Source organism: Rousettus aegyptiacus, unplaced genomic scaffold, assembly GCF_014176215.1.
Source record: "Rousettus aegyptiacus isolate mRouAeg1 unplaced genomic scaffold, mRouAeg1.p scaffold_m13_p_3, whole genome shotgun sequence".
In the NCBI taxonomy this organism is placed as follows: domain Eukaryota; kingdom Metazoa; phylum Chordata; class Mammalia; order Chiroptera; family Pteropodidae; genus Rousettus; species Rousettus aegyptiacus.
In genome coordinates, this window is record NW_023416306.1 from 107,488,230 (window position 1) to 107,558,321 (window position 70,092).

General features: G+C 41.1%; 5 protein-coding genes, 1 long non-coding RNA gene and 4 other non-coding genes across 15 annotated transcripts; 3 read left to right on the forward strand and 7 right to left on the reverse strand.

Annotated features, from left to right (window-relative positions):
- Positions 1-883: 883 nt before the first annotated feature.
- Positions 884-13,962, forward strand: LOC107521169. Its single transcript, XR_001599505.2, has 3 exons — positions 884-1,257; positions 11,698-12,144; positions 13,545-13,962. It is a non-coding gene; the product is annotated as an uncharacterized LOC107521169 (long non-coding RNA).
- On the forward strand, positions 8,551-9,535 carry RNASE1 (ribonuclease A family member 1, pancreatic). Its single transcript, XM_016165627.2, has 2 exons — positions 8,551-8,650; positions 8,803-9,535. Coding segments are annotated over exons 1-2 (498 nt in total). The 5' UTR covers positions 8,551-8,648; the 3' UTR covers positions 9,299-9,535.
- A 9,039-nt stretch (positions 13,963-23,001) lies between the features above and the next one.
- RNASE6 (ribonuclease A family member k6) lies at positions 23,002-24,990 on the reverse strand. Of its 2 annotated transcripts, none has more exons than XM_016165528.2 (2): positions 24,667-24,990; positions 23,002-23,781 (listed from the first exon to the last, which is right to left on the reverse strand). In XM_016165528.2, the coding sequence occupies exon 2, from the start codon at positions 23,774-23,776 to the stop codon at positions 23,312-23,314; it is 465 nt and encodes a 154-aa protein (XP_016021014.1). In that variant the 5' UTR covers positions 23,777-23,781; positions 24,667-24,990; the 3' UTR covers positions 23,002-23,311. The 2 variants fall into 2 exon arrangements, with proteins under 2 accessions (XP_016021014.1, XP_016021013.1); XM_016165527.2 differs by having other exon boundaries at positions 24,757-24,987.
- A 6,186-nt stretch (positions 24,991-31,176) lies between these two features.
- LOC107521114 (epididymal secretory protein E3-beta) lies at positions 31,177-34,511 on the reverse strand. Of its 2 annotated transcripts, none has more exons than XM_036218167.1 (2): positions 33,749-34,511; positions 31,177-31,998 (listed from the first exon to the last, which is right to left on the reverse strand). In XM_036218167.1, exons 1-2 carry the CDS (start codon positions 33,879-33,881, stop codon positions 31,532-31,534), a joined length of 600 nt encoding a protein of 199 aa, XP_036074060.1. In that variant the 5' UTR covers positions 33,882-34,511; the 3' UTR covers positions 31,177-31,531. The 2 variants fall into 2 exon arrangements, with proteins under 2 accessions (XP_036074060.1, XP_016021015.1); XM_016165529.2 differs by having other exon boundaries at positions 33,727-33,849.
- A 949-nt stretch (positions 34,512-35,460) lies between these two features.
- Positions 35,461-55,985, reverse strand: RNASE4 (ribonuclease A family member 4). 2 transcript variants are annotated; one of them, XM_016165614.2, is made up of 2 exons: positions 55,882-55,985; positions 35,461-36,198 (listed from the first exon to the last, which is right to left on the reverse strand). In XM_016165614.2, exon 2 carries the CDS (start codon positions 36,179-36,181, stop codon positions 35,741-35,743), a length of 441 nt encoding a protein of 146 aa, XP_016021100.1. In that variant the 5' UTR covers positions 36,182-36,198; positions 55,882-55,985; the 3' UTR covers positions 35,461-35,740. The 2 variants fall into 2 exon arrangements, with proteins under 2 accessions (XP_016021100.1, XP_016021099.1); XM_016165613.2 differs by lacking the exon at positions 55,882-55,985 and adding an exon at positions 49,703-49,799.
- On the reverse strand, positions 42,972-59,091 carry ANG (angiogenin). Of its 3 annotated transcripts, XM_036217841.1 has the most exons (3): positions 58,330-59,091; positions 55,882-57,774; positions 42,972-43,896 (listed from the first exon to the last, which is right to left on the reverse strand). In XM_036217841.1, exons 2-3 carry the CDS (start codon positions 56,305-56,307, stop codon positions 43,438-43,440), a joined length of 885 nt encoding a protein of 294 aa, XP_036073734.1. In that variant the 5' UTR covers positions 56,308-57,774; positions 58,330-59,091; the 3' UTR covers positions 42,972-43,437. The 3 variants fall into 3 exon arrangements, with proteins under 3 accessions (XP_036073734.1, XP_016021097.2, XP_016021098.1); XM_016165611.2 differs by having other exon boundaries at positions 55,882-59,091; XM_016165612.2 differs by lacking the exons at positions 55,882-57,774; positions 58,330-59,091 and adding an exon at positions 49,703-49,807.
- On the reverse strand, positions 56,455-56,526 carry TRNAP-UGG. Its single transcript has one exon. It is a non-coding gene; the product is annotated as a tRNA-Pro (tRNA).
- TRNAY-GUA lies at positions 57,747-57,836 on the reverse strand. Its single transcript is given in 2 exon segments — positions 57,747-57,782; positions 57,800-57,836. It is a non-coding gene; the product is annotated as a tRNA-Tyr (tRNA).
- TRNAT-UGU lies at positions 59,028-59,100 on the reverse strand. Its single transcript has one exon. It is a non-coding gene; the product is annotated as a tRNA-Thr (tRNA).
- Positions 59,101-66,864: 7,764 nt separating this feature from the next.
- On the forward strand, positions 66,865-66,946 carry TRNAL-AAG. Its single transcript has one exon. It is a non-coding gene; the product is annotated as a tRNA-Leu (tRNA).
- Positions 66,947-70,092: the final 3,146 nt, after the last annotated feature.

Genomic DNA, 70,092 nt, shown 5'->3' on the forward strand with positions numbered 1-70,092 from the left:
GTAAAATGTTAATAATGTTTTTCTGGGTGATGAAAATACAAGTAATATATTTCTATTTGTTTATCAAGAATTTTTATACTTTGTATCTTTTTCCATTTTTACCTCTCATTTGGTAACTTAGAGAAATATGTACTAGAACTTCTTAATGAATAATTACTGACTATTGACTTGTTCCTAAAATTCATTAATGAGTAATTCTGCATTATGAACTCTATTGCTAGATATATCTCTAATTTCTGGGTCTCTGAAAGACTATATTCCTGAAACTTTTTATTTCCCAATGAATTGATAATGGAACTACAGACAGGCCACCATCGTTTTTTCCTACTATAGAAATCAACATATAATAAATTAGTATGTTAAATTTTAATGCTTATTCTTTATGCCACCTCAGCAATATAATTAAAGTTTTGAACTTCTTCAAATGTGAATACACTATAGACATTTAAAAAATTTAAATACGAAGATAGAAGTTTGTGCATTTTATTTAATGTGAAAATACTCAAAATCCATATTAGGGTGAAAATCCATTTCTTGCTGGTTTCTTGACAGGAATTCCAGAGTGTGAGGTGGAAGGTAGGTGAAAACTTTTCTTCTCCCTTTTTGTGTATATGTGTTTCTGTGTGCATGAGTTTGTTTTTTAGTTAAACCAAAGGCAATTTATTGGTGAATATAGCCAGAAAGTAACTTCGGCTCTCTGAAAAGGATTGAAGTCTTAAGGAAATGATCTTATATTAAGATCCAATCTTTCTTCCTGGGAAGTATTGAGAGGAAGATGATTAGAAGAAGAAACACTGAAAAAAATCCAAAATGTTTTAACTGGGAGAGATCTTAGAAATCATCTTTCTTCACTCTTTCATTTCTCAAAAAAACGTTAGCAAGGCTCAGCGATATCTTGCATGACTTAGCCACGTGACCTACTGACAGAGGTCCAGCTGAGGGGGCTGAGTTGCTTGGCAACCACAGTTGTCCTCACACACAGTGCATGCTGACAGGGGGATACCCTCTCCTGCTCACATAAACAACCACAGCCCTGCTGAGGATTGCTTTTCTATCTCTTCTATGAGATATAAAATGGCTAAAAGAAAAATAAAATCAGAGTTGAGTTTGGGACAGAACCAAAAAAACAGAGAGGGATTAAGGATTAGCCTTTCTGGAGAAGTGAGACCCATATTCTATTCAGGCAGAGGAAACTCCGGCGTGATCAGATTTCAAGAGAGAAGGCATGAGGACTGTTTAATCCAAAACTCAAAGCAGGTAAGCCAGTGGGGTCAGGAGGCTGGACTTAGGGACTCAATAAAGGTTCCACTTAAGTAGATGTGAGACTTTTTCCTTAAACTGGATAAGGCTGAACTCTCTTCACTTGATATGCCTGCATGGACTTCCCCGTCTACATGGTTTGTCCCTTAACAATATCTCCCAGCTTTGGGAAAAGAAGCGCTGTTGTGTTCATTGTAACTTTCTTAATGGTTAACACCAAGAAGAAAGCATGAAAAATGTGAGACTCAAAACGTTTCAAAGCAAACAACCTCTCTCAAGACTTTGCTTTCTTAAGGGAGACAGCATGTGAGGCCTCTCAAAGAGAGGGAGGAATTCTGCTTGGAGAAGATAAACTCCTAGGGGCCTTTTCCTCCTAAAACGATTCCCCTTCCTTCAGGGTTTCCAGAAGTATCAACAAATGAGGCCCAGGGACTGGAGAGATTGGAGCCCTGACCACTTATGTCTTCCTTGCCTTTTCTTCCCTCACCCCAGCTGTTCCAATGGAAGTGCCCGAGTCCCCAGTTCCCCTAACTCCACAGGTGGGGGCAGCCAGCAAAGCCATCCCTGCCTTCTTCCATGACACTTCACAGCAGGAGGAGTGGTGGGAGTACTGGGGGAAATCCAGAGTTAGAAGAAGAGATCAATTTCACAATGTGATATTGCAGCCCGTTCGGTGCATATCCCGAGGGCATACTAGGCAGCGTAGTTGTAGTAAGGACATTGCTCTGAAAGTCAGGGACCTGAGGCTGGTTTCTGTTTCTGCTCCTAAAGTGCTATATGACCTTGGGACTCTCTGGCCCTCAGTCTCCTCATGTGTATAATGGAAGGGCTGTAAAAAGGTCTCTTACATGGCTTTTGTCCTTCCATTCCTTGAGTTCAAGGTAACTGTCTATATCTTTTACATATTGAAGTCCTTTGCATGGCATTCAAAATACTTCTACTTCTACTTAGGCCTGTTTTTTCTCTGTGCCTTTCCCTCACCTCTTCCCAGTTATGTGGAGAAACTCGCTATTTTCTAAACACACAGCCCTCTGCTACCTGTATCTACTTCTCTATCTAGCCTTTTTTTCTGTCTAAATTGCCCTTCCCTTATCCCAATTAAAAAAAAAACAAAAACTGTTCTTAAAAGTCCTCCCCACGGTAATCTTTGGTCTGACATGTCTCTCATTCCCTCTATTCCACTCTCTTTCTCTCACTGCTTCCTAATAACCTTGTCCTCACCTGTACCAGAGCTCAGAGCTCTTTTCGAGGTGTGGTTTGTATTACAACTCTAGGGGCTGCTTCTGTCGTGGAGTATTCTCAGCACTTGGGTCTAAAACAAAGTCCTTGATTTAATTACTTAGCTCAGGGGTCTCCAACCCCAGGGCTGTGGACTGGTATAGGTCTGCGCCCTGTTAGGAATTGAGCCGCACAGCAGGAAGTGAGCAGCAGACAAGCAAGAGAAGCTTCATCTGTATTTGTAGCTGCTCCTCAGCGCATCACCGCCTCAGTTCCACCTCAGATCATTAGATTCTGACAGAAGCATTGGTCTCTGATGCCAGAAATGTTGGGGACTTCAGGCTTAGCTCTGCTCAGGAGAAGGCAAGATCTACGGCTCTTGTGGAGAATGCAGATTTCAGGCTCCCTGTCCCTTAGGTTCCCTGCCTTCCTCTCTTATCAGCTGTTTTCTTTCACACAAGAGCCCTGGTCAATAATTAATGCCTCTGTGATAAGCTATCAGAAGAGCTGGCACAAATGGGCTACCCTTAGGTAAGGGAAAGGGGCACAAAGTTCTTGACCTAGAAAGGAAGGGTGGGGGAAGTAATCTAAAATGAATGAAACCCAAAGATCACTGAACCACAGAGTTGAAAGGTAATTAGGCACTTTCCTATTAGGAACTGCAGACACTCAAGTCTCAATATTTCCTCAGACGCCCTGGGCAGTATCTGAACTCCATTTAAGAAGACCCAGGGCTGGTACTTGGAGAGGAAAAGGACACAGAGAGAATGTGTTCTGTCCTTTGGACTGAGAAGAACAGTTATAGTGTCAGGAGGCTGGGAGGGGAAGATGGGAGACTAGGGCCCTTCTCTGGAGATCAAGCTGTTGACTCCATCTGGTGGTACCCATACAAATCAGAGGTGCCCTCTGGGAAAGTGCAACCTGTACTTAGTTGGCCTCAAACAAGGGCTCAGATGTTGGAACGCTTTTCTTTTCCAGTTCATGCTGATTCCTTTTATTACACCCCCTTTTTCCCATTGCTTCCTAATAACCTTGTCCTCACCAGTACTGGAGTTCAGAGCTCTTATCAAGGTCTGGTTTGTATTACAACTGCTTCTATTGGGGAGGATTCTCAGCACTTGGATCTAAAACAAAGTCCTTCATTTAATTGCTTAGCTCAGGGGTAACCATCCTCCAGGCTGTAGACAGGTACTGATCTGTGGTTTGTTAGGAATTGGGCTACAAGGGGGGAGGGGGGGGTAAGTGGATGCATGGGAGTGAAATGGGCTTGGAAAGAGAAATGAGAGGTCTTATGAAATGGGGATCATCAACAGGAATAATAACCTGCACAGCCTTGAAAGCTTTTTGCCCTTTTGTAGTTGTCATGTGAGATGAAATGTTGGGCTATGAGGAGGAGGAAGAAAATTGTATAGTGTTTCACTGGGGAAGGGATTTCTCAGTTGAGGCCTGTAAATGCACAGCTCGCAACAGGCTTTAGGAGCCGTGCTGTTTGTTTCCTAAGAGCCTTTTAACTTCATAGGATCATAAAGTCTTCAAGTTACTACAACCTAAACTGACTTTTGCCTCCATGGAGTTGGTTCCAGAGAGTCCAGAGCCTCACTCTTGAAGAGGGCTCAAGAAAACTGTGCTTAACTCAGGAGAGGAGCAGATAGCTACTTGAGAGAAAAGTATGGGGGAGACATGGGTGGGCCCTTGCCACACAGCTGATCTCTAAGGAGTTTCCTTGGGACCCAGGGCCCACAAATGTAGCATAGTTTTAATATTCCTGTGCTGCCTTTGGCTCTAGGAGGAATTCTGAGATTAATTTTCAGGCATTCTGTGGAGGGGGAGAAAAATACACTTCCTTGCACTTTTCCATCCACACCTGGGATCATAATGTGATGTGGTCTTGGGAGTTTGCCTTGAACACTCAAATTTGTTCTCTCTCCACCCTCTTCTGCTTCTTCATATGCACATGAATAAAATTTGTTTAGTTTCTTGTTAACCTTTTGCCAGTTAATTCTCAGGCCCTCTAAATGAGTGGGAAAAATTTTCTCCCAGCACCACCCAAGATGATAACAGTACTATTTAAAGACTAAGAAACAAATAAAACATGGGTGGAGGGTGGGGTGGTTGATGAACTACAGGAACATGAAATGAAAATCTCTTGCTATACCATGTCTTTCTTAGCCTCATTTCACTTCCAAATTCATGCCCATTAGCAAATAACGTTGACTTGACTAAAAAGTTCTTGGATATCATGGTGAAAACCAATTTAAAAATTTCCTTTTAAAGAATTCTGTTCTTCCAAGATCCCTATCTTTTCTCCTCTTCTTTCCTTTCCTACTCAGGATTTCGAAACTGGCTATTATTTTCAGCTCAGGTTTTTAGCAAAACAAAAGCCTAGCATTTTCTTGGATCTGACCCCCGTAAAAAGTAATTCAGAGACCACCAGTGTTAAACAGATTTCTTGTGTGTGTGTGTGTGTGTGTGTGTGTACATTTTGGGAGGATCTGAACCTCACCGTATGTGAACAATCACAGGGCTACCATTTATAGAGTCTTTCTAAGCATACTTTAAGTGCTCTGCATATCTTGCTATATTTTGTCCTAATAACAAATCTAAGAGGTACATATTATTATCCCCATTTTAGAAACCCAGAAACTGAGGAGAAGAGAAATAAATGAAGTTCTGTAACTTGCCCAGCTCTCAAGGTGCTAATCCAGAGTCTGGACTGAGATCGTTTAAATCCAGAGTATGGAAGTGATGCAGGACGGGGCAGATTCCCCCGAGTGGCCCTGCACAGAGAGAGAAAGGTTTCTCCACAGAGCGCAGGAAAGAATTCAAGTGCACGTTAGCACTAGAGTCAAAAAGAAAGTTTATTAGAGAAGGGGTAATGCTCCACAGACAGAGTGTTGTCTTCTCTCAGAGGCAAAGATAGAGTCTGAGAGAGGCTCAGAGGGACAGAGACAATAGAGGAACTGAGAAAAAGACACTGAGAGGGACAGAGAAAAGACAGTGAGAGGGAACACCAGTGTTCGGAGAATTCAATTTATATCATTCCTAGTTTCTATGAATTACAGTTTAAGACTTTGTTTATCTATTTTCCTTTGATGGTAAGGGTACATAGTATGAAAGGTTAAGAGTGTGTAGTGAGAAAAGCCTGCTGGCAATTCCCAGCCTATGATCTATAGGATCCCCATGGTTTTACCTGTAAGGAATAAATGAATGAATTTATTTTGTGCAGAGCACGACTCGAAGACTGTTTTCCCTTCATAGTGTGGGTAAATGGTTTGTTAGTAATCCCAGCAGAAATCTTCCTTTGTTCTGTGGGTTTCCACGTGGTCTGGTGTCCTGGCCTTAGGGCTGATCAGCATCCTACAGTCTCTGAATAGAGCTTGATTTAACATTTAGTTCTCTTGCCCCCTCTCTACATTAGACGGACTTTTATTTATTTATTTTTTTGAATTTAAAACAATACTCATTTATCATTATCTCACAGTTCTGTAGGCCAAACGTTCGGCACAGTGCGGCTGGATTCAGTACGGGTCACACTGGGATGCAGGGTCCTATTTCAAACTCGCGGGTTGTTGGAAGAATTCTTCTCAGGCTTCCTGTGTTGCCTCCTCCTCCATCTTCAAGCCAGCAGCTGCATATTGAGTAGCTATGCTTTGATTTCTTCCCCTTTTCTTTTACTGTTCTGGCTTTTAGAGGACCCATGTGATTACACTGAGCCCACTCAGAAAATCCAAGATAATCTTCCTACTTTGAAATCAACTTATTAATAACCCTAATTATATCTGCGAAGTTCCTTCAGTGCCTAGGTTAGTATTTGATTGAATAACTGGGGAATAGAATGCATGGTGACATCTTTAGAATTCTGTCTCCAACAAAATCTAAAAAAGTACAGGCTAAAAACATTAACATGTAGCTAAGTAATATTCAAACTTGTTTTAAGCAACTATAGAGAGAGGGCGAAACATATTTATCAAAAAAAAAAAAGAGTAAAGAAAAACTGCTAACCTTGAATTTTTTGCCTTGGTTCTAGTTTAAAAAAAAAACTTGGGTGATGGACTGAAAGTAGGTTAGGAAGAGAATTTAGGTCTGGAAACTTTTAACTGGTGATACTGATGCAGGTAATTTAATTGCTGAGACTCAGATAAAAAGTCAATAATATTAATGCATTATGGGATTATCAAGAGAGATAATTTCTGGAAAGTTTTTTTAGCATTATATTTTATCTTATTATTAGTTTCAAGTATATAGTACATTGGTTAGACATTTATATAGTTTATGAAATGATCCTCCTGATTACTCTATCACCCATCCGACTCTACACATAGTCTTTACCTTACTGCTGACTGCATTCCCTATGCCGTGCTCCTCATCCCCGTGACCACCTATTAACTTCTAATTTGTACTTCTTTAACCCTTCACTCCTTTCTTCCAGTGCCCCAAATACCCTACCCTCTGGCCATCACTAGATTGTCCTCTGTATTTGTGAGTCTGTTTTTATTAGTTTGTTCTTTTTGTTCCTTAGATTTCACATATAAGTGAAATCATGTGGTATTTATCTTTCTCTGTCTGACTTATTTTGCTCAACATAATCACCCCTAGGTCCATCCATGTGGTTGCAAAAGGTAGGATTTCACTTTTTTATGAGTAATATTCCATTGTATATATGAACCATAACTTCTTTTGGTCTGTTGATGGGCATTTAGGTTGCTTCCATATCTTGGCTATTGTAAATTGTGCTGCCATGAACATAGGGATGTATAGATCTTTATGAATTATTGTTTTGCTTTTCTTTGGATAAATACCCAGCAGTACAATTGTTAGGTCAGAAGTAGATCCATTTTAATTTAGAGGGACTTTTGATAGTAATCTTCACGTAAGAGGCACCAAAATTGTTACCCAACAATAACAGATTCTGTTCTAGGAGGGAATTCTCCTGCTAAGAAATTTGATGTTCTCTATTTTTCCTCCAAAAGAGACTTGGAGTTTTGGTTATCTGTAGTTCCTTTACTCAACTCTGACCTACAAGATGAGTGATCACTGTCATGCAATCATCTTCAGCACCTCAGGAGTATTGAGGTGGCCAGAACTGGGTGAAGTCAGATAGAGGCTTACTTCTTCAATCTGTTCAGACACTCTCCCTCTCCAGATCTGAGAACCTTCCACCTAGAGACAGCCACTCCAGGACTTCTGGGGAGAGAGGACCTCCCCTTCCCTCCCTCTCCGGTGATTATAAGTTATATGCCCTTTGCTAACTTCCAAGGGTTATTTGGTGAAAATGGCCCCCAAAGAGATAATAAGGGCTTGGTGGGGGTTCAAAAGTCAGTGCCATGGTGGCTTTCTCTGCTGCCCCTTGTGAACATGCAGAGAGAGGTGATTCACGTGGTAAGAAAGGCTCCTGTAGGCAAAGACCCAGCAACCCTGAAAAGAGATAATTCCCAATTACTTCTTCACAATGCCCTTGTTTTCCTCTGGACTGAAACCAAGATGCTCCTCCCACCCTTTTTTTCTTGGAAGCCAAGCCCCTTTGTAATCTACATAAGATCCACACCCTAGGGATCTAGTGACTGTAGAAACTGGCCTCCAGCTTGCTTTCTCCCACAGTCCAATACAGAGACCCCGGTAAGTGGCCCAAGAGATGAATGCAGGAACTATTTTTGCTTGAGGGTTGGAGAGGAGGGAGCCAGGATGGGTGAGGATAACACAGAGAAAGCTTGAGCTAGGCAAACATCAGCTGAAAGCAGAGCTGAGGTTGGTCTGAAGCACTCAGGCTGCAGAGAACTCATGGGGTTGGAGAAGGAGCAGACCCACGTTGGGAAAGGCCAGCATCTCTCTTTGGAATACAATGGTGTCCCTTTATGATGCCAGCGTCAGGCACTGGGTTGAGCTTCTTTTGTATTGTAGGACAACAGGGCTCTGTCTGCTATGATCTTGGATGTCATGGTGGTATCAGGGATACAATTTGGCTTATTATTTACTCAAAATGATCTTCTATTGAGCTACTAGAGCACTGGGTACAAATACATTTTATTCTTCAAATGTATTTTAGATTAAAAAGCCTCCGGTAATCGAAGACAGGACTGCCAAGATTTTAGGTCACTTCCAAGGTCGCCACCTAGAGAGGAGGACCTCTTTGCTGTAGCTAGTGGGAGTCAAATGCTCTTGGAGAAGAGTATATGTGAGTGTCTCATTACTTGGAAAATCTCACAGGAATAGGGATGTCTTTCTGGCTGAGCTGAAGGGAGATTGTATCCCAGGGAGGCCACAGGTGGGAGCTGGGGCTTTCTCTCTAAAGTGATGCTTTTCCTCCTTTCTCCATTTCCTGGCTAGGCTCCTCCAGGGGAGTAAGGCCACCATGGCTCAGGAGAAGTCCCTGGTCTTGTTCCCACTGTTACTCCTAGTGCTGCTGGCACTGGGATGGGTTGAGCCTTTGCTGGGCAGGGAATCACAAGCCAAGAAGTTCATTCGGCAGCACATGGACCCGGTCAGCTACCCCAGGGTCAGCTCCAGCTACTGCAACCAAATGATGAGGCGCCGGAACATGACAAAAGGATGGTGCAAGCCAATGAACACCTTTGTGCACGAGCCCTTGGTCGATGTCCAGGCTGTTTGCTTCCAGGGAACGGTCACCTGTAAGGATGGGCAGTCTAACTGCCACCAGAGCAGCTCCAGTATGAGCATCACGGACTGCCGCCTGACAACCGGCTCCAAATACCCCAATTGTGCATACCGAACCAGCCAGAAAAAGAGGCACATCATCGTGGCCTGTAGCGGGAACCCATACGTGCCGGTCCACTTTGATGCTTCAGTAGAGGTCTCCACCTGAGACCTTAGCAGTGAGGTGCCCCACCTCATTGTGTCACCTGCCTCTCCCCCTTTCTTCCTTGCCCTGAGGGAAATAACTCAAGTTAGGGCTCCTATCCAACACAAACATACTTGCCTGGCCTGAGACTTGCCCCTGAGTGGTTTGGGGGATGAGAAGTGGGTTGCGAGGTGGGCCCCATGTCAACCACTTCACTGCTTCTTTCAATAAAACTTAATTGCAACCACCTGGATTCCTGAAGCTGTTTCTGTCCAGGTTACTATTAATGTGATTGCTTTTTTGCCAGGAGTGAGAACTGTAAATCGAGTTCACTTTGGTGAGTAGTGAATAGAATCATTAAATGCCTTGTCTTCTAACTCTTGGCTTTTAGAAACCTGAGATCATTCCTTTCACTGTATTCTTTGCCAAGTATAAATGTTTAAGTGTTTTAAAGCAGACACTGTTTCATGACGTTACTGCACCTGTCTGATCCTGGTGCTGGACCTGGACCGGAACAGAGGTCGCTTCCCTCAAACCCCTCTTAGAGACTAATCATAATCGATGTTCATTCTGATCATAATAAATGTTCACGCTAACATAAATCAGGACCCCTCACCTGCCTTCTTTAACTTACTAGTTCCTGGAATAGTCTGTCGTCCTGACCTGGTCAAGCAAGTAAAGTAATTTCTGTACCTGATAGCATTCCCAAGCTAATGCCCATGACTATCCCCACCTTGTGCCTTATGTAATTCTCTGGCACCTGTCAAGTGCCATAGGGATCTATTCTGTCTCGCCGCTGCCCAAGCCATGCCTTATATGTTAGTTTTCCTTAATGAACTCTATTAATTACCAGACTGGAGTGGCCAAACTCTTTCTTCAGTTTTTCCTTGCCCTCCCCTTAGTGAGGTAGATTTTGAGTCCCAGGACCTTTTCCTGAGTCTGCATGTACTAACAAATGTGGGCTGTTTCAGATAACAGGAAACTACAGGAAACACTGTCATGCTGGGTAAACTGACAGAAGTTGAAGCTCGAATTCTAATATCTTTGACATGGAAGGAAGAACAATAAGACCTCGGGAAGACCCTGCTCAGCCTCAGGGTGGAAAGGAAGAGTGTATGAAATTGTGATCCTAATTTTCATTTTTTTTTTGGAGGAGTTATTACTAAATCAGAAAAATGATCGTCTCTTGCTTTGAAAGTTGGAACCTTTGATTTAGAAGCTAGAAGGGACTTTAGAGGGAAAATAACTAGATTTCAGCTTGTATACCAACTCTAATTGGAGGTACCTGCCTAGGCTGCTGTAGAAAAACTTCTGAAAAGTCACGTGGTAACAATAGTCTCTATCAAAGGCATGAAAGAGGTAAAGGTGTATGTGCCGCCCATTTGCCACCCCTAATCTAAATTAACCCCCACCTTTTGCAGAGGAACAACCTGGATCTCAGAAAGGTTCAGTGACTTGCTCACAGCTGCTGCTAAATAGTGGCACAACTGGGAGTAGACCCCAGGTCTCCTTTCTGCCCCTAGAGTCTACTCAAGAAAAAAAAAATCTCCCAGTCTCTGCTTTACAACATGCTGCGGAGTTGTGGCTCTCTCTCCCTGAGCTCGCTGGCAGGTATCACAGGTTCCCAGAGTAATTGGCCTGTGGATTTACTCAGTTGTTGGCAACTCTTCCTTACAGCCATTAAAAAGATTAGACTCAACTTCTTTCATCTCATAATCATTTCATTTGGCTCCCTGTTTATAGTTGCATCTGGCTCTAGACAGGGACAGGGAGAGAAAGGCCTTTCTTCCAGTCAGTTTGATCAGTTCTGTCATTGTCTTTACATATTACAGTTTTAAATGCTGGAAGTATGTAAAGCAAATTCTTAGCCCTGGAGTCATCCGTATCAAGAGGAAGGTGTTGATACAAGTAACGCCCAAACATGTAGTTTATGAGTCTATTGGAACCAAACTGATGACAACTGACAGAAAGCAAAATCTCAACAAATTGAGAAAATGCTCTGGAGAATGTCAATTTTGCAGTTTATTTTATATATTAGAATCAAAAGAGGAGATGTACAGAGGGTTATAAGAAATCCATTGGTGGTAGATTAAGGGGGTGGGAGGAAGCAACACAAGGAAATCTTTGAGATTGAATAAAAAGTAAAACAGACACATACTTTTACATTGGTGGGTACAGGAGAGTTAATAATTAACATTTACAGCACATAGAGGTGGTATTCAGGGTGAGGTAGGATAGACTGCCCAGGCATGTCCCCATGCCCTCCAGGATATGATTCCAGAAATTTCCTTTCTTCTGACCTCCCTCTGTTTTAGCCCCAGCAAGGGGAGATAGGCCCAAACCAGTCTCTACCAGCTTACATATCTTTGGTTAAGCTATGACCTTTGGCTAATTATATCATTATAAAATAATCTGCATTGCAGATACTGTGGCTCCCATCACACGCCTGATGCCATAGCAGTTCTGGAAACACCATGAAAGGAAGAAAGAGCAGGAAACTGAGCTCCCCACTTTCTGGGAGGAGACAACGAAGTTTCATCAGTACCACATTTCTGGGCTCTATCTCCAAGAAGAACAAAAGTCCAGAATGGAGACATCCTCACGTGACTCTCTCTCTCTCCCTGAGTTTGTCCACATTTTCCCTTTGAGTGCATACTTTCCCTTTCATAAACCTGTGCTTTCCTGCTTGCTTGTCATCTTGCTTCTTAATTCTTTCTCAGGGCATAAGACAAGAACGTGGTCACTGGAACTCCAAGCTCTCCAACAGCAAGGGAACAAGATAACGATGAGGTGTTCTATGGTCTTGTGTTCTGGTGCTATGGGTGTGCTATGAGAAGTTTGGAAAATGAGATTACTCTGACATTTCAAAGGTATGTCATCTTAAATGCAAAAAGACAATAGGCAGGCTTACTTAACGTAAAAATTGACCTTGGTCAAGGAAGCTACAGGCCTACGATGTGATTACCCACCATGATCTGCTTTTAGTTAGGAATTTTTATGTTCAGACCATCCTATGTAATTACTTTTGCTGTCTGAGTTTGTAGGACCCACCATACTGGCCTCCCTGAGCTTTTCAGCTTTAGCATGTGGCCCCTTTTTTTGTCTACAAAGGCCTGCAGGTGAGAGGGGCCAGATCTCTGAATTTCTAGGGTAATGGGGATCTCCCTCCTTACTAGCACTGAGAATGGAGGAGGAGAAAAAGGAAACTATTCCCTCCTGCTAGTGCTAAGAAAACACTTTAGTGGAACTTCAAAGAATGCTTACTTGGAGTTTTGCTGTGTCTATATCTGCACATTCACCAGCTCTGGCTTCTGGCTCCTGGCACTGACTGGGTGTTAACCTAAAAATAAAAAGCAAAAACAAGAAGCAAGCATTTATTTGGGATCCAAAATAATTACAATTCAGAAGAACAAATTCAGGCAAAACCTCAAATAGTGTTGACCCTTTACAGGAGAGGGACTCAGGGTTTATATGGGGAAAAGGGAGGAAGATAAGGTAAGTCTTATTAAAGAAGAGTCCTTTGGTGCTAGATGAGGTAGAGTTAGATTTGTCCTTCATGGATTGGCTTGAGATTCAGCTAGAATTATGTTTCATTTATTGGTTAGTGATTTGGTCATTAGCAAAGCTCTATTTCATCAGTCTTTACAAATAAGATATTCTTATTCTTACTGACTTCTTGGAATGATGGTGATTTGGTCCAGTTTGGAAGATAAAGTAAAATAAGACGTGCTGGGCAGTTTCTCTAAAATAACTACTCTAGTTCTATTTTAATATGGCTCCACTCATGTTATCTTTCATACTGGTCATAGGACAACTGGGGGCCTCCATCTGGGGAATAAAGTGATAGGTGACAAGTGGTCTTGGTGCAGACTTGCACAGCTAGGGAACCAGTGGGGAGGGAAAGTGCTCTGAATAGGAGGATACTGGGGAAGGAAAGATGGAGTTCTGTTCTGGAGGGGGTCAGGCATAACCAAGGAGGGGAACAGTCATCTGGAGACAAACCAGAGGTCTCTGTTCTATAGGGAGACTATTGCTACAATGCAAATAAAGCAGTACTAACCCATCCCAGGAGACTAACCTAGGCAGATTAGTTATAAAATGGAGGTACTAACATGTTAAGATGGTTATCTGCTTGAAGGCAGAAATGACCATATCCAGTGAATTGGGGATTCCTATTGGTGTTGAATTGATACCAATGACCATTGGTTGACATGAGCTTTCTAACTGTGAAACAAAAACCTTCTTCTGATCCCTGCTCTTGTCTTTTTAGACTGATTCAGACCTCAATTCCCAGTGCAAGTGGGAACACTAGAGGCTCTGAATATGTTTGTCCGTGACAGAAAGCACTTCAATATTACTTTTGGGAATTGATCATGAATGTGGGACAGCCCTCCATATGCATGTTTCATGATTTATGATGGAGGTCCTGCATACAAGATACAGAATGAAAGTGTTACTTCCCAAAGACGAGACAGTGGCACACCTGGAAGCATCTCGACACTATTTCCTGGGAACCATTTTCTAGGGGTCCCATAGCATAATACCTCTGCAAATGATTCAATAATTTCACATATACTTTGAGTTTTGCTGTTACTTATAGTGAGCATAGGTGGGAAGGTGTTTTCTCTCCTTCCTCCCTTCATGCTTATCTCCTTTTCCACTCTCTTATTGTATTCCTAATTACAATAAAGAAGGCATCATTCATCTGAATGGACAGTCTCACTGGGCATGTTTTATTTATGAGTGTGGTAACTTTACTTTAAAGCTCATCATGGCTATATGCCATTCTCTAGTTTCTTCTTGCTACATGTCTGGGCAGGGCCCACATGCTGGGTCAGTTTCCTTCCTTTTCTGCATTTCCTGAGTATGCAGCTGGGTAGATAATTGCTCAATATTTTTATCGTGGCGATTCTTTTTATGGGTGTATAGATATGTCAAATTTATCAGATTGCACTTTAAATATGTATATTTTACCATATGCTAATTGTATCTCGATAAATCTGTTTTTAAAAAGTGCTTCCCATACCCCCATCACTTCAAAGGAAAAAAAAAAATTGTGTCCTCTATGTGAATCTAAACCTTTCATAGTCGCCCACAGTGAAAGAGCAGAACTTACAATGAATAAGAGAAAATCAAGTAAAAAAAAATTATTTAGAAGCAACTTATTAAACATCCTTCCTTGGTCACCATGGCAGTTTTTGTAAAGGCAAGGTAGCTCAACCTCTTGAAGAGGGATGGATTCATGGCTACCAACTATAGGGAAAGCCCTGAGCTTCTCTGCTTCCTTCCTTCTGATACAGGGAAGAGGCATGAGAACTATACAAATTGACAAAGTATTAAACCAGGTTGTATTCAGAGCCTGCAACATGCTTCTTAGACACAGAGCCTGGTTGACCAGCCATGTGGCCAGATCAGGAAGAACATACAGAACAAAGATTTTTGCAGATATTGCTCACCATTAACAGTTACCCATACCATGAAAGGAAAACAGGAAAACAAAGTCTTTAACCTGTACCTTACACAAAATAAACCCACCATTCATTCCATTCTTTATTCCCTAGGGCCAGATCATGGGGGACCCACAGAACAAAGGAAGATTCCTGCTGAGATTACTATTTACTCATACTTTTAATGCTACATACCCATACCACGAAAACAAAAACAAAAACAAAACAAAACAAAAAACAGATATAAATTCAATTTTTCCAATACTCAGGAGTCTCTTTGATTCTGAGAGGAGACTACACTCTGTCTGTGGAACATTATTCCTTTTCTAATAAACTTTTGCCTCCAACTCTGGCTCGCTCTTGAATTTTTTAGGAGCCAAGAATCTTCCCGCTCTAGCTGTAGGGCTTGAGTCCCCACTCAGGGGAATTTGCCCCATCCTGCATCACTTCCTGATGATTCTGGCTGGCTCCTCACTCTGACTCCTTGCCTGCCACACCAGGACCCAGTGTGGCTGCTGTTCAATTCTCATTTCGAAATATAGTGCAGAAATGGCTGTGCCTACATGCTACAAAGCACACTGGCTTGCAGCCAGCATCAGGGCACCAACTGTTTTCTGATTCCTTTAGGAGGGTGTCAAGCAATGATTGCAACATCCATATGTAATGCACATCTACTGAAGGACTGCTGTGGCAAGTCACTGTCCCAGGATGAAAGACAGAAATCTGAGAGCTGGCTACAAAGTGGGCTATTTGAGAATGTCTTGTTTTAGAGGACTGAAAGAAATTTCCTTGTAGTTTGTGGTCATTCAAGGGGAAATGGAATTAACTTTATGGTATATCAGGAATTTTATTAAGCCTATTTTTATTAATTTAATTTAATTCTTGAAACCACCCTGAGAATTAACATTAATCACTCTTCATTAAAAACTCCAGTCTTGTTGTTTGTCTCTCCCACTAAATTAGAGGCAGAAACCAGGTCTTTTTACCTGTGTATGGCTGGTGATTTACAAGGTGCCAGACAAAGTAGAGTTCAGCAAATTTTATAAATTAAAGTGAATGAGTATAATATCCTGTACTTAATGAGGCAACTGATTATCTGCAAAGCTAAATAACTCATACAGATAGTAAATGTCTCGTGGTGGGGAAAAGGTGTAATGGTCACCACAACAAGAAGGTATTTTCAGACTGAGGAGCTATGCAGGCAACTCCATAGAATATAACAGAATTTATTATAGGGTAATTTGCTTACAGGAATGTAGAATCCGAGTGGAAGATGACCTAGGAGTTCCACACAAATGATTCTCTGTTAACGAACTCCTGTTACAGTACTTTTTAAATCATATAACACAAGTACTAATGATTAATAAGACAAAGGGACAAAGAATGCAGTACATGTCAGGGGCCATATCTCCTGGTGGTGTTATGATAGATGAATGTTTATAATTGATACTATTACCAGTTTGATATTTACCTCAGTTGTCATTCCAGCTATTATTAACAAAAATATTTATGGCTACATTTTAAGGAACACAGATAATCATCAACCAGAAGGCTTTGGTATGTTTTACTAAGGACAGTAAAGTTGGTCAAAAGCCACAGCATGAAAACTTAAAGAAATCCAGGACACAGAGTTGGGGTTGGTTTTGTTCACACCTACATCTACACAGTAAATGACCATGCTGAAATTGTTTTTTTAACTTTTCATTTTGAAATAATTTCAGATGTACAGAGCAGGCGAAAAAATTGTACAAAGATTTTCCATATATTCTTCAAATAGAATCTCTAAACATTAACATTTTCCACATTCACTTTATTCATACATTTATAGAGAAATATGTAATTATTTTTTCCTGAATGTATGAGAGCGAGTTACGGACATGTTGCCCCTTTACCCCTAAATACTTCACTAGGTGTTTCCTAAAAACATGAACAGGACTTTGAGCACGCTTCTCCTGCTCAGACACACTTCTGTATCTGCAAATGTTCTTTCCCTTCTAATAAAGCTTTTCTTTTCTGCTAATAAATAAATAAATAAATAAATAAATAAATAAATAAATAAAAGAAATAAAAACATGAACATTCTTTTTACAAGGACTTAATATACTTATTAAAACCAGGAAATTTGCATTGAAACTACACTAATATCTAATCTACAGTCTACATCCAACTTTCACCAATTACCTCATTAACGTCCTTAAAACAACAAAACACAATTTTTGTCTGTCTCAGGATCCCCATCAAGATCATATGAAGCATTTAGTCACATCTCTTTAATCTTTTTTAATCTGCGTACCCTTTAATTTAGTCTTTGTCTTTCATAATTGTGACATTATTAACAAGTATAGGTCTGTTATTTTATAAAATGTTCCTAAATTTGGACTTCTCTGATTTTTTCCCCTAATGATTAGACTTTGGTTATGTATTTTAGTATCATTTATGTACAAAAATGATGTGTATCCTTCTCAGTGCATTCTATCAGGAAGAACATGATAACTGTCTCATTACTGGTGATGTCAAAACTTGATCATTTGGTTAATATGGTGTTTATTAGGTTTCTCTACTATAATTTTTAATTTTTCTATTTGTAATTGATTTTCTTATGAATGTGTTGAATTCTTTCTGTTTGTCTGTTAATAGTAGGGGAAACTGTGAGGGGGAAGAGAAAGTATATGTTAATGCTGATTTTTTTGCTTAATTTTTCTATTAACCTAAAAAGGCTCCAAAAATAAACTCTAATTTTTTAAATTAGTTTCAAGTATACGGTGCACTGGTTCGACATTTATATAGTTTATGAAATGGTCTCCCTGATTACTCTGTCTTCACTCCGCCTCTACATATAGCCATTACCTTACTGCTGTCTGCCTTCCTTATGCCATGCTCCCCATCCCTGTGACCCTCTATCAATTACTAATTTGTACTTTTTAAACCATCATCGCTTTCTCCCTGCCCTACATCCCCTCCCTTCTGGCTGTCGCCGGATTGTCCTCTATGTTTGTGGGTCTGTTTCGATTCACTTGTCCTTTTTGTTTCTTAGATTCTACGTATAAGTGAAATCATATGGTATTTATCTTTCTCTGACTTATTTTGCTCAACATAATCACCTCTAGGCCCATCCATGTGGTTGCAAATAGTAGGATTTCATTTTTTATGGCTGAGTAATATTCCATTGTGTATATGAGCCATAACTTCTTTATCCAATCATCTGTTGATGGGCCCTTAGGTTGCTTCCATATCTTGGCTATTGTGAATAGTGCTGATGTGAACATAGTGGTGCATGGACTTATATGAATTAGTGTTTTGGTTTTCTTTGGATAAATACCTAGAAGTGCAATTGTTGGGTCAAAAGGTAGATTAATTTTTAATTTTTTGAGGAATATCCAGACTGTTTTCCATAATGGCTTTACCAATTTGCAATTCCACCAACAGTGTATGAGGGCTCCCATTTCAGATGTATTGAAATTTTTACCATTATAATACTACATTGTCTTAAAAATTTATTTCCATACTTGAATTTTCTCTATCCTTATAGACTATTGTGATAATGTGACCAGTATGACACGGATGTCCTCCCCTAAGTAAAAAATAAAAATAGTGACTTGGGCAAGCCCAATAGCAGAGCCTGTAACAGAGATGTCCCCATGCCTCCTGCTTGGAATTTATTAGTTTCTTCATACACTGACCAAGCTTTTATTGTATGGTCATTACAAGAAATACATTTATTCATGTGCTGCCAATACAAAAATAAACACAGTCTAGTCCCCCAAGTACTTTGTCTAATTGGAAAGATGTATATGAAAGCACCTTTAGTACAAATGCTCTGAAAGGTTTCTAAAGATAGGTGAAGACAAGACCTAGTTCAGTCATACCTTTTTATTTCTACCAAATGAGTACATCTCCATCTTTTTTTCTTATCATTCCCTCAGAGATCCTTTTTAGGTATTTCTTTACTAATCACATCCTCTTCCCCAGGAAACAAAAAATAAAGCATAAGATTTTGTCAAGTAGGGTTGAGTTTGAATAACCAGAAACCACAGTAATATTTTTTGGTCCCTCAAGAACTAATTTTTGTTCCCCTTGGGAAAGTATGCACCTCAAACTCCACTTCCAAGATTTTCTTGTTTATTCCTACTATATATCTTTTCAGCTCAATGGTCAACCGTTTCCCCTTGCCTACAGAAGAAACTGCATGTGTAGGCCTGACGATTAATGCCAATTTGAAAGAATTTGGTTTAAAAGTATAACAATTATATTTTACAAAATACCTGATCAGTTCTCAACAAAACTGTCACAGCTATCAAAACAAGGATAATTTGAGAAACTGTCATAGTCAAGAGAAGCCCAAGGACACATGAGTATGCTGGATGGAACTCTAGAACAAGAAAAAGACATTAGCAAAAACTAAGGAAATCTGAATAAAGTATAGATTGTAGTTGATAACAATAATAAAATAAATAAATAAAACAACTAAAATACTCCCCTGTCTTACTCTGTTCTTGATAGTGCGGTGAGCCGCCTTTGGTTAAAACAGAAACCAAAACACAGATTAGTGAAATTCCAGACAGTGAGCAGCAGCCTACACTGAGATCTCAGTTTATGCTAATTTATAAAACTATTGTTAGTTAACTATCTTTAGGAGGGTGCTAAAAGCAGCTATCCCCAAGCTTTTTGGCACTAGGGACCGGTGCTCCTATAAAGATCCAATGCTTGATGGTCTGAGGTGGAGCTGAGGCGATAATGCTACTAGCTCTGAGGAGCGGCTGCAAATAGAGGTGCAGTTTTGCTTGCTTGCCCTCTGCTTACCTCCTGCTGTGTGGCCCAGTTCACAACAGACCACGGTACCAGTCTGCAGCCCAAGGGTTGAGGACCCCTGCATACAGCATAACTATGGAAGGGAAAAGAAGAGAACATTTTTGCACTCGTGAGGGAAAAAAGGGGCCAAAGGCTGTTATATTGCTCAATAGTTTCCTTCAAAGATTTATGTGAAAAATGTTCCTCCCTTGGGTTTGTGTGCGTGTATGTGTGTGTTTGTGATAAATGAGATAAAAGTTTTAGTTTTAATTCAACCATATCTGGTTTCAAATCATAGGTCTGCCCTTTACTAGTTTTGTAATTTGGGCAAGTTTCTTTCTGAACCTGTTTCTTCATGTATAAACTGCCTTGTGCTTAATCACGTCTCAAATCAAGCAGTACCATTTTTTCAGGGAAGTCATCCCTGACTCCTTACATTTACTCAAATTCCTTGTTAACAGAGTCTTATAACAGAGTATACATGATGTGGCAATTCCAAATCTATATATACCTTGGTAAAAGTTTTCTACATGTGCACACAGAGAAATGTACAAAGATATTTATTGTAACACTGCTTATGAGAGTGAAAATTTGGAAACGTTCCAAATATCCATTAATAGAAGATTGATAAATGAATGGTGGTTTATCAATACAAAGGAAAAAAGAATATATCAGTAAAAATAAAGGAACATGAAATACACATTTTAGTATCGATGAGTCTTAAAAACACTGAGTAAACAAACAAGGAAACAAGTTGCTGAATGATTTATACTATATGATAGTATTTAAATAAATTTATGCTAAAATTGCACATAGAAACATTCTTTATGAATATATTATATATGATGTAAAAGTGTAAAAATAGGACACACTCCAAATTTATGACTGACCAATTGGCTACAAACCTAAATTTCCTGTGACCCCTCCTTGGGTTTGGTTACTTTGCTAGAGCAGCTCACAGAACTCAGGGAAACATTTACTTACATTTACCAGTTTATATATCCATAAAGGATATGACAAAGGAGACATGTGTACACCAGATGAAGATATACATAGAGCAAGGTCTGGGAGAGTTCGGAGCGTAGGAACTTCTGTCCCTCTGGAGTTGTGGTCCATCACTTTCCCTATATGTGGATGTGTTCATCACCTGGAAGCTCTCTGAATCCCAACTTTCGGGATTTTACGGAGGCTTCCTCATGTAGGCATGATCAATTATTAACTCCATTTTAGCCCCTCTCCCCTCTTTGGAAGATGGGGGGTGAGAGGTTGTGGCTGAAACTTTAATCTTCTAATCATGGCTTGGTCTTTCTGGTGAGTAGCGCCATCCAGGTGTCCACCCAGAGTCGCCTCATTAGAACAAAAAATGCTCCTAGTGCTCTCACCACTTAGGAATTTGCAAGGGTTCCAGGAGCTTTGTGCCAGGAACTGGGGCAGGGGCAGAAACCAGTACATATTTAGTTTTTTCTAACAGGGATCTGGTCATTATTATTTTTTCTGAAAGTTCCTAGGTGAATTTAATATGAAGCCAGAATTGAGAGTTGCGGGAACATTTGCTGAATTTGTTTCTAAGCTTTGCCTGTATTTGGATCATTCTATGTCTGTCAGGTTATTTAAGTTGATTCAGGGATACAGCTAAATGAACTTCTGATTTAGTCAATTATCTTGACTCTTTCACAGTATACAATTGCGTGTAGAAAAGAAAACAAATCTGGGCTCGTTTCCATCTCAGTCTAGTCCATTTATTTCAAACTAATATCTTCTAAGAGTTTGAGCTTAAAAGATTGTTTGAGTTACCCTCATCCTTACTCCCTCCTTGATTGGAGACAAAAAGTGACTACAACTGTTAGGGGGTATGAAGGGAAGACTTGGGGAGGGGAGAGGAGGATTAGATATTGTTGCAAGTTTCTAAAAGATGGCATTCGTATTTTGTTTTTAATTTTTTTTGCAAGATATTTTCAGTACTTTTAAGGTGACAGAAAAAAATGATATAAAATGTACACCCCACACTTAATTTTGCTATTTTTAAAGTAATATTTCATGTTCTCTAATGTTTCTAACAGTTTAAAATTTTTGTAGCACATATTTCTTCAACCCATGCGTTCCTTTTAATATATAAAAAATAAGAATGTAATTGAATTGTTCAATGAAAGGAAGTTGAGTCTTTTCCTAGGTTACTTTTACTAGGCTACTTCCAAAGAATCTCTGGAGATGTTCAGGTAATGTTTACATGGTACATAAATCCATTTCGATCGCCACTCAGGTCACCACATACCATCTGAAAACCCCTTTCCCTGAGGATGCTGCTACTTTCCTACACTGGTTCACACCAAACACGAGCATAGATTCTTTCCACTACTCCCAACAGAATTTACTCGAAGACTCTGAAACTATGAATTGTAAATTCAGCACAGTTTAAAGGTGAAATACTATCGAGAGCTGTTTTAAATTGGAGAACTCATGTCCCACCATAGAGTTCCACTTACTAGATACCCACCTTATCAGGTGCCAGATTGCCCTGGTCTGCTTATCTCTTCCTTGAGTATTCATCGCCCTTGGAATCCAGGCTTCTGAAACCTGAAATGTAGTATTCCATTCTTTGTTCCTAAGACGTGACATAAATGTGTGGCATAAAGGAAGGTAAGTCCAACTGGCACATCTATTAAATGAATAGTCTGTTTTGGAAAGAACCATTCTGTAGCATGGGTAATTGACACTCTTATAACTTCTTCAATATGTGGCCTTTCCAATGTGCATTGTCTTTGGCTGCTACTCAAAGACCAATCACTCTACAAAGCAGTTTGACTTACGTTGGCCTTCTACCTCTAGAGGTTAGTGGCCCATAACTCTAGGAGTTGACAAAGAAACTGAAACTCCCTCTGTGAAAGCAACCTATGAAGGGAACAGAATATGTAACCCCAAAATATGCCTCTTTGCCATAAGTATTATTTTGAGTTGATTATTTTCAGTAACTGCAGGCATAAGAGAAGTTCTAAAAACAAAGTGGACTTTATCCTTTTAAAGGGAAATTTATATTATAGAGGGGGCCTATACCAGGAAGAAAACTATTACCAGAGATCACTTTTTCATCTGAGAGACTTATCTATATGGCAGGGCAAATTTTGTTTACCATACATTTACTCTTCTCACCTAACTGTGAATTGCCTTCCTCCCCTTTGAAGCCCCAGACTCTTACCCTATTCCTTAGCTCAGGTTAGTATATAATGCTCAATCCTCTGGCCACTTTTTGAGTCTCATATCTTTGTGGGGTTCCCGTATGTACATATATAATTAAAATATTTTTCTCCCATTAATCTGTCTTTTTATTACAGGGGGATTCTCAGCCAAGAACCTAGAAGAATAGAGGAAAAATTATTTTTCCTACCCTGCACCTAAAGCCAAGATAGTTCTCCTTGGAATACCGGCAACAGCAGCTAGATCTCTCTAGTCTAGCAATGGTGTGAAAAGGATTTCGAACTCATACACTCGTTAGAATGCAGCAGAAAGTGGTTTTATTGCTGTGAACACAGTGCGACAAAGCTTGGCAGACATTCCAAGATTAAAAATATGGAGGTCTGAATGCTTCTTTGTCCTCTTTCCTATTGTCTTTCTTTGAAACACATAGAGTTCCAAAGCAGGAAAGAATCTTTTTGTTCCAACTTTGGTTTGGGGTATCCTTGGCACTCTAAGTCTTCAAATACCGTACTTTCTTCTATGGGAACCAGGGAAATCAACAAAAGAGAAGAACAGGCAGAAGAGCTCTTAAGAGCACCTGTACCAAGTGAGAGGAAAAGTGATGGAAACTTCAGATAATCTTATCTAAGTGTACAGGAACCAACTGATAGGGAGGGTCACTCTTTTGAGGGGGGTCACAGGCAATAATGAAGAACTTGGATTGGTTAGCATCTTTGTAGCGGCAGGCAGGATACCTCCCTCCAGTGAGACGGCAGTCGGTCATATACACAGGCTTTGCACTCTGGTGGCAATTGTTCTGACCATTCTTGCAGACAATGTTAGGTGTCTTACAGGCAGTAGCCACGTTCTGGAAGGAGTCGTGCAGAAAGGTGTTTTGAGGCTTACAGTGCTGAGTATAATTATTGACACCACCCATTGCGATGTTGCATAGGAGAGGGCTTGGCTGTATGTGCTGAATTTCAAACCAGTGAGCCTTGGTGAGATTCTTAGGCAAAGCATAAAGTGGACGCATTGGCCCCCATAGTCCGAGCAACAATAGGAGAAGAGATAAACGTTCCAGAAGATCGAGCACCATATTTTCTGTGTAGGAAGAGAGAATATAATGGTAGTAATAGAAGCAATAAGAGAAAAATTGTTATCTGTAACTGTTTAGAATTTTTTTTTTTATTGTGCCTTTTAAAATTTCATGGCTCTTTTTTTCTAACTATCTTCTTTCTTACTCAAGTCTCACAATTCTGTGATGAAACTGAAGCCAGTGAGGAGAATGTAGGGAGTAGGCAAGAGAATTAAAAATGTTAATTAAGCCACAATCAGAAACTGCAATATACTAGTCAGCCCTGCAGCCAGGCCAGGAGGACATCTTCAGAAGGAAGGAAGATTTCTAGCGGAATTGCTAACAACCCATTCCCCACCTCAGTGAAGGGAAAACAGGAACTAAGAGTCATTCCCTGTGGCTAAAACCATGGGGAATTTATGGATAAAAGTCTGGGAGCTGCCAGCAGGCCTTTCACTCTACATATTCTTACTTTTTCATGCTACATATTCTTCTCTTCCTCACTATATGTCCATATCAAAGGAAATGGGAACTTAAGAATGACATATAAACTAAATTCTCTGAACACTCAGGGTCCCTCTCAGTGCCTTTACTCTGTCTCTCTCACTGTCCCTCTCACTCTGCCTCTGAGAGGAGACCACACTCTGTCTGTGGAGGGTTACCCCTTTTCTAACAAACTTTCCTTTTGACTCCAACTTTGGTGTGTGCGTTGAATTCTTTCCACACTCTCTGCCAAAGAACTCTCTTTGTCTCTCAGTGCAGGGCTAGGTCTCCCCACTACTTGGGGAAATTTGCCCTGTCCTGCATCAAGAAGACTTTTCCTGTGACTGGCAGATTCCAATCTTCTCTTTATTCTGTACTTGTGTGTTTGATGGCTCCCATGTCAGAAACGTTTGTTTCTTCCCTCTTACCTTCTGAAATATCTATTCTCCATCAATTTGACCTGGACCACCCAGCCATCTTCACTGTTCTGGTCTCCCCAGCCCTGAGACATCTCTTACCAGGTCTCCACACTGGTGCTCCGCCGAGAACGAGCAGTAGTTAGTTATAGGCTGAGACTTTTGTGGGCTGTTACTCCTCTAGGCAAGACAGCTAGCTGCCTGCTTGCTGCAAAGGAAGAGTTCTGAGACCTTAAGAAAGAAAAATGTAGGGCTTGCAAGATGATCCTCTTGTGCACAGGGTGAATGAGATGTTTAGACCTTCAAACCTGCTGTTTAAAATAATGTCAAAATCACTGTAGAAACAGGAAGAATAAGCTTGCATAAAGAGTGTGGCTCAAAACTCACAGTTTTGAGGAACTGATCACTTCCCATATGGGTTGGACACTTCCTTCCTGAGCTGATGCATCAGTTTTTTGAAGCTCTATTGATGCAGGACAGGGAGAATGCCCTGGAGTGGAGATTCAAGTTCTGCACCAAGAGAAGGAGGGTTCTTGACTGTACAAAGGAAAGAATTCAAGCACTTGCCAGAGTTAGAGTCAAAATGAAAGTTTATTAGAGGAGGAACAGACAGAGACGTGGTCTACTCTTAAAGACAGAATGAGGGAGATGGAACAGGACTGAGAGGGACAATGAGAGGCTCCAATTATCTATAGTGTAAAAATGATGTCTGTTTATAGCCAAGTTGCAGGATACAAGGTTAATATACCAAAATCAACTGCTTTCTTATATACCAGCAATGAACAATTTGGAATTTGAAATTTAAAACACACATACACAAACATTTACGTTAGCACCAAAATATGCACAAAATCAATATGAGGAAAGCTATCAAACTCTGATGAAATAAACCAAAGAGGATCTAAATAAATAGAGAGGTATTCCATGTTCATGCTGAAAGAAACCGGAATGTGTCACTCAAAAATATGGGTCTTTGACATAAAAATGATTTTGCACCAAAGGCAATTAAGAATCAGTAAAGGCAGAAAAAGCTCCTCCTTTTTAGCCTCAAAGCAAGAAATAAATTCTCCTTTTACCAAAGACAGACTCTTAACAGCCCAGAGAGGGCTCCAGAGTAGTCTGCAAACAAACCTTGTTAAACTAACACTTATCTTCCTAGTTACTTTTTTAAAAAAACCATTTTCTACCAATAGACCAAATCCCTGTCTTGTCAGTTCTTCACAAATTTGTTTCTTTGCTGTCACAAAGCCAATGTGCTCAGCACATCAAATATTTAATATTCAATAGATCAGAGTTTGGAACAGGGAAAGATTTTATTTATCAAAATGGCATCATATTAGAAGATTGGAGACTTCTAGTTTTCTCAAATCCATCTTAAGAAAGTACAGAGTTCAACCATCTTTTATCACAAGAGAAAGGGGGAGGTATAGAGGAAGAGGTAGATGAGATTTCTAGACAATCAGGTACCCACAGGGTTCCAAGAAAGAGCAGCAAAATCTTTGTTCTTAGTAGGTTTTTGACTCCTGCTGATCTAAGTCTGGTCCTGAGATTCCTGTAAATATTTGATGAACAGTTTCAGCTTTGCATATCTTTTCCCACCTATTCAGGAGACTCTTTTACCTCTAGCCAATTAGCATGTCTGCAATAGAAACCGTTTGCCTGAAGGCCCTGGGAGAAATGCAGGCTTGAATTTACAGTAAGCATCAGATGGAAGAGAAGCAGAAGCATTGCATCTGGTTACAGTATAAAAGCTTCCTGCTCAGTTCTTTGCATCTTCATTCTCTCATGAAGACTCCCATGTCCATGTACAAATTTAATAAAATTTGTATGTTTTTTTCCCCTATTGATCTTTGTTAGTTTAATTTTTAGAACCAGCTAGGGACCCAAAGAGGGTCAAAGAAAACTTTTTCCTCCTCTATAATGCATAGGAAAAATCTAGGTTCAGTACCACAGTCTTTTAGCACAAATGATGCCATTTGGGGCCTGATTTTTTTCTTTAACAATACCAAACCTAGATTTAATACCTGACCTAAACACAGTGTCAACCTCTCCCAGAAACATAATCTTAATCAACCATTATGAAATTTTCTGGTCAAGGTAATCTGTTGAGTAGGCCTTCTCCATCCCTCCTAGGAAAAAGAGGCAAACTACATAATAAAAAAAAACTTTCCCTTCTGATTCCCCAAAGAAAAGCTGTTCTGGCCCCTAAGTAATTCTTTCTTTTCTTTCATTAATAGCTCCCTTGCCCACCCTGCTTTCTATAAAACCTTTAATTTTGTGCAACACCTCAGAGAGCCGTTCTAGTTGCTATATGGGATGCTGCCTGACTGATGAATTGCTTAATAAAGCCAATTAGGTGTTCAAATTTACTTGGTTGAATTTTGTTTTCTAACAGATAGGAGAGATCACCACGGACTAAAGCCTTTAGGCTTCTCAATGGCCACGGACTAAACTAGAATATAAATATAGGACCGACTGTCACAAAGTAGCAACAGGTGGTTGGAATGTGTATGGTATATTTCTGTGAGACCCCGTAGTGATTTGACCCCAGGGTAGAAGGAATGCCAGATAAGCTGACCACAAGAATGCCACCACCCCATCGCCCCTACACAAAAACGTAGTAGTTGATTATTGCTTCCTTTCTAAGCACTTACTCCATTACAGATGTGGAAACCACTGTTCCTCATTCCAGTAAAGAAAACCCACCATTACTAGGAGTGTGCTTTGTCCCCGTGTTATAAAAGCAGCCAAGCAGAGACAGCCTCCAAGTCAGTCTGGAGAATCTTCCTCTCCTTTGTGTTCCCTCCCTTGTGCTGGAGCATAAATTTAAATTTTTACATTTTAAAAATTTAATCCTTGCACTACTACTTGAGATTCAGACCCTGAGGACAGTGTAGGGGAGGGGAAAAATATCTTTTTCTTTTATCCTTCTAGGTGCTCAGCAAGGGCCTCTGTAACAAACGGCAAATTAACAAGGGCGAAACAAACCAAAGTTATTGGTATGGATACCATATTAATACGAGAGAAACTCAGGGATGAGTAACTCAAAGAGGTGGCTAGAACTTGGGCTTACATACTACTTATAGCTAAAACAAAGGAAGAAGTGTATGGGGGATGCAAGTTATAGAAAAATGACTAGGAAAAGCATAGTATACTAGTGTAAGGTTTGTTATGCAGATGCAATACTTTGCCTTCTCCATTAATAAGAACTTCTTGTGATTTAGAGTCATCTTTTCCTTCCAAGTCCAAAGAGGGATACGACCTTACAAATTGAGATTTCCTTTATAACTGTAAATTTACCCTGCAAAAATGTCGACATAAGAAGCATCCGAAACTGTAGGAAGTTTTTGAGTTTATTTGAGCCAAACTGATGGCATATGCTAGGGAGCAAGATCTCAGATGCTCTGGAGAATAACAGTTTTGCAGCTTTTACGCATTTGAAATTAAGGAGGGAAAGTAAGGAAGATTATACAGAGATGAGAGAAAACAAGGTGAGGAATGGATTACATAATTGTTAATAAGATTATGTGCTCTCTTGAGAGTGGTTAAGGCTTTTTTCAAAGACGTGTTAACCAAGCCATATGAAACAATATACAGGGCTTTCTTAAGGGAAAGATAAACCTTTTATCACTCATCCTGACTTTCCCAGTTAGGAATTTATGATCAGATCACCCTGTGAGTTTACTTTCCGTGGAACCTCTTTTTTTTTTTTTTTTTTTTTAATCCACAAAAGGATAATTTATATTCTGCTTTCAGAGCTTCTCTTTTGTCTGCTGTTTCTTAAAATAATCCTTAAGCCAAAGAGGCGTACTTTAGGGTGATATATTCTGGTCTCCTACAAGAGCTTAGCTTGGCTCTCATGACCATCACTTGGCTCAGCAGAGCAGATTGGGTACCCTGATGGACAGCCTCACCAATACTTTACACAGAAAGAGAAAAAAATGGTTCCCTAAGGGACGTGAATATACAACCACCTACATGGGGAAGTGGATATGAGAAAGCCCAAGCAACTACAGAAAGTTATTTATACTAAATGCATTTAAATATATTTTCTTGCTATACTATTTTTTTTTTTAAACAATTTTCCCCCTTCTTTGACCCCCCCTCCCCTGCCACACACACACTTCCACCCATGACCTAAGGATGTCGCTGTTTCCCCTTAAGAATTGAATCCCTTGTGCTGGCTGGAAAGTTACTGTTTGGCTATCACCCATGGGAACACACGCTCTAACAATAAGCTTTCTGCTTCTGTGCTTGCTGCTTGCACAACCGACCTGTGGGTTGACAGTAAAAAGAATAAAAATAGCTTTTGTGTTCAAACGGGATGAAGAATAAGGGTTTAGGGCTTAAAAACCCTGTACCTCTACATTTCGGGGCTGCTTAATTTGGGGTCTGCGTACCCCTGGCAGACCCAGCTGGCTGAATAAAGAGTGCGTTTCCTATAACTCACTGATTTCTGGTGGTCCGTGTGTCTATCCGGGGCTGGCGGCTGCAACATCTGAAGGTGGGGCATCCCCTCCTACACGCTTGGCTTGCGACGTGCACCCGAGGCCTGGGGCACCTGGGATATGGTCTTGGCTCCACCTGGGGAGTGAGCCCAGGACCTCCTGCGTGTACAGCAGACATGCTAACCACTACACTATGGAGCCACCCCCATTCTTATACTGTTTTGAATCGCCATATTGTAATCCTTTAATGAAAGCAACTTTTAAAGAGTTTTTTAAATGAGTTACATGTGTGTCAGGGCCAAGCTCATTGTGTCAGCTACGCCAAGTGTCAGCGGTATTGCTGATCGAGAAGGGGAAGTTCAATGGTGAGATGCCCAGTGGGAAGAATGCACAAGGACATGAGAATGAAACGGCAGGCACCAAGTTTATTGTGCAGAACGCACTTCCGTTGGGAAGTGTAGCTGTATTGGGCGAGCGCGGTATTGCGCGCATTTCTTCTGTTCTCCTGTCTTGTGTTCTTCTGCTATTCAGGGGACCGCATGCCTCCACACATAGCAGAGTACAATAATGGCCTTCAGCCACACATGCGTGATACAATAAGCTGAATTACGTTTGCGCATTTTAGGTGCAGATGCCCGACTACACTAACGCTAAATCCAGGGCCCTATCCCTAGCCGCGGGCCTGGATCACACAGCCAGACCTTGGGCCGGTCAGGCCTGGAATCCACATTTGTGAAAACTTATATAAGAGGCCAGAACAGACCACCCTAAAATATGAATATTTGACCCCAAAATATGTTACTACGTTTTGAAGCAGCATTTATCAAGTGAAAAAAACAATTGTCATTATCCATATATAAATTGATTACTGATGAAGAACAATTGGTTTAACATTAACCTCTTATGAATTTGATGGGTATAGGTCATCATCTCCCAGGTGCACTGAAAAATTGCAAAGTTGAGGGGCTGCACTTGGAACATGATGACCAAGCGAGGCTCATTGGCCACTCATTGAAGCCTGGGTTCTATCTAGGAAGGTGAGCAGTCACCTAATTGAACATGTTGACACTGTGGCCTTTTCTCTAATTGTTTCAAGGCTGGAGTCATTCAACAATGCAGGGTTCTGAAGAACACAAGGTACTACACTTAAATGTTTGCTATTTCTCCTCCCTATACCTGCCCCAGGCAAAATTATATGAAGCGAACATTTCTCTTACTGTGGATCTCTCTCCCACACTTAGCAAACAGAATTCTAGTGGAGTCTACTTACTTGTGTCCTCAACATTTCCTCCTCCAACTAACTTCCTCTGTTTCATACACAAAAAATTTTAAATCTTAAGCCCCATTCTTAAGAAGTATTGCATTTTCAAGTTCTCTAACCCCACTCTATTTCTCTGATAAGTAAAAATGATTATTATCAGATAAACTCAATTGTGCTAATATCTTCTATGTAACATATTATTTTTCAGGAAACATAATGCCTTAACCCATCTAAAATGCATTAGCCTCCTCAGAGACATTCTTAACAAATGAGTCCAGTAAGGACCTCTGTATTCTATGGCTAATGAAGAAGGTCTTTTATAATCCTGGGAATAGCTTTCATACAGATGACAGCCTATAGTATTTTTATATTAGCAATCTCTATCTTCTGGAGCCACGGAGAGGAGATGATTGACGGGCACTTGTGATGTTGATTTTATCAATGTCGAAATTAAAGTACAAAGCCAAAGGATAGGAAAGGAAGAAAAGAAATGTTGAACAAGTATCTACTCTGAGCCAGAACCATGCTACAAGTTTTATATCCAATTGCCTCTGCCCACACCACCCAATCTAGGCAGAACTCAGCATGTCAACACAATCAATGCCTAGGTCACATCTATTCCCCAGCTTAGCACATAAACATTTATACTCTCATCATACACATAAACATATTACACACATATAACACACACCTTAAACCTAAACACAGCACAAATCACATCCAAGCATAATCTGTATCACACACACCTCTAACACTTATACCAATCACACAACACATAATCTACACATATAACATTATAAATGTCACACGCAGTGGAATGATGTAATTTATTTAGGGAACTGAAGATCATTTAGCTTGGGTATGTATAAGGAGTCAATATCAGGAAAGTTCCCGGCATAGTTAAAAAGAGATGCCATATGAGCTGAATCTTAGGAAAAACAATAGATATAAATCAGGTAAATGAGGACATAAGGGTATTCCAGGAAGAGAACAAACACAGGCAAATTTATGATATCAAGAATCCTTGCGATACATAACTCGAAGTAGTTGGAAAACATTGGCACATAAATGCAAAGTTGGGAGTAGCAAAGGCTATTGATGTAGGCAGGGGCCACCACTTGGGAAGCACCAAACACTCTACTAAAACGTGAGGGTAGGGGTAGACTTTCTACCTGCTGATACTGTCTAACAATCGGATGTCCTCTATGCTATCAATGAACCCACTCATGCCACAATGGAATTCAATATAGCTGTAGCTCCTGTGCTCTTTATAGCCCTTTTTGTTATCTTCCAGGTCACACTTGAGTATTTTGAAGGGATATGGGGCCCATATATATACATTTCTGTAGCGATCTCTCCAGTTCCTGATGCACATATGCTCAATTTGGTGCCATAAGGTATAGATGAAGATATGATAGTTCTTGTCTTTTGGAGCTTCTCTTTCCCTCATGAGATCATTGCATCTATAGTCATAAAATTCCAAGCTTGTACTCAGGTAGTGCTGTTTCATGAATTCCCTCCAGGAAAGGTTCTGGCTGTCTGCAGGCAGCCCGCATAGAGGAAACAGCAGGACCAAAAGAGGGCCTAGGACCTTTAGCGAAGATGACATCTCAGTCGCCAGAGCCACCTGTGGGTCTACCAGGAGGAGAGAGGAAAGCATTATTGCAACTGCTCTAAGAGCTGAACTCCACCTTAAAACTCCTTTCCATGCTAATATAGACATGTAGGCCCAATATTACTGCTTGGTTCCCAGACTAAATTAGTCTCATTGGACAATAAAACTTGTAAGTACTGAAAATGTGCTAGAGCCTGCGTGAGACAAGCAGTAATATTGAAAGAAATTGAAAGAAATAGGTGAAATAGGTGAAATTTATTTTGAGAATTCCAAACACCTCCTGTCTAACCTCTCTTCCACCCAAACCGAGGCACACTAATCATCCTCTAGCTAGCTCTGTTTTACAGTCCAAATTGGTTCTCAGAAGGGCATGTGTTCAAAAGAGAATGGTATTTTAAGCTTTATGTCTATGAAGTAGAAAGTGTTGTCACCCTTTAAGGGAATGTAGAAGATAAGTCAAGACTTGAGAGATATTTTCCCAGTAGAAAGGCTTTGGTTCCCTGAAATCTCAGGCTGCAATTAAACAACCGACTTTGCAGATGGTGCTCATTTAATCTTGACTTCCTTATAACACTTCCCCAAGGCCTGTGTGAGAGATGTTATTACTTCAGACTACCCACTTCCCTTTTCAGAGGTCATTTCCCTAATTATCATCATGATAAATAATCTTGATTTGTCCTTAAGAATATTATCATATTTGAAATATTGTTCTAATCAATCAAGTATAAAGACTGAAACTACCCTCACAGGAACTATGCCGGTCAAAATCAGGGCCTAGAGGTTGTTTGAAAAGGTCTCACCTTTAAACCAGCTTTCTGTCTTCAGTTACCATGAGGAGGTCCCTATAGAATCTCTAATCTTGTAACAGAGTGAAATGCTCTATCTCCCTACTTGACACAGGCTAATAGCTCCTATAGCAAATCTATTTTGCTCGAACATCAGCCTTTTGTCAGAAGGGCCCTCCCCTGAGGATGTTGGAAGTGTGTACAGAATAGTGACTTTATAAAAGATTTACAGGCGCCTCAAGGCTGACTTAGATCAGCAGAGGTCAACAAAGAGATTCAGAGATTTTGCAGTCTTTCTAGGCGCCTAGCTGTCTATAGCTTTCACCTACCTCTTGCCCCACTTCTCCCCCCTTCCCTGGACATAAAGGACACTGGACTTTGGGGCGCTCTTAAGATGGATTTGAGGAACTATTGAGAGTTCCCATCTTCTCAGTTGGCACCTTCTCAATCAATAAATCTTTCCTTACTTCAAACTCTGATTTACTGAGTAATGGCATTTTGAAGCACAGGGCACATAGACTTTGAATCAGTAGCAACTTGATTCTCAGGTATCTCAGCACTGATGTCCTCAAATAAGCCTATTATAATAACAGCTCCTTCACAGACCTGTGAGAGTTTAATGAGATTTGTGTGAGAGCACTTCAGAGGATGTCGGGCACAGAACAAGGGACAGGCACTTTCTCTTTTGTGGCCCCCTTTCCCTGGCTCGAATTGGCCTAATTAGGATTAGAAGACTAGGATTCAAGCTGCTTCAATGTATTACTCTTAGAAAGGTTGGGGGAGGAAGCGGGGGATGTATCAGTGAGATTAATGCTGAGTTGAATTCAGGTCTTTGCTTCTTATAAGTTGGATAACTTTCCATTCTTAAGTCTACCTTCTAGAAATGCAATCATGCCCCTTCCAGTGTTTCTGGGCCTTTTCTGACAAGCATCCTTAGCACCGACCCTTCTAACTCTAACTCACCTTATTCAGATCCAATACTCACGTCGCTTGTAGTAGTAGAGATCAGTACCCCATCTAAAGCGTAGAGGTTCTGTGTCCTTCCTCTTTTTGCAGCACCAAGAAGTCTTGCAGCAGTGAATAAAGGAATAGGTGTGGGAGGTACAGAACTCCCACATGGTGGTGAGGGAGAGGGGACAGCCTTGGTATGTGAACCCATTTCTCTATCTTCTCATCTAGAACAGTTGGGTTCACTCTGAGAATAGCCTGAAGCCAAGGTGTCAGACATCAAAGACTGACTTCTGGGTACAAAGAAATCATAAGGCCCTGGGGGCAGATGTTAGAAAACAAAATTCAAACAAGTAAGTTTGAAGATCTAAGTGGCTTTATTAAGCAATTCACGAATATGGTAGCATCCCATCTAGCAACTAGAAGGAGTGCTCAGAGGAGTCGAACAATATGGAAGGTTTTTATAGACAGAAAGAGGGTGGACTAAGAAGTTAAAAGAGTGGATTATTTCAAGCAAAGATAACATCTCTTAGGGAAAGGCAGGGGATCTTACTAGGCAGATTACCTCAGATCGGGAAATTCCAGACTGGTTTAAAATTCCACTTCTGGGAGAAGCTAAAAATTTTATTCATGATTTCTCATACTTGTGATTTTTTGACCTTCAGTTGGTATGAAAGCCATGTGCAATCAGTAAAAACTGGCTGGGCTAAGCTATGGTGCTCAGTAGTGTTAAAAAAAGAAACAACAGTACAAAATGGAGTCACTTTTGATAACTATCTTAGCTTGACTGTTGTATTCTTTCACAATGCATATATGTATAAAATAAGGTTGTACATCTTAAATACAAACAATATATCTGCTGTAATTCAAGTATTTTCAGTTTAATCCTTTTATGCACACATGCACACACATTCACAAACATACCTTCCTTGTTTAGCTGCTAGTGTCTTCATACATCTCTGTTCCCAATTTGTTTCTAAATAGTCAAAGGGAGAAGGGAGGAGTGTGAAAATGGCCTTTGAGAGGAATCCTTCCCTTTAGAGTAAATGAGACAGTTTCTGTGATATGGTCATCCATGTAATAGACTTTGGTCTTGGCCCAGTTTATGAGGATATTAAAGTATATGCATGTTTATAAACTAGAGAAGAATTAAAAGAGGACAGAAGAAAATAAATAATCCCCCATGCAAAAACCATAGCACAGTCTTCACAGATACCTGCAATTTGAGTTCTTTATTATAAGGAAAACATGAACAGTCTTTTAGTCAGGAAGAGTGAGTGAGTCTTAATCATCCAGTACATTGTTAATACTCTGGCTTCTTACAGTAATTCGAAAGTTTGGGAAGAGTAAAAGAGAATTCCTTGTATCATTTCTTGATCTTATTAGATCCAAACATAACACACTTGCCAAATTATACAGATAGAGCCCCCGTTTTGCCAGTATGTATTTCCAAGTTTTTAATGCTTCCCCCAACAGCTGACCTGCAGGAATAACAAAAAGCAGATCCCTTTAAAACACTTCTTGTGATGAAATAGAAAAAGCCTTGAATTAATAGCCAATTAAAGTGGATTTTTGTCTCAGCTTCTCCACTAACTTCATGGTTTTCAGCAAATCCCTTAACTTTGGCTCCTATGCATAACTACATCAGTATCACAAGGGTACTGTAGTAGTAAAATGAAATAACTGAGATGAAAGAATTTTGAAATGCTTAAAATGCTGTATATATACATATATATGTATATATATATATATATATATATACACACATACACACACACATATAGTTATTTATATAAAATGACTGAATTGCAGAGGCGAGGATCTGAGGGAGCTAACCTGACCAGTATTATAAAAGGAAGCAGAAGAATTTACAGAAACGTTTATTACAGAAAATGAAATGGGTTATATAGAGACAAAATAAAAAATAAGCAGAGGAGACAGCCTGGCACTGCTCAAATGCATTACTCATTGTTATTCAAGCAGTAAGTTAAAGGCTGACCATGGGGCCATAACCCTTGCAGTGTGGCATCTAACTGGAAAAATGCACAGGCAGCCCCGGATTACCTTCACAGGCAATGACAACACGTCTTGTACCAGTCATGGCCCAATATCTGCAGTCGGGGGCCTTGAAACCTGCTATCAGCGTGCAGTCTGTGGCATTCACTACACTTTCATGGCAGTTCATCTCGCCATTCCTGCACCGAATCTTGGTGGTGCTGCAGATATTAATAACTTTCCAGATGTCTTCATGGATGAAGGTGTTGAAGTACCTGCAATAACGTGAAGTCATCTTCCGTCTTTGCATTAACAAGTCACAGTAGCTTTCATTGCGATTTGCCACCTTAGAGTCCACATGTTGCTGCACGAATCGTTGATACATGCGATTCTCATCACCATAGGAGGACAGCCCCAGCTCCAGGAGGGTCAGCAACAAGAGCAGAAGCAATGAAAAGGTTCTCTGGAGAGCCATCACTACCTTGGAGGTGCCTAGAGAGAAACAAAGGGGCAGGAAAAAGGAAGGTGACAATTGGGCACCAGAGAGAGGTGTTGAGAATGGCAAGCTAATACTTCCTTGACTCTATAGCGTTCTCATTTCTCCTTGTTATGTGTACCATCTCCCTACTCTTCTCTGCTCACAAATTCTCTCAACACTGCCTCCCCAAGAGTGAACAGTTTTTCAACACAATCTTCTCTGAAAGCAAGAGCCTTTCTCTTGTATAGAGAAGTTGCTGTAGCCTGTATAATAACTCAGGGTAGAGACTGACTGGGTGGGTGTCAGGGTATATTTGGCCTGGATGGTCAGGGTGTGAAAAGGGAGAAAAGGCAGATCTAAATGAAACTGGAAATGTCTGTCTCTTGAAAGAATTCTCCAGTCATATGCTCTTTAGATTGTTTGGCTACCTGAAGGCTCTGATTCCCAAGAGTTTGGATAGACTCAAGATATCTTGAAGAAAATTTATGAACTGATTTTTATTCCTGACATCTGGGAATTGAGGAATGTGCATCCAAAAGTATAGAGTAACGTTTAGGTTTAGCCTTTCTGCTCAATGTGTCTATTTTTTTTTTAATTAAAATTTTTTTTCAGGTAATAAAATGTTCTAAAATTGAAAAAGGTTTTTTTCTTCAATTTCGGTTTCAGGTATACAAAACGGTGATTAGACATTTAGGTACCTTACGAAGTGATCATCCCAATAAGTCTAGCACCCATCTGGCATCATACATAGTTATTACAATATTATTGAGTATATTCCCTGTGCTGTAATTTTATATCCCTGTGACTATTTCCATAACTGGTGATTTGTATATCTTTTTTTCTTTTAATTTTAAGATATTTTATTTTTAAAACAGTTCACAACACTAAGCTCCTGGCCCATTCAATTTGTATATCTTAATTCCTTCACCTTTTTCACACATGTGGCTATTCTTCTAATAGTATTAAAATCAGGCCCTTTTGGAAATCTTGTTAATACTATTAAAAAAAAGATCAAAAACAGATTATCTAGCCACAGTGCTTTCAAGAGAGTAAATATTGGTTGAACGAACTAATAAATAAAATGAGCAAGCTAATGAACAAATAAAACGAGTGGGTATAGAGAATGAAAGTGTTTTCCAGGCTTGTGGAACTGACTGATAAGAAAGCTAAGAAACATTTTAAATATAAATCTAAACAGCACAATCACCACAAAAGAGGACTTGGATGGCGTCCTTCTCCTCGCTGTTTCTATGCACAACTTATGAAACTAGGCCCTGGGGATACATTCCATTCTCATGCATATTATCTTTTTTTTTTAAATTTATTTATTTTAATTAGTTTCAAGTATACAGTACATTGGTTAGACATCTATATAGTTTGTAAAACAATCCCCTCAATTGCTCCCTCCCTCCCTTGATCCACCACCTAGCCAACGTATTAATGCTAACTGCATTCCCTATACCATACTCCCCATCCTCGTGACCATCCATCAGCTGCTAATTTGTACTTCTTTAACCCTTCACCCCATTCTCCCAGACCCCATATCCCCTCCCCTCTGTCCATCACCAAATTGTCCACTATATATGTGAGTTTGTTTTTGATTAGTTTGTTCTTTTTACTTCTTAGATTCTGCATAAAAGTGAAATCATATAGTGTTTATCTTTCTCTGTCTGACTTAAATACCTTCTAGGCCCAACAAACCAATATCTTTTTCCATCCCTTTCCTTTTAGTCTGTGTGTGTCTTTTAATTTGAAGTGAGTCTTTTGTATTTTTTCTTCTTAAAGATGTCCCTCCAACATTTCCTGTAATACTGGCTTGGTGGCAATAAATTCCTTTAGCTTATTTTTGTCTGGGAAGCTCTTTATCAATCCTTCAACTCTAAATGATAGCTTTCCTGGGTAAAGAATCCTGGGTCTTCACCCCGTCAAATATTTTTTGCTAAGCCTTTCTGTCCCGTGTAGTTTCTTTTGAGAAATCAGCTGCCAGTCTTATGGGTATTCCCTTATAAGTAATTATCTGTTTTTCTATTGCTGCTTTTAATATTCTTTCTTTGCATTTAAACTTTGCCATTTTAATTATGATGAGTCTTGGTGTGGGCCTCTTTGAATCCCTGATTTTTGGAATTATCTGAGCTTCCTGGGGTTTTATGTCCATTCCCTTCACCAGGTTAGGGAAATTTTCCATCATTATTTCTTCAAATATCTCTTCGACATCTTGTTTTCCTTCAGGTACCCCTATGACATGGATATTTTTACCTTTAATAGTGTCCCATGTGCTCCTTAAGTTTTGGTATTTATCTCTTACCATTCTGATTGTGTGTCCTTGGCTTTCCTATCCTCTATAGGGCATTTGATCTGCTTCTTTATTCATTTCGTTAATTCCATTTAATATACTTCTCATCTCAGATAATGTGTTCTTCATTTCTGACTGGTTTCCTTTTATAATTTTCACTTCCATTTTTATGTTTTTTATCTCTTTGTTGAAGTTCTCACTGAATTAATCTACACTTCCTATAAGTTCACGGTGCATCTTCGTAACCAGTGTTTTGAACTCTGCATCTGTTAGATTGCTTGACTCCATTATTTCTGGATCTCTTTTCTGTTCTCTCATATAGTTTCTGCTTCTTTGTTTTCCTTTTTTGGCTGCCTTTCTGTGTCTGTTTCTATGTACTAAGTAAAGCTCCTAAGTCTCCTGGTCTTATTAGTGAGAATTTGTGTAGTAGGTGTCCAGTGGCACAGTCCCGAGAGGGGCCAAACTTAGCCCAAGCCTCTACCCCTCTGGGGCCACCTGTTAAGATTCAGTTAAGATTAGATTGCTGTGCTTATAGTTGCTTCAAAAGGCCACAGCAGAAACCGAGGCCGGCTGTCTCCAGTGTGAGTCTAGGCGCTGCTCAGCAAGAAGCACCTGACTTGCTGAGGATACACCTGGATGTGGCTTGCATGGGGCTCTGAGTTGGGGGAGGAAGGGTTTCAGGGAATCCTCTGGGCGGAGCAACCTCTGTTATCCAGTTTGATGACAGGGCTAGGCACAGAGTCCCGCACGTTGGTATGGGGGAGGGTTCAACAGGGAACAATGGATATCACCGGTATTTCTGTACAGAGCAAGTCTCACCTCAGCTCTCACTCCAACAATGTCTCTCTGTAAATCCCTGGTGCTCCCTGCATGCAGCAGAATTGGTACTGGTGCTCAGAGCAAGCAGGTCCATCACCCAAAAATCCACTTGCAGATGCGGCCCCTTTAAGAGGCTTCTACCGCTACCGCAGCCTCTGTCTCACTCAGCTACTGGAGACCTGGCTGCCCCCTGTCCTTGCCCTGTCCTACCTTCTGCCATTGCAGGGTGCTTTCTTGAATTTCTCCCTAATTGTATGGCTCGTTCATCTAGATCTCAGGCAATTTTTCCTTGCTGCTGCTTCTTGTTTCTGTCACAACTTTGATTTGGTTGCCGGAGGGATGAACAGAGCCTCTATTATCCCCTCTCCATCATGCACCTATTCTCAGTGCTCCTCTGTCTTGTCAATACCTGATGGTGCTTGTCTTCTGTACTTGCAGAAACATTTTGTTGGCACTTTTTGCAGTGGAAAATAAACATATGTTTTACAGAGTTAAAAAATAAACAAATACAAACCTCCCGAGCCACAACAAAGAAAACATCGCCATGTAGTTTCAGAGCATTGATGTGCTCTTTCCACATCCTCACTCACCAAATTTCCAGCATATTAAAGACCTTTGTTTTCAGAGTTGCTTCTTTCTAGCAATAGTTTAATTGGGGATAGAACACGATGGGAATCACTCACCAACTAACCAGCCAGATGCTGCCATCTGGCGGTCATTTCTGGAATTGGCATGAACTCATGAACTGAATCTGCTTGACCCTGGCTGTGAAGCAGGGCTGACTCACTAGCGCAAAGAAAAATTGTCTCTGATTCAACAGAAAGTGATCAATCCAAAATAAAAAGGACATTTTTTTGAGAGTCAGACAGGCGCATTTCTGCATGTGCAATCTAAAGGTTGGCCCCAGCTGACCTCCTAGTTTGGTGTATATGGGTACCACTGTCTTTTATTTTCAAAGATTTTGCTTCTTAATGGTAGATCACACCGAGCGACTGACACAGCTGATAAGAGACCTGCATACAACTATCAAATATAACTTCATTCTTTTGAATGCTACTTCCTATATTCACAGACGTTTGTTTGTGCACAGAAAGATAGAAAGCTCCATGTTGCATTCCAGTGTCAGCAGTTGTAGATATGAGATATGGAATTAGGAAGAGAGAGAAGCAAATGGGTTGTAGGAAGAATAGCAGTGAGAAATAATACTTGATTTACTCCTCACCCCAAGACAAATGAATACAAGTTCCGAAGGTACAATTAGCACTTGGGAAATAGCTTCATCACAACAATGTACTTTGAGCTGTTTTCCTCAAACTTAATCTTTCATGGTTCATCTTGCACCTCTAATTTTACACGATTCTACTTTTTCTCATCCTGCTTCTTTGTGTCGAAGAACATGGTTTAGAAAGACAACTGGCTACAGAGAAGATCTAAACTATTAATGTGAGAGCAAACCCATGGCCTCAGCTGCACTAATCAACTGATGTAATAAGATAGGGAAAATATTTGCAAAATAGAATTTCAATGTAGACATCAGTGGGTATATTTCAAGGCTCTAGCTACAATAGAAGATGAAAAGATCCCCCAATCATCCCAACAAATACTTTTTGGTCAGACCTTGCTCCAAAAGCTTTCTCCACTGCACCACATTGAGTCTCAACAAGAACTTCTTTTGATGCTGTCATCTCAAAGACCTATATCTGCCACCCTAATTATAGACCTTGGGGAAATTATTTAACTTTACTCAGGATATTTCCTCATAAGTGAGTATAATAATAATACCTTTTAGAGGTATTATAAAGGATGAATGATAAAGTCAAGGTTAAGGGCTATCACAATGCCTAGCACATGGTAAACACTCTGTAAATGTTGGCAATTATCATTTTTACGATTTCCATTTTTCTTGGTTTCCTTTGCTTTCTTCAATCTGGATAAAATAATGAATAACTATACTAGTTTTATGTATTATTGACCCTTCCCTTATATTTTGTAGAGACCTGTATTCCCTCCAAATTAAAAGGTTGTTTTTTTAAGCTGAACTATCTTAGCTACTAGAATTTATGTTGTGTTCCTAGAGAAAAATTTCCCCTCCACATTGCATGGAATTGTCTTCCTTCCACATCACCTTCCAATGTCTGAAGGACTAGACATTTTGAGGTTTTTCTTCTCTTTTCTTTGCAAAGTCAACAAAGTACAGCTGACCAGGACTTTAATTCCATTCCTCAAATGATTTTCTTGAGATAAAGATTGATGTGCCTGGCACTTGACATTTCATTCTAAACAGCTTTTGGTTGTGAGAGAATAAGAGACCCAGAGCAAAAAGTCCTAAGATCAGCTACCCAGCTGCCGCCTCTTTCATCAGGTCAGGAAGCACCCTCATCCCATTGCCATGGGATTTCCTAGCAAAGTCATTTGCCCTGAACCCAGAGCAAGGTATGCAATGATAGTATCTAAGCAGATGTTGGGAGAAGCCATGAGTTTTCACAGCTATGGCATACTCAATATAATAATGGCCCATGCCTTTGACCTTCCCCATCACGATCTTGAGTGGGGCGATGATCTCTATGGAAGTCACCTTGCCTCAAATCAAGGAGTTGGTACTGGTTGGATAACTTGAGAAAAGGGTCCAAATATTCTACCAAAACAACAACAACAACAACAACAACAACAACAACAACAACAACAAACGGACCTTTCTCATCTCCTAAAGACTTTTGAGATTTTACAGTAAGAGAGGTCTGGAAAACTCTTCTCCTAACCTTCTTAGGAAACGACAATGATTTCAGTTTTGAAATAGATTAACTCAAGGTGGGGAGATTCCTGTGCCGAGTGTGCACCAGTTAACCTACTTCCTCCATAAATTTAAATTCTTTCAGTGAGGCCAGGCTCTTCCAGGTGGCACCTGGACACTGATCTATAACTTGAGTATTGAGGAATCGTGGCTTTTGAGCCATTTTAAGGCAATGTAGGCAGAAGGAGAGGCCACCATTGGGAATACCATGACCACTATTGTCATCTATTCAAAGACAGCAAAACTAATGCTTTATAAATGTAATTTTTTTGTTGCTATTTAGACACTACTTTATTAGTTTCTGTAAGTATATCTGTAATTTATTAACAACTACTTTCTAAATGAAATATCCAGGCACGTGCTGATAGAAACTAGGTAACAGGAAGTTAACCACTAAACCTGTGAATTGATTAGTATATTTTACCAAAAAAGTGTATGTTTATCTAAGTTTGTGTTTACTTGAAAACAAATCTAGTTGAAGAAGAATAAGGGATAAGCTTGGGTTCTTTCTATGAATTCCCTAAGACCGCACAGTAGCCAGATATCAGTTGATAAAGTAGAAGATTAAAGAGAAAATAGTGTAATCGAATTTTTTGGTCTTTATATGAAATAACCATGAGAATACCCTGGGAGCATTCCATTTCACACCACGTCAATATTACCTCCTGCTTAAGACAAGAGGTGGCTACCAGGAATGAATTTTGGTATTCATGCAGGAGTGTGTGTGTGTGTGTGTGTGTGTGTGTGTGTGTGTGTGTGTGTGTGTGAGAGAGAGAGAGAGAGAGAGAGAGAGAGAGAGAGAGAGAGAGAGAGAGAGAGAGAGAGAGAGGAAGTTTAATTAATCTGTTGGTATTTAGTCCCAAACTCTTCTCAAGGTCGAACGTTTGTTATAAAAGTTATATTGGCTTATTTGACAGCAAAAACAATTTGCTCCTCCCCAAAATTCTGCATAGCAGCCACGAGCCCTAAAATTTTCCCAGCTCTCTGTAAGATGAATTTAACATCACTTCACAGAAAGATAAAGTCCACCTCCCTACTGACTGAGAAGGGACTAACCGATATGGGAAAAGTCATTTTTATTCCATCCAATCCTCTCACTGAGGATTGAATCCACTGAGTAGAGAAAACGGGGGAAAATCAACAGGCCAAGAATCGCTGAGGAGACTTTGATGCTTACTAATTTCGGAGACATTTTTATTTATTAAACATATCGTAAAACAGAAAACAAAAGATACAGGCAGCTCATTTTCTGTGCCTTTGGCAATGAATGTCGCCATCACTCTTCTGGAGTATGCAGAGGGAAATGTAAGGAAAAGAGTACAAAGCCACTCTGGGCCAGTGACCTGCTAGTTATGGACGGTAGAAGGACTCATCAAAGTGGACAGGCCAGCCATTTTCACAGGCAATGACAATGTCTCTGGACCCTGATGTGGCTTTGTAATAGCAGGGAGGCCGGGGGGATCCTCCCGTATGCTTGCAAGTGGTGACCTGGAAGGGAGACTTGCTTTTTCTGAGTGATCCTTTATAAGGTGTTCCATTCTTATCTTCACAGACAGCCTTGATCTTGTTTTTGGTGTCATGAACAAAGGTGTTGCGATCTTTGCAGGGTGTAGTCAGGCCTCTTTTCACCATCATGCTTTCACAGTATCTCTTATCCCGGCCGCTTGGTTTGGGATCATAGTGCTGGGTCAGGAAGTGTTCGTACCTGTGGTTATTTTGAGCCAGGCTAGGTAGGGTTAGACCCAGACCCATCATGAAGACCAATAATAGAGATCCTAGGCCCATCACCATCTCTTCCAACAAAGGCTCCTGCCAAGGGCAAAAGGAGGTGTGGTAGGGCAAATTAGGCAAAAGGGACAGGGATTTTTCTCTCTGACAAGTCATCATGAGCCAGCTATCTTCGATTACCTAATTATATATATTTTTTTCTCTTCTTCATTAATCTCAAATTTCTTGTCAATCCATTCCTTTAGAAAGTCAGCCTAATTTTCCTGAACACGACTTCTAGCCCCAACTGTTTTTTCCTATCCCTTAAGGATCACTGAATACTTACTTTTCTATCAGTCATAGCGTTACAAAATCCATCCACATTCTTTAATTCGCTTATCAATTAATTTTAATAACAAACATTACATAAGCCCCTACTGGGTACAACAAGGCATTGAGTTAGGTCCTGGAACACACAGATCATTAAGACATACCAAATGCCTCCCTACAGAAAGATGTAGCATCTGTGGGGAAGGGATGGGAACTCCAGTTCACCGAGATGAGACAGTAAGATAGTAGGTGAAAGCTATGAAAAAGAGGAACTTTTAGGGAACCCTGAGCCCAGGGAAATGTCAATCAGAGAACTGTTAAAGATAGGATTTTAGGTACTCAAGTCAATAAGTCAGCTGGCTGTGAGAAGAGAGCAGCTGAGAGTTTTACCCTGAGGTGAAGGGAGACAGACCTAATTTCTCAAGACATAGGTGGTTCGTGGCCAAAGGTAGAAATATTATTTTATATACATATATAAAACAAAACAGAAGCATGGAAAGATCCATGTACTTTTGGAAGTGGGTCTGGAGTCAACTTTTACAGAGGACTGGAGGAAGAGGAATTCGAGTTTATTTTTAGAAACTTCTTGCAATGGGAACAATGTAGATTATTCTCAGAGAATGTTTTCTATTTTTCCTGCAAACGTACATAGACCATTACACAATAGGCAAATGATGTGACCATGTGGTAAATCCCTGACCTTTCCAATAAATCAAAGGCCTTACAACTCACTACCATAATTCCTTAATATCTTCCTCAAAAGAAGAAGAAAAAACAGAAGAGGATTGCTGCCATCACCTCTCAAGTGCTATCATCTCAAACTGTAGCACTCACACATCCTAGGGGTGGTATGTCACAGACCCTTAAACACACCCATAACGTCAATACGATGCTTCTTCCTGGAACATGATTTTAACTCAATGATAGATAGTTAAAAATAGAATTAAACAAATATAGATTATAACAAAATAGAAAACAAATTTCTTATGAACTTTTAAGATTTTATTTCTTAAGAAATTTGAAGATTTGAGAATTGAAAAATATTTGGTGTTCGCAGCAGGTAGTTTCTGACTATGTTTTTAGCTCTTTGGAGACAATTTTGAAGAATATTCAGAGCCTGTAAAAATCATCATAATCTGACTCAAAATTATATCAAATATATGTGAATCTCCCCACATCCAATAATAAAAATAAGTTTTCATTATAAATTTGAAACTGATTTTTATAATTTTGTTTTTCAAATTGCCTATGAGTAACTCATTTACTTTACAATTGGCTATGATTTCTTGGCAATCATCATACATACTGAGAAATTTTTACAATGAAAGGAAAATCTGACCCAAATAATTCTTAAATGTAATTCATATAAATCCTAAATTAAAAAAAAATATGGTACACTTTCATAGACATTATTAAATTTTATTTGTGCTTTTCTTGTATGTCAGTAAACAGTATTTTCTTGTCAACTTTTTTATAGCCCTTAAAGATGCCGCAGGTCCTAGCACTAAGCCTGTAGAGTTACTAAACAGCTCTGCAACTCTAGAAAGAGAAGGGAATCCAGGGTTCTGATGGTTACATGAGAAGCCCTGTGACAGAATGAGCAAAGTGAGCTCTCCTTCTCATCAGCATTTGACACTGATCCACTTTGTCTGTTTCATGAAAACTACAGACAAATTTGGCACACTGCTGAAGAAAACCAAATTACACATGAAGAAAATTTTGGGTCATTCCACAATATTGAAATAAATAACAGCTGAAAAAGTTTCCATTAAGTATAGATTATAATTTGTAATAGAATCAAGTGAAAACATGGTCTTCGGAATTTAGCAAAAAAGTGCTACATGATTACAGAGGGGAGAGCCACCACAAAGGAGTAGCCAGTATTCATACATGGCCACTGCTTCGGCACAGCTGCTGGCCTGCCACGCTCCCCAGTTGCCAAGCTTTTTACATTTACATTGTGCTTTTTAGTCTTCTGAATGTGTTTTCCCTTTCCAGTTTTTGGAAAGACCTCATCAGAATCTTATCGATTCGGATTTGATTAGGTCTGTAGTGGATAAATATTGCCTTCTAACATCAAAGGTAATTGTTGAATCCGACAGGCTTCCAAGATAGAACAGGACCGTAGAGGTCACAGTCAATACCTCTCTGCCTGGAGCCAGAATCTCATAGTTCAAAATCAGGAAGTAGAACCAGAGCTAGTAGTACCCAAAAGAGTCATTAGGTGGCAGTGGTGGATAGAAATGTTGCTATTGTCTTCTGTGCTGTGGTGGAGATACTGGGTCCTTGTAGGAGGTACCAATGCTATCCAGGTTGTGGGGATATTGTTCACAGAAGGGAGTCTGAGCTGGCAGGCCTGTCTAGAGTCTGTTCAAACACTTCATTCTTTAGATATGAAGACCAAGGCCACCCCACTGGATATGTGTCAAAGCAAAAGTCACAAAGCTCTAGATCTGCCCACAAGGATATAACACAATAAAGATATACCTTTTGTTAATTTTCATGGGTTCCATTTGCAAGCTTTTATTTATGTACTCTTGGACTAACAATTACCTGTTTACTTGTCAGTGTTTCTTACTGGTATACAAGCTACCGAAGGGCAAAGCCCATATTATACACCTTGAATCACAGTGCCTGCCTCATAGTAGACTCTCAATAATTTTTTTTTTTTTTTTTAATGATTGACTTCATTTTCCTTTACAGGCCTAAATTTGTTCATCTGTAAAATGAGAGAGATGCTAACTCTAAAGCCTGAAAATTCTATGGTTCTCATTAAGCATAAGAGAATGTTTTCTAGTTTCTCTAGCAAAAATAGAGTGACCATGGAGTTACAGAGGCAAGTTTGTATAAGTGTAGACAGTGGCACAAAGCACCAGGTGGAAGAAATAGATGATAGGATGACCTGTGGCCCAATCTCACTGAGATGCATCATTTCTTAAGGTTCAGTGTGCAAGCCAAGTCCACAAATCACCTTGAGTTAAGGCACTGGACCGATGCTACACGGGGGCTTCACATCCTACAAAGCCATTTGCTGGTTGGAGGTTGATGGCCTCACATTCCAGCCTGGAGAGGTAAAGGAGAATCTTTGTATCTAATTTGCAGAATTTGCACATTCATTCTGTAACAACTCAGCTAAATTTTGCTCAGGCTTTTTGTAATCTCAACTCCCTAAAACATCCAGAAACCAAATCCCAGCCAGTACAAACAGTGACCACCAGTATCTAACATCTGCTCACCCACTCACAACATCCTCACTCATATATTCAATTCTTAATTTCCCAAAAGAGGTAAAATGGTATTGGAAGAAAACAAGTACAAGATAGATTACTTGTGGTAAGAAGAGTATCTACCTAGGCCGAGTGTGCACAGCCTCACACCTAGTGGTCAAAATCATCCACACATATCTTGCCATACCCAAGCACAGAACTATCAGTTAGTTTTTTATCAGTGAAATTTGTCCCAATTGTTCTTTATACTATATCCTCTGCCTCAAACCAATCCCTTAGTCTTCACGAGAATTAATATTCTCTTGTCTCCACTGGCAATGTTTTATATTCAAGAGATCTGTCCAATTTTACACGCCAGGGAGTTAGCTATGAGGAGTAACTGTGGTTATAATTTCTATAAATATAGCTTCACACTTTTAAATATACTAGGATGATATCCCCAAAAGCGAAAGCATAACACTCAATGTATATCCTTCCCTTTATCTCCTTTCCTTCTTTCTTCCCTTTGACCTGCCAGTGTACCTGTGAAGACTCATAGGAAACTGGTTTAATTCGAGATAAATGTACCCAGTTGTTGATTCCTTGTAAGTTGACAATAGTTGGAAACTTAACAAAACTTGGTAGGGCCCTTTTTGTTTGCCTTGAGGGCTAACTATTCCTGTCACTGTGCAGTTAGCATTGGAGAGAGGCCTATGGGATGGGTCAGGACAGAGTAGGTAGCTCCAGTATCCAGTAAAAATTCAATTTTTCCTTCCTGCCATGTTGAGGGTAACCTCAGGTTCTACTGTTGTGATCATGGTGGATGGATTTTTCTAGGATTGGAGTTTGCATGCACTTGGGCCTCCGTTGTTGGAGAAGAAAGCAGCCCCTTCATGAGAGGCTTGCTATGTGAGGCGAGGGCTTATGAGGTCCACCCCTCCCCAGCTTCACAGGGCTGGATGGACTCTCGCCTTTCCAGTGCCCTCCTTCTGCAGTTTGCACATTGATTATGCCTCAGTCCCAACAATGCCACTCATGGTCAACCAAGATCAAGGCCCTCCAGGCCTACAAGGTTTTAATTGCCTAGGGTCACCTCGAGATGGTCACTATATCTTGGCAGCTAAAATGTGCACCCTTTTCATACTTTGCTTCCTTCCCTGCCCAGTCCCAATTATTAGACAACTTAAAGACCTCTGGCACCAAGGCAGCCTGAGGGGTTGGAGTTTAGGCCCCAACTTTGAGAACTTCCTTTGAACATTAGGCACAGATCAAGTTATAAAATGTATGGCTAGGAGTGTCTGGCCTTCAGATTTTGGGCTAATGTCATTATATTCTCTAAAAGCCTCAGAAAACTGGTTAAGGCAACATAAAACACAGAAATTTCTTCGATAAAGCGTGGAATCCTCGTTCTCTACTCAAAAAACTTTTCCATAACATCAGTAGCTGACTAATAGTCTAAGAAACATTAAAATACAACTTTAATTTTGCATTAGTTTACTTTTGACATTTAAATTTCCAATCTTTTTTAGCTTAATAACATAAAATATCCTCTCAGGATGTCTCTTCACGAACCTTCTACTACTTTCCTCATTCCTTCAGTTTGCCTCTTTTCACTCATTTAGAAATAACTAACTTTAAGACAAACACCTTTCCTTTAATTTCCTTTAAAATAAATCTCTATACTTTATACCTTCTGTTACCCAAAACATACATTTTCCTTTCCATCATAATTAGAATTCTTAACTGAACCACCATATTACATATAACACAGACAAATATAGATCAGAGGTCATGCACATGCTCATTTTTCCCATTATCAGTATTTGTGACTTCCCTGGGGGTGCCAGCTCAGCCAGTTAAAGCACATACCTCAGTGTCCTCTCCTCCTCTAGCTTGCTGATCTATGCGAGCCTCCCTCTCTATTTCTTGCTTATACTCAGGAGGCAATGGTGGCGGAGGAGCAGAAGGCGGTAGAGGAGTATGAAGGTCCTCATACCCCTCCCAAGTCCTTTGCAGTGCAGTAAACAACTCTTCACCACCTGCCCCCAGGAGTCTCTGATCCTCTCGGGTGGTATCAAGGCAATTCCTTATTAGAGACCATAGAGAAAATGTGGTAATGAGGATTGTATCGGGCCCTTCAGAGGTATAACGCCCTTGTAATTGCTTCCCAGTCTTCTCCCAGGTCTGACTATTTACAGCTTTCTCCTCTGGGAACCAAGGACAAGTTTCTTGCACAAAATGTAAAAACTCAGTCAATTGCTCTCCTTTCACTTTACAGCCTCTAGCTCTAAGCATAAAGTCTTAAGCATTTGTACATAAATGTGTTGGTCCTTTGACCCCTGCAGTCCCATGTTTTACTCCTGATTATATACCTGCTTCCCCAAGGGCGTCTCCTCATTCACCCCCTTCGCGTCTTCCCGTACTCAGGTCCCTTTTGGGGCACCACTTGCCCCGTCCAGTGCAGCTCGGGAGAAATACCTGAGTGGTAAGGGTGAGAGATTAAGAAAAGACAAGAGACAGAAAGTTGGGATCAGGAAGTCCACTGTCCACAGATGATGGAGCAGTGGCGTAGTTTTATTTTTGCAAGTTGCTTTTATACAAGAACATACAATTGCTGGCATAGGCAATTTTCCTTAGGCAAAGCAACACTTTCTTCTCCTTCACCGAATCCACATCCTGTCATGAGTTTCAGCTTGTTTGTCCGCCTTTGGCTTCATTTGTACTTCCTTCTTCTCAGAAAGAATTCGGTGAGGCGAGGCAAACCTTGGCTGCCCTTGCAGACTGCAAGGACCTTGTCAGCTTATAGTCTGCTCTCCACAGACTAACTTTAGCCTCTGTCTCAAACCAATCCCTTAGTCTTCACGAGAATTAATATTCTCTTCTTGTCTCTGTCGGCAATGTTTTGTATTCAAGAGGTCTGTCCAATTTTACACACCAGGGAGTTGGCTTGACAGTTTATGATGAGTAACTGTGTTTATAATTTCTATAAATGTAGCTTCACACTTTTAAATATACTAGGATGATATCCCTGAAAGTGAAAGCATAACACCCAATGCATATTCCTCCCTTTATCTCCTTTCTTTCTTTCTTCCATTTGACCTGCCAATGTACCTTCTTTTGATCCCGGGATGCGTTCCACTTTGCCCTCAAAGAGCAACCACATTTTTTTTTTTTAAGGAGAAAAAAATTAGTAGGGAGGGTTGGAAGAAAACAGAGCTAAAAGCATACTTTCTGTTTCTTTCCTCGTTCTACCAAAATGCCTGTATGGGAGTGGGATGGGGTGGGGGCTCCACATGCCCTTCAGCAAATGGCTTCCCTAGGTCTTTGGAGATTTTATCACAATTCAGGAATCTCTCCTAAACCTCCACTTGCTCCTGGTCTCACTAAATTCCCTTTATCCACATATAGGATATCCCCAAAGAAATCTGTTTTCATTTTAAATTTTAGAATCTGATGTCTTTTGTCTTTAATTCATGAGTTTGCACCAAGAGGCTTTAAAGGGGGAGAAAATGGTTTCATCGAAATGGACAGATGGCTAGAAATAGTATATATAGATAAATAAATAGAATAATAGATTACCCAGGGGTAAGAATCTTACAAAAATCTGGAAATTGCCCTCAACTGAAGGCAGCTTCTGGCTGTTTGTTCCTGGGGACGGGTTCCAGCTGTCTGAACCCAGAGGCCCCTCTGGTTCTGATTTAGAGTGATCAGATGAACTGGCTGGGGAGACTAATTCCAAAGATCCCCGATCCTGGCGGAGATGTGAAAACCAAAGACACTGCTCTTAGACAAACAAGGAGAGTCATTCACCACTCCCTGGGCATGACTGGGTCAAATATTGTTAGCCCACTGGAAAGGATTAGAGATTTGTTCTGGGAAGCAAAGTTTGATATCAATAAACATGGCCCTTTGCCCCAAAGCTGCCTTTTCTGATGTCTGTGATTCTTACAACTGCCCATGACAGGACCAAGGTTTCATTGTTCACATGCAATGATCTAGATCCAGAAGATGTTGTTTCTGATCTATGCGCCAACTCCAAGAACTGCCTTGGAAGAAGCCCAGAGTAAATGCGGTCTCCCAGCAAGAGGCTCTTCTTTGTACTTTCTATTTACACACATAATTTGGTTTCACAAAAGGATGCCATGCCAACAAGTAGGTTATTCCATAGATTTCACAGAATCAGGAAAGCACTTCTAGAAAGGGTAATGTAACAGCTATTAGTAGCCTGCCCCTGACCTCAATCTCTCAGCTACTAACCCTCAGAAATATTCTTGCCATATTTCCTGGGCTTCTCCTTCCTTTCATCCTCAACTGTCAAAGAGATTACCCCTAAGTACTCAATCTTCTGTTCCTTGTAGCACAGTGCAAAACTGATTATCTCTGTGTACTAGAGATTACCCCTGAGTACTCGATCTTCTGTTCCTTGTAGCACAGTGCAAAACTGATTATCTCTGAGTACTAGAAATTAACCCTGAGTACTCGATCTTCTGTTCCTTGTAGCACAGTGCAAAACTGATTATCTCTGAGTACTAGAAATTAACTCTGAGTACTCAATATTCTGTTCCTTGTAGCACAGTACAAAACTGATTATCTCCACCATGCTGAAACACTGATAACCATCACTCCTTTGATGGTTAATTAATCTCCCGTAGATAGAATCCTTTCTATCTAAACTCTCCATTAGATAGAATCCTTTGAGAGAAGACTAATTATCTCACTCATCTCTACAATCTTAGTTTCTAAAACAGAGACTGACTCCAAAGCACCAAGTTCTTTTTGTTATCCCTCATGGTCTAGAAATGCACTCTCTGATCTCATTTTGGACACCACAACCGTGCAATCTCTCCTGGCTTCTCTGAAGGTTCATCAACACAGCCGGGTTTGGTAGCAGTTACCAAACAAGGCAGGCCTGATTCCCAGGGAAAACAGGAAGGCTCCCAAGGGTCTCAGGAAAGCTCTGCTTCTACCTTACTGATAAATCCTGAGAGCCCACTGAAATACCTTCATTTCTGAGGTATTGGTCCCCATTCCAATGCAAAAATCCTTAGGAGAGATTAATTCTTTAAATAGCTGTCAATGAGTTACATGTTCTTGGGTATGCACTCTACAGCGTATCATAAGAACAGTTTTTGGTAACCGGAAGGGCTTCAGGATTTAAGGAGGAAGAAAAGTGGGCAGCATGGAGAACTTGAAAAAGGACAAACTTTACCTGCCATTCACTTATGTTGTGACACAGTCCTGCCTGAGCTTTTCTTGTTACCTCTGTCCTCTCCCTTCTTTCCTGCATCCCCAACCAAATCTTGAGGTAAAAGGAAAAAAGCTGGGGGTAGTGAGAAGAGGACCGAGCAAACTGCCACAAACTATTTTTCTCTCTGTACCTGGTGGTGCCTCAGGGTTACTGAAGTTTATGGAAAGGAAGGGACAGACATGTCTCTAACCATTTGTTCTGCCAAACACCAAAGTTCAAAGTCTTTCAGGAGCAAGCGAAGTAACAGGACATGGGGCACTTAGAGTGGGGCCTCTATTGGCATCGAGCAGAGTGCCCAAACGCTCACTTTCCTTTTCTGGACAGACCAGCTATTTGAGAGGTGCCTATTTTAAATTAATCACATATCACTTCTTAAAAGGACACTAAAGAAGTGAGTTCTAAAAAGTTATCAACCAGTCATTTGTTAGGGAAGACAGCTGCCAGGGCCGCTGCAATACCCTGATTGCCTCAGCAGTCCTGAAAGACTGGGAGCAGCAGTCAACTCTCACAGCCTGTGGGGATCGGGATGATTTGATCAACACAACCCTTCTCTGATAAATCAGCTAAAAGCAGAAAGCAGAGATAAAGTACCCCACTCAACATTACACACACACACACACACACACACACACACAGTCCCATGGCCTGAAACACCAGTACAAGCATCAATTCACACAAAAGGATCAGCCTTTGATTTTAGAGTTATGAAGTGGTCCTGCGGAGCAGCTACCAGTCTCTGAACACAGCTGCATCCCACCTCTGCCTCTAGGATTTCACTGGACAACCTTGGGAGAATTCTCAACCCACCTACATCTTTGACAATGCAAAGAGTCAGGTGAATAGTGAATGGCTACTTTCATTCTAATTTTTTTTTTTTTTTTTTTTTTTTAGGCAAGGCAACCTTTGGTTGACCTCACAGAAAGCAAGGAACTTGTCAGCTTACAATCCCTTATTTTTTTTATTTTTTACGCCTATAGCACCTTGTCTTCCTAGGTGATCTCCCACCCAAGTACTAACCAGGGCCTACCCTGCTTAGCTTCCGAGATCAGATGGGATTGGGCTTTTCAGGATGGCATGGCTCAATGAGTTTATCATGAAACAGGCTTAAGGGGAAAAATTTATGATTTCATTAAAATGCATCTAAATGCTTACTCATTTGTGTTTCAAGATACAAGGAATTGTAGTCTATGATTAATGAAAATTATCTTTGTCAGTGATTTTAATAGGTGTGAAGCAACTTCCAATTGAAAAACATGTATTTAAAAATGTTCTGACAGCTTGAACTTGAAAGTTAGTCCCCTTCTTCTGAAATGCTTTTCTTTGTCTCTTCTTCAAGCCAATAGATTCCCTGCACATAAACATAAGAAGCATGGGTTCTCTTCTAAGGACTCTAGGGCTGGTGTACTTTCCCTCCTTATGCAAAATACATGTTTAATTCTGTCCTTAAGGCTAACTATAAAATTAGGTGATGGAGGGAAGGGGTTAATCTCTAATTTCTTTTATAACTCTTACATATTTTAGACCTATAAGCATGAAACTTATTAAGTAACAGAATAGTTAAAAGAGGATCAAGCTCACATAAAAAAGAAGAATCATGCCTCCATCTCCAGGAAGGAGAGACTAGATTGATAGAGGGAGAATGGGAACAAAGTTCTGCTGACATCTCAATATTTCCAAACAGACAAAATTAATCATTTCGCTTTTCAACAAACTCTAGGCTTTGTGCCCATTCTCTCTTTCCCAGATATTTCAAGGTATTCTGCGAATAACTGTTTACAGAGGTTGCTCTTCGTTCGAATACAGTATAATAAAAATTCCTAAAGAGAGGTTTCGCTGGCCTGCTTTGGTCCACTTTCTTAGCCACCTACTTTATGAATTATACTGGTAAATGCTTCCAACAATAACTTGACAAGCCTCTTACCTTTGCATGCTCAAACCTGGCATCTGCACTTTCGACAGAAGTTAGAGCCATTCCTCTTTTCCCGGAATGATTTTCCCCATCCTCTCTGCTCATAATAAGTTATTTTCTTCATTATTGGAGTGCTTTCTTCTGCTTCTTTTTTTTAATGAGAGTCCTTTTACAATACCTGGCCACCCCATGCAGTCATAGAATGAGAAAGAGAGCTACCTCGGAGTCCATCTGTTAACTCGTTTTACAGATGAGGAAACTGAGGAACGGAAAGAGAACATGTATTGCCCAAGGAACATCTAGTGTTCCTAGGACTGGAAGCTTTCCAATACACCGCCACACAGCTTTCATACTCTATACTAGTAATTCCTAGAAAACTAAGGCTAATTTTAAATGTGCCCATGAAAGTTGCTGTTTAAGGGAAAACTACTTTGAATATTTCCAAAATTCCAAAAATATTTTACTCCCCCTTTATTTGTAAAAAAGTTGCTTGAAATAAAGTGTCTATAACACAATTATCTTTCTGCACTAACTAACTAGTTAGTAGCCGTGTAGTTAAGTAGCTCTTTGAATACCTGAGGCTGCTTCTGGGAAGTTAGCCATGTGCTGTTTTGATAACTATATCACTTGGGTTTCTAGTGATTACATTTATGACTTCATTTTAAGGTTCTGATGACACAGAAGGAAGGTCTAGGCACATTTGAGATTTCCTTAGTCTCCAGAATGGTGCCGAAACCGTTTTTACTGTCCTTCCTAAATAAAGATGTCCTGTTATGTCCATGTGCTGTTATCATTTGATGTGCTTCTCATAGTAATAAAGCTGAGGAAGAATGCTCCAGTAAGAAAGCTTAAGGAAGAGGTTTTTGGCAATGACTCCAAGAATTTCACAGCACTGGGTGAGGGTTGGCTAAGGGTGAGGAGACAGAGGTGAGCAAACAGAAAACCAAAACACTAAGTCCCCATGTCAGTTTCGCTTGCAAAAAAAAAAAAACGGAACAAAGCTTGCTTCATAAATCTGGCAATCAACCTGGGTACCAAAGAATCCTTGGTTTGATCAAGTGCAGGCCTCCCCAGGCCGCCCTTGGTTTCGCCATCGCAGTCGTCTCCTTGAAGCTGCCTCTGTTGACAGGGAGGGAATGGAGAATCTCTAACTCTACAAGAACTGCACTTTTACCTTCCTTCCCATGTCTCAGTTCCTCCAGTCCGGTCCCCAAAACTCCTCGAGGAGGAGACCCACAAGGCTTATACTAAGAAGGGACTCTCCTGACCCAAACGCCCCTGGCAAAGCTACCGACAGGGAGGAGGAGGAGGAGCAGAAGTGTGAACCCCCTGGGCCTAGGAACAAAGCTGCAGAAGCAGGCAGGACAGTGAAAAGAGACGTTTTTATTTCTCACCCGCTTCTTCTTCCTTTGTATGACGATGAGGAACTGGTAGAAAACACAGGATCTTTTGATTCCTGCTTTGGATCTGCGTGGAGTCAGCGAGCGTGTGTACGTGTACACGGACGGGATAGAGGTGCAGCGAGGTGAGGAGGGTTGGCTGGAGAGCCTCTGGTAGTTGGGACCGCGCTCTGTTTCTCGAAGGAGGACCCTCGCGTCTGGACTTTTCTTGGGAGGAGGCGCCACAGCAGCCCCCGCCCCAAGCGCAGTGGGGAGGTTCCCTGTTTGGGCGGTGAGAGCGCCTGGAGGTCTGAGTCCGAGATGCCGAGTCGTCGAAGACACCACCTGCCGGGGTAGCAGAATGCGGAACGACCTTCTCTTCTCCCAGGAGCCAGGCAACATGCAGGCTCTGCTTCCAGGGAAGTCCAGGAAGCCAGGCATTTTTGTCCCGCACAGGTCATCAGCCCCATCTGCCACGTGTTCATTTAGTGTATCTTTTGCAGAACAGTGCAGAACACAAGAAAGTTTGTACAGGACAGAACTGTTTTTCAGTAGTTCTCCAAAGGGAGAGGGAATTTAAAAAAACTTGGGCTCGTCCGGGATTTGGACCCGGGACCTCTCGCACCCAAAGCGAGAATCATACCCCTAGACCAACGAGCCGTGGAAAACGTGTGCTGTCGCTGTTTCCTCTGAGTGTTTTTTTCTCATCGGTATTTGGCTGCCAAGCTACTCCGGAGTTTTGTTCTTTGTTGTGATTCTCATCAGTATTTGGCTGCCAAGCTACTCCGGAGTTTTGTTCTTTGTTGTGAAAGTTACTTTTTGCTTCGCTTAGTTTTCCCTCCCATTTTCATCGTTTTACGTCTGATTCTGGCCCCAGTCTAGCTTATTCTCCCGGATACAAGTCCTGGACTCTTCCAGACGCCAGATGGAGTGAGGAGACAGCTTTTCAGACTTCAGGCCACTTTTCTGAGTTCCGCTGAGCCCCGCCCAAGGCAGCTCTAGCTACGAGCTCGAGTCTGGATGGAATCGGGTTGGAGCCCGAAGGCCCGAGCGAGGCTCGGTTACAAGACTGTACGGTCCTGAGCTCCAGGACAGACACACAGGAACTGTCTGTCGCTCTGCTACTACCTCGCAGGAGCATTAAATCCTGGGTCAGGACTTGTGGGCATCAAAATACGGGGAGCCGGAGTTGGTCGGAGGTGAACCATTTTGGCACGTGTTGAGATATTCCGGTCCCCTCGCTGTTTCCCTGAATGAACATCAAGTTGTCCATCTCCGCATCTTTGCTTTAATTGTTTCCTCGGTCTGGAATTCTCTCTCCAGTCTCATCCCAGTTCACGTCAAATTCTGTCCCTTATTCCTGCTCCAGCTCGAAATCTTTACATGGAACTATAAAAATATACTAACAGCTAAATAAATTTAAAGGACCTCTTTAAACATGGATGTGTGTATCGAGTGGGATCAGACACTCAGGCTGAAGGTCTCAGTTAAGGGATTAGTTCCGCAAATTAGTCCCCAGGGCCGCAGAGGACATGCATACATTTATACATTATTCTGTACCTGAGAGTGGCTTTGGGTTTCAGACCTTTGGACCTCACGCAGCAACCTAAGATCAACCAGAAGTTAAAAGAACGAACATTTTAGAGGAAATTCAGAAACTTTCAAGCTGGTTGGAAGTATTGGTTCACATTCCCACTCCTCACTGTTATTAGCCATACCAGACCGGATCAATTAATTATTCAAGATGAGATGCACAAAGTTCAAGTTCCAGCAATTAAGCTAAGTTTTTTGTGGAGGACCGCAGTAAGGTCTGGAGAAAGGGGCTCCAAATGCTGAAGAACGCAAGAAACAGTGCAGCAGCAACCCAAAACGTCAGCTCTTCCTTCGAGCCGGAATCGAACCAGCGACCTAAGGATGACAGCACAGGAAGTTACTACAGTCCTCCGCTCTACCAGCTGAGCTATCGAAGGGAGCACTAGGACTTGTTTTCTGGAATCTCCTGCTCAGAGAATATTGTTAAACAGAAGAGATTGGGAGAAAGTCTCCTGGTTACTGGCGGGCGGACATAGCGAAATAATCATCTTGTGAGAACGTCCTACATCCTCAGTTCTGGGGACAACCCTTCTAGAGTTGGGTTCTCCTGTTTCACTGAGGGGCTCTTTACAGGCGGCCCTAGAGCCCTTGAATCCCGAGGCCGCCTGCGGAGGGTGGAGGATCTGTTCGCTAGAAGGGCCCCTTGTCTTCACGTAGCGCACGGGCCCGGGGCCTCCCTGGCATGATGTGTGTCTAGAGTAGAGCGGCCTCCCGGGCATCGGAGAACTAGGGCCTGGGGCGGTGGGACACACGATTCTGACCGCGCAACTTCGAGTCAGCGAAATGGGCGCGGGCTTCGGAGCTCTGGCCTGGGCGTCCCCCGAGACTCCGGCCTGGGCCTCCACTGTTTTCCTCACTTCCTGCGCTCACCTCTGAACCCAGGCGAGTTGGCACAGACCAGCTGCAGCTCTCTTTGGTTCACACGTCCGCAGACTCCGGGACGCAGAAGATGTGGAACTGAGTATAGACGGGTAAGCCCAGTGTTTCTGTAAGAACTGACTTTTGATGAAAATATTTTAAGGTTTTCCAAAAAGGAAGCCACAGTTTGTTTGGGTCGATAAGAAATTTAGTGACCCATGTCTCGACCTGAATAGTCTCCGCTGAGATTCTGAAGTGTTCGAAAGCCCACTGAGTCATGAGACCTCGCCAGACTGCCTGCACACCGCCTAACCCAGACGGCTGACACAGACAGGCGGGAGGCCGTTGTCCCGGGATGCGAGCCTGCCCAGAGCGGCTGTTGAGGGCTCTATCCTATTCTCTTCTCTCACCGCCCTCATCCCCACTTGGGTTCCAGCCGCCCTCCCGGTTCTCGCAGCCCGCGGGGCTGCAAGCGCCCGCAGCGATTTCCGTGTGGTGCACGGATTCCGCCATAACCCAGGCAAGGCAGCAAAACAGCACTTACGCGGTAGCATAGGAACCCGAGAGAAAGCGGTTCTGCTCAGCGGTCTTTATTGGGGAGTTCCGGAGGGCGGCGAGAACATATACTGAGCCGGATTTCCACAAGGGTCAAAGTTACGGGAGGGAGGGAAGCGATGGGTAAGGAGAAACCGAAATAAGAAACACTTTCTAGGCCCCAGCGAGATTTGAACTCGCGACCCCTGGTTTACAAGACCAGTGCTCTAACCCCTGAGCTATAGGGCCTTAGAACTCACTTTTTGGGCCTTTCGTGGAAAGGAATGATTTTATGCTGGACTTCTATTAACGTATCCAGATTTTGATAGCAAATAAAACTTCAATGTTCCTTCAAACTGTTTCCCTATTATTGGAATTCAGTCTGCAGATTCTTGCTGGGGATAGAGTAGCGCGGTGGTCAGTAACAAAGAACACCACTATTTTAAGACTAGAGAAATCTGCCTAACCCAATACGGTCTAAGACAACGAAAGACTCTGCCCCTACCTCTAGGTCTTTTTGCTGAAACGGGGACATCTGCACTCGCTTTTCTCCTTGACTGAGGACATCCGCCGACCTGCAACCATTGCCCGCCTTAAGTTTCTTAGACTTAGGGCCCTTTCTCACAGGTTACGTCTCAGCGCCAGAGCAAGCGTTCGTTATTAATTCGCTATTTAATTCATCCCTTTATTCAGCAAATACTGAATTCCAATGTTGTGCTAGGCTTTGCACTAGGAACAAGGCATCAGATATGGTCTTTACCTTGAAGTCACTGTCATGGTTTTGTGGAATGAAAGAACTTTAGTTTTCACGAAGGAGAACAAAAGTAGCTGTGCCAGGTGTGAAGGGGCGGTGGACAATGCCAAGGTTCACGAATTTACAGAGTGGACCACCAGAGATGCAGGCCTTCAGGAGGGAATGGGCTTGAGCAGCACTTTAAAGGGAGATTAAGATTTATACAAGTTTGAGGGCAGAGTGATCTCTGGTAGAAGAAAAGTTATGAGCAAAGTTTCAGAGAAAGACAAACACTTAAGGGGGCCAAGGCAGAGCATTAGGGGAAATACTCGCCCTCCTGAAAGTGAGGGAAGCTAAAACAGGTTAGTAAGAGACAGAGAGATTTCTGGAATGAGTTATGTCCTTTTATTTTATTATTAGTTTCAAGTATACAGTACGTTGGTTAGACATTTATATAGTTTTTGAAACGATCCTCCTGATTACTCTAGCACCCATCTAGCTCTACACATAGCCTTTACAATACTGCTGACTGCATTCCCTATACTGTGCTCACCATCTCTACTAATTTGTGCTTTTTTAACACTTCACCCCTTTCTCCTGTCCTCCACCCCCACTCTGCTCTGGCCATCACCAAATTGTCCTCTGTATTTGTGACTCTGTTTTCAATTAGTTTGTTCCTTTTGTTCCTTAGATTCCACATCTAGGTGAAATCATATGGCATTTATCTTTTTCTCTGACTTATTTTTCTCAGCATAATGACCTCTTGGTCCATCTACATCATTGCAAATGATAGGATTTCATTTTTTTTTATGGCGGAGTAATATTTTATTGTATATACGTACTGCAACTTCTTTATCCAATTGTCTATTGATGGACATTTAGGTTGTTTCCATATCTTGGCTATTGTGAATAGCACTGCTGTGAACATAGGGGTACATAGGTTTTTACAGATTAGTGTTTTGATTTTCTTTGGATAAATACCCAGAAGTGCAATTGCTGGGTCAAAAGGTAGATCTGTTTTTAATATTTTGAGGAACCTCCAGACTGTTTTCCATAGTGGCTGTACCAATTTGCAATTCCACCAACAGTGTGTGAGGGTTCCTTTTTCTCCACATCTTCGCCAGCACTTGTTTTTTTGCTTCATCGATGGTATCATTCTGACAGGTGGGAGGTGATATCTCGTTGTAATTTTAGTTTGCCTTTCTCTGATGTTTAGTGATCTTGAGCATCTTTTTATATATCTATTTGACTATCTGTAATTCCTCTTTGGAGAAATATCAAGTTATGCTCTTCTAAAAATTGATAATGGAAATTCATTAGGCATAGGCATGGGTCTGCAGAATGCACTGAAGAGAAGAGAAACTAAAGTTAAGAGAACACCAGAGATTGGCCACGGTGCAAATGCTCAAACATAAGGCGGCAAGAGGGTAACAGCTATGGACTGGAAAGGAAAAAATGAATGAAAGAGATACAAGGAAGACAGATTCCACTGAAGTTAGATGTGAATAGAGAGAAAATAAAAGACAATAAAGAAGGAAGAGTCAGGGAGGACTCTCAAATATCATACCTTGAAGAAGCAAGATGATAGCTGTAGAAAAAAAAGTCCAAAGGAGACATAGGTATCTGGAGAGGTCAGAGGGGGTGCTAGGATTTGGGTAGGCTGAATTTGTGGTAAGAATGGAGGAGTTTATGGGAATTGTGCAATAGAATACCCTTGTGTCTAGAGTTCCAAAGATTGGTAGGTCAAGGTTAGCTCAAATTACATAGATCATCCATTGAGTTAGAACCTCTAAGAGTTGTGTGCTCTTTAAGGAAAAGTGTACAAAGGAAAAACAGCAGAGGCCTGAATACAAGCTTTCTGAATAACCTTGTTGCATGCATTTGTCATATGAGTGGGTGTTTAACATTTTTTAAACATTCTCATTACATTTGGTAATTTCACATATTGTAGGTGAGTCTGTCCTAGAAAATTTGCTTTCCCAACTGGCAGCTGAGAGTGGACGTGTGACCTAGGTTCCACCAATCAGATGTGTCCAGGGGAAGTTTTAATTTAGAAGTGTAAAACAGGATCTTATAGAGAAATACCATGTTTTTCCTATGGTTTAGGTTTCAGATTCTTGGGTATGAGATTTCTTAAATCTAGGTTTTTATCTTCTTCAGTTCTGGAAAATTCTCAGCCATTATCTTTTCAAATGTTGTTTTTGCTCTATTTTTCATTCTCCATTTATAACAACTGAAATTAATCATATATTAGACCTTCACACCCTGTCCTCTGTTTCTTTTAATCTCTCTTCCATATTTTCTGTCTTTTTGTCTTTTCATTTTGTATTCTGGATTACACATTCTTACCCATAATCCATTAATTCTCTCTACAGCTGTGTTTAATCAGCTGTTAAATCTACCCACTGAGTCACTTGTAATTATAAATAGTAATTTGCAGTTCCAGAAGTTCAATCTGATTCTTTTTCAAAACTACTAGGCCAGATTTTTTTCCAGTTTTGAGATATAATTGACATACATTGCTATATAAGTTTAAGATATATAGAATAATGGTTTGACTTACATTTGTAAGAGAGAGCAAAACATAGAACATGAACGTACAAAACTTCCTTGTTTAAAGCCTCTGGAAATTTGCCAAAAAAATTTTTTTTTTAATTCTTAATTTTATCAAATGAAGGATGTGATAGGATGTCACCGGGGAACCACAATTTTTGCCCTTGTGAGGCAGGAACCCCTCCTACCCCTCTACATATTTCTTCCTGGCTATTGTTTTGTTACCCTTTAATGTATACTGACCATTTATAAAATGAAAAAAAAAATTAAGCCTTTCTTCAGACCTCCTCCTGTTTTAGCCCCAGCAAGGGGAGATAAGCCAAAACCAGTTTTTTTCCAGCTTAGACACCATCTTTGACTAAAGCATGACCATTGGCTAAAGCATGACCATTGGCTAATTATAATATCATTATAATGTCATCTGCATTGCAAATTATGCAGCTCCTATCATACATCTGATGCCATCAGTTCCCAAAACACCATAAAGAAGAAAGGGGTGGGGAGAGGAACTGAGCTTCCTGTACACTGGGAGGAGACAAGGAGGCTACCTCAGTACCACTGTTCAACCAGACAAACCTTGTGCTTTCTTGCTTGTTGTTCATCTTGCCCTTTAAGTCTTTCTTGAGGAATAGATAAGAGCCTGATCATTGGAGGCCCAGGGGAAGATGAGGAGCGAAGCATGCCAAGTTCTCTGGCATTGAAACACTAGCCTAGGCTCAAAATCTGGGCTCCTTTTTTAGAGAAGGTGGGCGGGGGTGTCTCCTGCCATCTCCTTCCACAGTTGCCAGTAACAGTAGCCTCCACATGGCATCTGCTTGTCTGCAACTGCTTAGGGGAAGGGGCCCTCACTGTGAGATGCAGATTTATATTTCAAAGAAAGGGACTGGAGGCTTCTGGCAGCAGGAACAGATCCAATCTGAAAGGCAAGCAGAATTAAGGGAGGAGGACTGCAGACTCTGCTTAGGCCTGGACCAGGAGAGGTCATGGATTAGCATCTGCTACCTGCCTGTTGGGTCTCAGAGAGCAAAAGGGAACTAGGAGGGAAAACTTTTTTTTGGTTCTTTAACAAAAGGTCTACGCCTTTTGGAGACTCGAAGACTCCTCTCCTGGCTTCAGAATGGAAAAGTATCCAACTCAAAAATTAGCAAAGAACTGAAGTCGTGGCACGAGATAGTTAGAGAAAGACACCTTTGCTGTTCTTTACTGCATCACCTCCACCACCACCCACCAGCAATCTGGAGTCTAAATCAAGGGGTTCACTAGTCCGTTCCATTAATAAATAAACCATTGGGTGGACATCAGGCGAAGCTGACATGACCCCTGCCTCCCAGGAGCTATTATGTTTTAAATTCCAAGAGCTTTGCTTCCAGAGCAGATAGTTTGTTTTGAAGATCTTTCCTGGAGTAAGAAGAGCTGTTCAGGGTGGGCGGATAGATTCGAGTCCTAGTAGAGTGAAAGAGGGAGGGAATAACTTATTTAGTGTTCTTTGTTGATATTTAGAGTCAGGGTTTAGGGTGAGAAATACTGAAGATGCTGAAAAAGGGGGAAGAAAGGTACAATTAGTAATCAGGCAGAATTGTGTCAATGGGTTTTACAGTATGGCAAAATGGTCTAACGTGGTGGACTTATGCTCTAATCTCTCAGAAGATGTAGGTTCGAATGCTACCATTGCTAGGGTTTTGTTTCTTAACCGAGGGATCACTGCTGGTGTTCTCACTCTGATTAAATGTTCTGAAAACCCATGCAAGGGGTATACTAATATCTGAATTTTCTGAACACTGAGCATTGGATTGGGGAAATGAGACCAGTGAATGAATGGTTCACAGCTTCCCCTCAAGATGCTCACAGGTCAGTGTGATACTCAGATCACTAAAACACCCACTCCTTCGGTTTTTGCCTTTGGTTCAGAAGGAATCCCATCAGGTCTTGCCAAAGAGATGACATTTAAGCTGGGGCCTTTAAATCAAGGGAGAAGAGGTAAGAGAGTCTTGGAACCTTGAAAATGTATGGTGTGTCTTATAAAGTGGGGCATGGAGGGAAGCAAGGAGTGAAGTGAGCTTTTGTCTCATCATTTTCTCCTAAGTGTTAACTTGGAAAAATTCAGACAGACACACACAGAGTTGAAGAACAAATTGGGATGTTAGCATGGAGCACCAAATTGTCTCTGTGGTCCCTGATGCTGACTATCTCTTGGACCCCTACTGTGTTTCTCAAAGGATGTTCTTAATTTCTCCACCTGCCTCTGATCTACCCACAACAAAGGCACCCCCTCTGTCACCTGCCCTCTCTCTTTTTGTCTCTCCCTCCAAGCCCACCATTAGGACAGTAAAGGAGATGGTTAATTAGGAAGCGAATCATCAAGGAAGGCAACTGCTCACCAGTTCAGGGAAGTGACGCAACTCCCAGACTTGAACAAGCCAAGGAACACCATTCGACTCCCACCTAGCCTGCAAAGAGTCCTAGGATGGGTTCCAAGTCTGAATCTGAGCTATTTAAGGAACATTTTCACTTTCTGACCTTTGAGGGTGGTGCTTTTACTGTTCCATGTGCATGGCCTTTGGTACCCAGAGGGTGTATTGGGCTCTACCGTACCCAGATTTTAATCCAGATATCATCCCTTCCTCAAGGCTTTGAGAAGGAGTCACGGGTTAATTTTAATAGGTGGTGATGGAACCTGACTGTCCCATGGCCTAAAAAAGGTAAGAGATATTTGTTCATGTGGCTTGTTGCTCTAGCGAAACTTGACAATACTAATATTTTGTACTGGATAATTTTTTACCGTGAGGGTCTGTCATGTGTATTATAAGGTGTTTAGCAGCATTTCTGGCCTTTACCCACTAGATACCAGTAGTACTATCCTAGTTGTGACAACCAAAAATGTCTTCCGGCATTGTCAAATGTCCCCGTAGGAGGCAAACTGAGGGTTCAACTAATCTCCTATGTGTAGCTTGTCTTTTCAGTCTCTTAACAGGCTCTTTTGAAGGGCAGAGAGTCTTAATTTTGATGAAATATAATTAAGCATGTTTTTCTTTTATGAATCATACTTATGGTGTTGCATCTAAAAAATCTTTCCCCAACACAATGTGACAAAGATTTAATTCTAAATATTTTATTTTTGGTTTATGATTCATTTTGAGTTAATGTTTGCATATGGTGTGACAAACAGAGGGACCTAGAAGCACTAAGGAAGAGCCCTTCCTATGTATGGTATCTCATTTTAATCTATGAACAACTTCACTCTTCTGGGACACCATCCTTTCCAATCTGCATGTAGTGGTTTGTTCTCTGGAAATGGCAGCCCAAGTAGCTTTTGGTGACTGCCATCTAGGCATTAACCGCACACTGACCTTTCTTGGCTGAGTTACAGTAGGCATACAGAGAAACAACCACTGGGCCAAGCAGGTTTTGAAATGATAAGCAGGACAAATAAGATACTCTTAAAAGAAATAGAATGGCTTATTTGAGTTTCCTTGGGCACTGGAAGATATGTTGGGTGCACTTGGGAAACTTGACAAAATATTGATGCTCTGATAAAACCCATAGTAGTTCCAATGTTATTGGTCTAAAGTTCAGCCTAGACATCAGAATTGTAAAAAGTTTCATGTGTGTTTCTGATGAACAGCCAGGGTTGAGAACTACTGCTTAAGGATATTATTATTATTATTTTGGATGCGATGTGCCAGGTTAAAAGCCTGACCAAGCCTTAATTTTCTTCTGAAAAATGGTGTCAGCCATCATATGAAGGCTATTTGTAAGGGAGGACATACTATTCTTTAATAGTAAAAATTGTCTGATGGGAGAGGGTAGCTGCAGGGATCAGAAGCCCTAGTGTGGCCTCCGTATAGCTGCAGAACTTCCTCCTATCACTCTTCACCAAGACATTTTTCTTGGAAAAATGAGCACATTATATCACTGGGCCAGGAGGAAGGCCTAGAGTTGGTGCACCTTCTAGGGTCCTAGGCACAGCTTTGTGGGGCTATTTGATGGGCTTTGCCCCCCGGGGAGAAGCAGAGTTTGTTAACAGGGAACTTGATTGAGCACCGCCCTCTGTTGACTTGGACATTTCCTTGGAAAGGCCCTGAGCAGCAAGAGCAGACTCAGAGGGTATATTTGCAATGTTGAGATGACCTAGGAGACCCCTAAGCCATCAAATTCAAATGGCATTAACATGTGAGAGCAGAAAGAAAACATCACCAAGTGTCTTAGGAATAGAATGTAAAACCACGTGAAGGGCTTCCCCTTTTCTGAAGAAATAATTTGGTAGAGCCTGTGTGCACCCTATCTCAGCTGGTAAAAAGGAGAACTATAGAGTTCCATTGGCATCTTTAGGTTGTTGGTTAGATTCTAGCTCTAAGTAGGTGCTCAGTCATTTGTAAAAGCCTTGAAACTCCATTTGATAAGTCATGCTCCCTCGAAGCTAGGATTTTGTGGCTTTACTTGGCTTTGACTTTCATTTATCTTTCTGAGAAATTTGTGGCAAGACTGAGAGGAAGCCAACGACAATAAAACATAATCGACACCTGCAAAAGGCCTACAACCCAATGTGTGATACAGATTTCATTTACTCATTAAGATATTCCCTTTGAAGCCCTAGGTGGAAGATGAACAATCCAGAACGGTTGGGGAAAAGAAAGCTTTTTGTAGTAAACCTCGCTATACCTTGAACGCTTCATCTAATTCCTTTTAGATGATCGAGTTTGAGAAGAGTAAGAGCGGCTGCGCGTTCTGGTAGTGTGGCCGAGCGGTCTAAGGCGCTGGATTAAGGCTCCAGTCTCTTCGGGGGCGTGGGTTCGAATCCCACCACTGCCAGCGTCCCTCTTTATTACCAGTTGCAGAACTGAGTTCAAAGGATGATGATCATTATACGAATGTCGTTAAGAAACCAGTATTACATTGAGGCTGAGATAAGTGGTAAGCGTGCGAGTGACTTTTCAAGCCTGGTGGGCTCATATTTCTGACCATAGAGCACCCGGGAAAATTTTGCCAATTACTAACGTCTCAATAAGTCTTCAAAGAGGAAGTTCACCAAGAAAGTAGAAGACGGGAAGAAACAAGTTTTAAGACCTGATGTTGGCAGGCATGACCCCAAAAAGAGCTGTCACCTACGGCAGGAGGATTAATATAAGGGCTGAGATGGAACAGAGAGTGTTTTTTTGTTCGTTCGGGTTTTGGAGGTTTTGTTTTGTTTTGTTTTGTTTTACATTTTTTTTCGCCCTGATAAATGGAAACTCAGAGGCTTTGCGTGCAGTCTTTGAGAGAATTTCAAGGCGCAATTCCTTTGACAAGAAGTAGACCCTTGAGTCTGTACGGTCGCTCGTGCATATCAGTGACAGTAAGAGCAGACTCTTCGAGTCCTCGGCTCACCATTGTCATGTCTGAGCTGGGACGATTCTGCCTCCCCACTCCCATGCCCCGTTTCTGGTCTCCCAATGCCTCGTTTCCGCCTCCCTCTGGGTCTTCCTCTATCAGGAAGCGAGAAGGAAGGAGAGGGTCTGAGTGAGCCTTTCCGGGGATGTGACTCACCAAGAAGGCAATATCACGGGAGGAAGGAGGTGTTTCAATTCTTGTAGACTTGAGTTAAGGGCCCTTGACAACCAACTTGGAAAATTCATTCGTTCATTGCCCTGCACACTGCTATCAGAGAGCCCAGAATGTTTCAACTCATAATCTGAACTAGTACACATTTTCTTTCACCTCTTGAACTGTAAGTACAGTGTACTTCTGGATCTATGCACCTGGTTTGGGGGTCCTGGAGAGTGGATGGGTGGAATTTGGCGTCCACTGCAACCCAGGTTGAATCTAAATGTTGTCCCTTTCTTAGTTTCTCTTTGGGGAGGTCGTAAAGGAGCGAGCACCTTTGGGCTAAGCGGAGAAACCTCATTTCAGGAGAGGGCGAAAGTATGGAGGGTGGCCCATGTCCTTAAAAGAAGCATTAAGAGAACCTTCAAGTTCATGACTGGTTTCTCCATCTAGGGATCTGGGTATGGTTGTCCCTCTTTTGCTTAAGCAGACTCACATAATAAAACTAATCTATATGTAAAGAAAGCATTTAGCCCCTGCATTCACCTACCTGAGCTATCATGGAGAGAAACACAATGATGCTGATTTAAATTCATGACGGTAATCTTAAGTGCATCTGCATGACTATCTTACAATTTTTCTCATTCCCTTCATTGTACCACTCTTAAAAACTGCTCTTTCATCCCTTCTCGTGTGTCCTCAAAACGGCCAATACCTCCTCATACATTCTCACTCTTATCTTTCTGTTTCATTAAGAGAACAGAAGCAGTCCCAGGAGAACTTCTACGAGGTCACCATCTCCCTGTATCTGAGTGCCTTTGTCACCTTTGGGGCCAATCGGAGTTCGCTGTCGCCCTAATGGTAGGGGAGAGGGAGAGGGATAACACGGGCACAGATGTGCAGTGAGCATTTTTCCTCCGTTCTTCCTCAAATGACTGCAGTGAAAAATCACAGGTCATTGAGATTTAATAGTTTTATTAAAAATATATTTTAGAAAGACAAAGAATGCCCCAAGGAGACACATGGAGAAAAACAGAATATGCCTCAAGGGGGCATGTGGTCCCAGAGCTGTAACCAAAACGACTACAAAAGGGCAAAAAGGCCATAAAAAGCCACCAAAAAGAGAACCCAGAAGGGTAAAAAGGGGAGCCCAGAAGGGCAAAAAGGGAGTATGTCTGTCTTATATTTGGGCCTGTGATGAGTGGTTCCAAAGGCATTCCTAGGTGATTGGCAAGCGAGGTCATTTTGATTGACGCCTGGCTGCTATATCACTTTGCCTAGTGCGCATGTGCGTACCCCAAATTCTACCACAATTGAGGTGTTCTTTGGGCTATCCATAGGCTGGGCCTCTATTCCTTTGTTCCCCTTGTTGCTCGTGTCTGACTATCTACCTAACACTTTTATGCCTCTAGTTACAGTGGATGACCTATCTGAGATTCTGCCTAAGGCCATCATTCCCTTTACTTGTGCACTAGATGCCATCCTCGATTGCTCATCCAAGAACACTTTCCAACAGTTACTTCTCTCTACTACAGGATCATTTCCAACAGCCTATTTGTATGGTGCTATTATCGCATTATCAAATAAAAATCATGGGTTCTGGTAACAAGAAGGGGAGCACATACAAGGCTTGCCTTACACCCGTGATTACTCCAAGGCTCTTCACAGCTCCTTCTAGATCTCTGAGTAGTATCATGCTAACAAGTTGTGAAAAGAGCTGAAGTTTTGGTGCATGGGTGTCATGTGGTAGCTGAGGTTTCCCTTCTTACCTTCCTCTTCTCCAAGGCTTGAAGGAGGTGATGTAGATCAAGATGTATGCCCCTTCTGAAACTAATAATAAAATAAAATAAAATGCCTATTTTTTGCCACGAACTGAGCTTGGACCTAGAAAGCAAGGCCAAGTCTTTAGGAAGTTCACTTTCTAGAATGCAAAGAACTTTTCTCAAGCGATAACGCTCAATCCAATGATTTTCTATGTAGTCTACAAAATTTGAAGAAAGTAAGTTAGGAAGGCTTAAGCTTTGAGCTGGTATGGTTGAGGGATCCAGGCTTTGACTCCAGGGTTTGGGGGTTCATGGGTTTGAATCCTACCACTCTCAATGGTTTGGTGTTTGTTTAAATAATAATTTAAAAATCCACCCTTTAAATTTCTCCAATGTAGTAAAAGTGGGTACAAAAAATTGTGATCAATAACAGGTGTATGATTGATGAGAGAGAACGTCACAATCTAGCTGCGTACATATGTTATTGATCACCTAGTGTGAGGACATGTAATTATTCCTTTCCTATAATTTACAGAGGAAAGGCCATTACTACTCTCTCATGAAATCACTGAAATATTGTAGTCTCTAAAAATCATTTTGATTAAAAAGAACCAGGTCTTCTTAGAGAAGTGGCTGATTTCAGGTTTGGGACAGGAAACACGAAGAGCTAGC

Excerpts from the sequence above, each read along its gene's own strand:
- LOC107521114 (XM_036218167.1), bottom strand. The coding sequence starts at position 33,881 with ATGTGGGAGTTCTGTACCTCCCACACCTATTCCTTTATTCACTGCTGC. Across the intron at positions 31,999-33,748 it reads TCTCTACTACTACAAGCGAC|ACCCACAGGTGGCTCTGGCG; the intron begins GTGAGTATTGGA and ends TCCTCCTGGTAG.
- RNASE6 (XM_016165528.2), bottom strand. The coding sequence starts at position 23,776 with ATGGTGCTCGATCTTCTGGAACGTTTATCTCTTCTCCTATTGTTGCTC.
- RNASE4 (XM_016165614.2), bottom strand. The coding sequence starts at position 36,181 with ATGGCTCTCCAGAGAACCTTTTCATTGCTTCTGCTCTTGTTGCTGACC.
- ANG (XM_036217841.1), bottom strand. The coding sequence starts at position 56,307 with ATGCCTGGCTTCCTGGACTTCCCTGGAAGCAGAGCCTGCATGTTGCCT. Across the intron at positions 43,897-55,881 it reads TACAAAGGAAGAAGAAGCGG|GAGCCTTTGTTGGAAGAGAT; the intron begins GTGAGAAATAAA and ends TGCCCTTGGCAG.